Here is a 72,089-nt window from a genome sequence, read left to right on the forward strand (position 1 = left end):
ATAAGGCACCGAATTATGGGATTTGCTAGGGAATTTTGCAGCTGACTTTTGAATGAGAGAACAGCCACACAGGCACCCTTTTCAGCAGATTTTTGTCTTATTCATTTAATTCCTTTGAGGTGGCTGTTCTCTTGTGCAAAAGTCAGCCGTGAAATGCCTTACAAAATCCCCCACATTAGTAGTAAAAAAAAATTCATTACAAGAGTAATCTTGTTAGTGTTTATTATTATTATTTTGATAAAATGAGAAAGGCACCTGTCTTTAATCTGGTTGTTTAGGCCATTCCTAAGATAGTGTCTCACAAGCTTCTTCTTGCAAATCTTAAGGCCTAGTTTGTTTTGGATTTTAAGAAATGATAAAATGCGAAACGTACCTGTATTTAATATGGTTGGTTGCATGCATGCAAGAAAGTATATAGAGTGAGGGACTTGGCTTGACTGGTTAATTTTCATATTGGCACCATATCTAAATGCATTAAGCAAGATATACAATTTCTTGTAAGATTGGCCATTCAAGTGGGAAATTGCCACATCATTATCTTCAACCCCCCCTCCCCCATTAAAATAAAAGCCCACTATTCCATGACTGAACCCTACCATGTTCACTACTAATATTGCAAAAAGTCATATAAGCACCAGTTGTTTCCAATTTTAAAGAAATAAGAATTGCAGTAGGAAGTTGAGGCTCATTTATTAAGGACCCAAACAAAGTTTTTCATCTATATTGCCTATATAAACTCCGTTTGATACCTTACAATTCTATAAAGAGTTGCAAGTTTTCTCTACAAAGCAGAACTAGAAAGAGTGAAGTGAGAGGTGAGATGGGGAAGAAAGTGGCTTCTTCAATGTTGATTTTGTGCCTATTTGTGGCTCTGATTTCTAACCCTGTGATTGGATTTTCGTGCGGTGATACCGTGAATGCTTTGATCCCATGTGGATCTTTCTTACTTGGGGCCGGAGCTCCGAAGCCGAGCGCGGATTGTTGCCAGAGTGCACAGTCCCTTGACAAGCTTGCCTCAGATCCCGCATCTCGCAAGGCTGTGTGCCAGTGCCTGAAGGAGAGCGGGCCATCTTTCGGAGTTAAGCCCGAGAGGGCCAAGCTACTTCCCTCACTCTGTAAGCTCAAGGTCAACATACCCATTAGCCCCAATGTGAATTGCAACAAGTAAATCTCTCTCTCTCTCTCTCTCTCTCTCTCTCTCTCTCTCTCTCTCTCTCTCTTCTCATAATCTATACTTTGAATCCCTTTACATTTTCTAAGTAACCATAATTATTTCATCTTTCAACATACCCATACCCAGTAGCCCCAATGTGAATTGCAACAAATGAATCACTCTCTCTCTCTCTCTCTCTCTCTCTCTCTCTCTCTCTCTCTCTCTCTCTCTCTCTCTCTCTCTCTCTATAGTTTGAATTCCTTTACTTTTTCTTAGTTACCATCTAATTTTTTCATCTCTCAACATATCCATTAGCCCCAATGTGAATTGCAACAAGTGAATCTCTCTCTCTCTCTCTCTCTCTCTCTCTCTCTCTCTCTCTCGTAATCTATAGTTTGAATTCCTTTACTTTTTCTTAGTAACCATCTAATTCTTTCATATTTTCTTCTTTCTTGATTTTGCAGTGTTTGAGGGAGGATTGGAAGAGACCTTTTTGAAGACAATGTTTAGAAATAACAAGTGGGGTGGTTTTGTGGTGTGATATTGTTGTTGTTGTTACTATGTGAAGGAAACATGTCTTGGGTCTCCTTTGTGGTACACTTTTATGCAATAGTAATTAATGAAAAATAACGTGATCTTACTGATTTCTCTTCATGAGAATTTTGTATTAGCTTAACATGATGCAAGGGCAAACATGATTCACCCAAAATATACATGTACTATGACTAATAATTGGGGTAAATTTTGAGAGAAAGATTGGAGAGTTTGGTAGGTTGTAACACTGATTAGAAGATCATTGCTTAGATATAACCTTAATAATCAAACTTAGGTTTCATATAGGCATATAGCACATGGATTATGAAGACAATTGATTTGGTAGAATCCCGTGAGGCGTCTCTCATCGATCATACTCCTATTCAGACTATTTCAAGAGTGGGATTTAGTAATAAATGAACTTTTTTTTTTTTTTCTATTGCACACACATGCTCGATTCACTGGTTTTCGGACTGTTTTTGTCAAATCCCTCCTGTGGGTATGATTTTTTTCGTAGGTTAGCTGGGATTGAACCTCCGACCTCCAAGTTAAGAACAAAGCCTAGACCATTGAGCTAGAGAGGCTCAATCCCCAACTGTGGGCACACTTGATGGCCATATGTGTACTTGCGTAGCGTCTTCTTTCTCTTCTTATTCATTCTGTAAGGAGAATAGGAATGATACATAACAACATGATCTCCTTTCATGTGAAATATGCACTTTTTGAAAGGCAGTACCAAAACTATAAACTATTATTTCCAAAAAAAAAAAAAAATTAAGTTTTTATATTAAAAGACTAGCTTCTCTTGGTTTTAGAGTCAATTGAATTATGGTGAGACCAGCTGTAATTGGCCAGCATTGTGATTGCTCACCAATTCAATAGATTTTATTATGGACGTGTGACATGCATGGAGCTGAGGGACTCCTATTTTTAACATATAATATTGATAATATTACCTAACAGTTAAAAATAATTTTACACTTATGTTGTATCCATACTTTTAAATTTCGGATTTCGATGAAGACCGACACCGAAACCACACAAAACCGAAATGGTCATTTATTTCGGCCGAAATTCCGGTTTTTCCGAAATTTGACACAAAAAATCTGTTTTTTTTAATAATAATTTAATATTTCACAGAAACTACCGAAATTTAATAATGAATAAACTATTGTTTTTTTGTTTTGTACCAGATTTCGACCTTGAAATTTTGAAATTTCAAGGTCCGAAACCAAAATTTTAAAACCTTGGCTGTATCCATGGTTTTAAATTTCGACCGAAATCCGAAATTTCGGGTTTCGGTGGGGAATGAAACCATAGAAAAAGTATAGAAAAATTATTCATGACAGCAAAACATGGGCTTAATTTTATATTTTTCAGTGTCATTATAAATGCGGTTGGGGGACATGAATTCAATGGGCGCCCCATGCTGGTCAGGTTTTGCAAGGCCAACCTTCACTTTAGAATTCCTCTTTTTAAAATGATAAACATATCCCAACCATAATACGGGGTAACATTATGGTAATGCAGATGTTTGAGAACCATATTGCCACGTATCTTTGTTTTGTTTTCCAAGAGAAAACAAAACCTTCAGAGAGAGCATGATTCTCACGTATGAGAAGAGGATAACATCGATTCTCATGTATTCTCCCCTTGATCGGTACATCGTATCGACAAAGATTCCACTTAGGCCGTGTTTGGCCACCATGAAAAAAATATTCCATGGAATACTGATGGCCAGGAGATCAAGAGACTTGAAATGAAAAAGAAATCTAAAAAATAGTACCAAAGTAAAATGACCAAGCTAGAACACAATAGTGGACCTAGAGGTGGGAACACATTAGTGGGACAAAGTCAGACTAATAAGCACGTACAAAACAATAGTGGGCCTCGAGGTGGATCATGCCCAATGGGTCTCAAATAAAGGGCAGCCCAGTGCACGAGACTCCCGCCATTGCGGGAGCTGGATAGGGCTAAATGTACGCAGCCTATGTCACCCCTGCTTTGCAAAGAGGCTGTTTCCGTGCCTTGAGCCCGTGACCACCAGGTCACAATGGAGCAACCAATGGGTCTCAAAAATGAGGTATAGAACTGCAGAATCTTGATAGTGTGGTCTAGTATTGCCGAGTGTATGATTCCTTTTCACTTTCATATCTCTTACACAATGGGTATTAAATCGTTCTTTTGCTAAGCAAGGATTATTTTATTTTTAACCAGAGTGTCAAGTTCAAGTAAATGGATACAGTGGAACCCTCCACTCTGCCCTCCGCTGCTCGTATAAAAGTGCATAACCAACATAAACTTACAGCATGGCTTCTACCATGGCTTCCACTTGGATTCAGAAAATTACAAGATTTCACCCAAAATTTTAGCTCAAAATTTCGGGATTTCGTTAATGTTTCGATCAAAATATTCGAAACATGCAACTTTTCGTATAAAAAAAACAAATTTTCAATCAAAATATCAATATTTCGACAGAAACCCTGACAAAAAATCAACTTCACTCACAAAAAAGAGAATTAGAGTATTTAAAATATTTCTTAAACGACAAAAAATAAAAAGAATAACAAGTGGCGAAGAATCTTACCTGGATTTTGGCCGTGATTTCATAGCAAAATGATTTTGTAATTTACAAGATTTCTGCTGAAATTTTGTACTGAAACTGAAATGTCTTCGTTACATTGATGACAGAAACCGAAACCAAAATTTAAATCCTTGTTTTTCATTGTCTAAGATTTGCTAAAACTTATTAGGTCTGATGTCATATGGCATCACTATAATTCAGCCCATCTTATTACATGTGTAATCCATGCAGATTAAGGTAAAAATGTTTGCACCTAATTGACTAATTATGAGGGTAATATTGTCATTTCCCTCAGGAGGATGAGGAGTCATTAGATCAAAATTGATCAATGAGCCAAATTCAAGAAACAAGAGATCATTTGATGTGTGGAATACAGTCATGAAATTTCACCCCTTCTTGCAATTTAGGCAAAAAACTAGTTTTTATTAGACTAATTTGCTTTTTTTTTTCTTCTAAGAACCTCTTGGTATAAAAACCAAATATTCTTTGATAGTTTTAAACCAAAGCAAAGATAGATTGCATATATGGAGAAGGCTATCCCAATTGCAATAAAAAAAAATGCACTTATATATGCTCTCTGTATGGTTTTTTGCTTGTAAAATACTATAGGCTTCACCATCTTTTTTACCTTTTCTTTTATAGCAATGGGGAAGAGAATCTACAGAGGAAAAGAATGAAGAAAATACAGATGACATATTCTCAATCTATCTCAATCAAATCCCCACTGTCTTCCCCAACAGCCATAAAACCAGTGAAAACTCAATCATAAAAATGGTATGAAGAGACGACCTGTCCAGCATGAACCCATATACTGTGATCCCAGCTCTGTTGTTCTCAAAATAAGTAACTGCAGACAGATATATACAAAAGAGGTCAGAGAGAGAGAGAGAGAGAGAGAGAGAGAGAGCACATCATAAACACATTATAAAGTTTAATAATAGGCTATTTATTTCAAGACAGTTGGAGAGGAGAATTTGGTTTCCCTTTGTTGCAATCCCCTGTTGTTTTGGACTTTGAGAATCATTTTCTTGGCAAAGTTATGTGTTTGGTTTGCCGTGTAAAATCGATTTTGGACTCCAGTTGATTCTAGAACCCATAAATGTGTATTTTTGATCTGATGCAGAATCAATTTTAGTCCAAAATCGATTCTACAACTGAGGCAACTGCCCAATTTTGCCAAGATTGAGAATTTATTGAGTCCAAAACTGATTATTGGACTCAAAATTATACTCTGGACATTCAGTGTATAGAGATTCTATATATGCAATTAACCCCCAGAATGATATGTGTGTGTGTGTGTGTGTGTGTGTGTGTGTGTGTGTGTGTGTGTGTGTGAGAGAGAGAGAGAGAGAGAGAGAGAGAGAGAGAGAGAGAGAGAGAGAGAGATGGTTTCTCACCCAATGCTTGTCTCTTTTGGAAGGAGATAGTTTGAGCACTGGACGTTAAGTATCTGGTGTCTTCCATGTCTTCATCTGCCTCTTCTTCTTCCGAGTCGGCGTCCAATGGAAACGCACATTGGTTTACGTACCTTGGTGTCTCACCATCCATAGTGTCAAAAGAGTCAATTGTGGCACATGCATGCCACTTGGCAGCGTGACATGCTATCGCCTGAGCCTTGTGCGTGATTTTTGCTGCACTCCGCAGGCATATGAAGATTCCCGTCACCAAGCCGATGGAGCATAGCTGCCAAACATAGAATAAAAATTCAATTCAATAGTTCAATACAATTAAGAGGAGTGCTGTGAAAGCTACTGTCCATGTTACATGAATTCTTCTAAATGGCCAATGTGCCATGATAGACAGGATTCTCTGCGACACTTTTAGATCTTTTTTTATCTTTTTATCTATGAATACTACTACCACAACTTTACAATAACCACATGTTTTGAGTTTTATTCATCCTAATAGTAAGTTATTTATATGAAAATAAAACATTATATTTACTTAACTGATTAAAATTTTCAATTTATTACTCGACGACATAGAACACGAGATATGTGTGGTTCGTCACATTGTAAGCGATGGCCGTCCAAGAACATTTGCAATTGGCAAAGTTTACAAAAGTACAAGATGCATAGTAGATCTAGGACCGAGAACTTGTATAGAATCCCAATCCCAGTCCTAATCCCAGTAGAACAGTTTCACCTAAACACGAAAATTATACATTTTTCTCATCATGAACCAAGAGCTTCGACTATAAGCAAAGATTTTTACGTACAAGATACCCAAAAGGTCTACAACCAAGATCACCCTAATCCCAATACAGTAGTTTCACCCAAGCAAGGAAATTGTGTGACTTTCTCAAGGCAAGAAAACACATATTTTGTGCTTCGGGTCCCATTAGAATCATAGAGGGAGGCATAGGATATAGATGGGATAGAATTCGAGATATACATAACAAAGGAATGATCCAGCGTAACTTGACTACGCCATGTTTGGGTGTGAATTAATGATCACAATCATATAATCAATATGCGATGGTGATGAGCACAAGATCTCCTAACACAGATCAATTTAATTTGATCAAGAGAAACGATGAGTCGATATCACCACCTCTGATTACGATTGGATGGTGATGTGTCCACCCATTTGCAAGGCAATGCCCACCACAGCCGATCAAAAAAGCTTAGGTCCTGTTGGTTTCAAATTGTTGCAACTGATTGGGGGTTCCAAACTCATTATTGGACTTCAAATTACGTTTAATTTGGAGTCCAATAATCGGCTTGGGGTCCTCAATTGTCTACAACAATCTGAAACGAACAGGGTCTTAGAGTTGGTGTTATCTAATCATTTATACTTCAACACTTTCAACACTCCCCCCCTCTCATTGGTGGCCCCTCTTTTTTGGGTTGGCCGTACACGTGGCACATGTTGCCACTCATTTGGCTGGGTTGGCTGTACACATGGATTTTTAATATCAAGAAGTTGTTAACTTTTCAAAAAAAATATATCAAGAATTGTTGGGTTTTGAACCCAGGACCTGCCGTGAGGCAATAGCTCTAATACCATGCGAAACAACCTCCAAAGGCTTAAGCTGTTAAGAGTTGGTGTTATTTAATCATTTATACTTCAACAAAGATCAACTGAGGAGATGAGAAGATGGAGAAGACTTACAGCGAGTTCTCCAGCCCTGAAGAAATTAACATCTGAATGAGACTTTGTTGTGATGAGAAGTGAAGCAAACTGGCTCGTGGTCACCAAGATGAGGGCTAACAGTATAAAGCCTCGATACCGATGGCTTATGATCTGCAGCTGCTTTCGAATCCTCAGATGTTCCTTCAATACCGATGTAACGTCTGATTCTTCATGGAAGACCTGACCAAAGTCCTGCAAACGCAGTATCTGCAGGTGGCAGATGACATGGAAGAGGACGCACACAAGGAAGAATATGGAAGTCCTGTAGAGCCATGAACAGAGCTCCATAGTACAGGCAATGGCATCACTCACATACTCATTGCCTAAGAAAGGTATCCTAGAGGCTCCTGAGCAATACCACCAAATCTTATAGGCGCACTCGGCTGTGAAACAAGGGAGAACAAAGAAAGATAGGAGCTTGAAAGATCTCTGCATATACAAGGAAATAGAACAATAAAATCATTAATATTTTCAGTTATTTCTATATCAATGGGGGTAGAATCAAGAAAACATGTTTTTTCTTTTCCTTTTTTACAGTTGATAGGACTTTGAAAGATATCTAAATATAAAGCAAGAAGAAGAAAAAGTACACTAGAACTTTTAGATTTTCATGTACTCAATTGGGTAATCGATCAAGGATTAATGGTTTTTTTTTTTCCAATTGATAGTTGTTAAAAAGTATCTTCATACAATAGAATAAGAAGAAAATATACTCTTCTTTTCATTGTGTAGCCAAGTGGGTTGAATTGATCAAAAGAGTAATAGTGCTTTTGCATATGAGGAAAGAAAAACTACAGCAATGGTTTCTGTTTCTCTATACACAAGTGGACCTAATTGATCTAAGTGTAATGGGTTTTATCTTTTCTGTTTTCTGTACCCAATTGGGTCTAATTGATCAAAGTGTACTCTATTTTCCTTCTTTTTCACTTGAAAGAGAGAATCTGAAAGATCTTCACAATTCATGTTTAGAAAATGAAAAGAAAAAATACAGTTTTACTTTTGTTTCTTTTGTGCATCCAAATGGGCTAATTTGATCTAAGAACAGTGGATCAGTTTATCCTCTTCCATTCAAATATATTCAAAGTCAAGAAAGAGAAGAACAAATAAGAAGTATTTTTTATTAAATACAAGGCGAATTGGGTCAAATTGATCAAATAGTAATGTTTTTTTTCACTGTTTTATTTTTTATTTTCCTTTCAATCTGAATGGAGTTTAAAAAGTCTCTGCATATAAGGGCACACAAAGAGAAAGTACAGGAGTGACATTTTTGTTTTCTTATGTACCTAAGTGGATCTAATTGGTTAAAAAAATGTTCTATTTCCTTTGCCTTCCTTGTCATTAGAAAAAGGTTGGATTGGTTTCTGTCTTGCTAAAAAGGAGGAATTTGGAGCAATTGGGTCATTTTATTTCCTTTTTCTGATTAACACATTTTCCAAGTTCATCAGATTAATGGGTTTTGGAGCTTCTCTCTGTTTCTCTAATCTTTTTAATGGAAAATGATTTACAGCAAAGAAAATACAAGAGAATTGATATGAAAACATAAAGATAGGAAACTCCATTCTGTTATGTAAAGGGAAGTGATTGATTTCGATCAAACAATTAATCTTCAATTTCCAGAACAACTAGAAAGCTACATCCACAAGCTATGAAATTGTAAAGGTCAAAAAACTACTAGAAACAAATTATAAATTGAAACACCCAGAACTTCAAAAAAAAAAAAAAATGGGAAGAAAGGGGATGAGACCGGGAATAAATAAATAAATAAAACATTTACTATATGGACCATTCCGGCCTTGGCTGTGATTTCTTTTCAAGTTCTAAAATTGAAAAAGACTCAAAAAAAAAATAAAAATTACCCTCTACATTGGAAGACCCAATTTGGCTGTACACAAATAATCTTAAAATCGGGGATACATTTCGGTACAAAATCACGGTCAAAATCAAAGTAAGATTTCTCACCACTGGTTTTTCTTTTTATTTTTTTGTCTTTTTAAAAAATATTCTTAAAAGAATCTTGTTCTTCTTCTCTTATATGTGAGTTGAGTTGATTTTTGTTAGGGCGTAAGTAGAAATGACTTGGACAAAAAGAGAAGTGACTTAGCAATTCATACAAGCTATATCTTCTAATCGATAATTGGGCCAAAGAAATAATTTGAATTGAATGAATTTATTTGTATATATATGCATCAAGACACTTGTTTCTCAGTTTCAACCATGGGGAAAATGAAATATTTGAGCCAAACCAAATGTTTCGGCCGAAATTTAAAATCTGTCCTAAATCACCATAAATAACCTCTACATAGAAAGACCCAACATCACAAAAAAGACAAAAAACCAAATAAACATACATTGAGCTGCGATGTATATCCATCTCGAACCTTCTCGCTCTCAAAACAAAGCTTATCAAGAAAAAGAAATCTCCTTAGCCCATATTTCCTTACAAAACGAGAAAGGCAGAGAAAAGAAAGAGAGGCAATTCCGGAGAGAGAGAGTTGAACAACACTATCAAAAGGCCTTCCATGTTTTGAATCACAATTTGGGCAAGAGAGAACAAAATGAGAGATAATAGGGACTCCAATTGCGAGAATAATGAATAGGGTCCATGAAAGAATAGCCCGAAAAGGGTCAGATTGATCAACACACATCCATCTAAGCCATGATCTGAAGCTCTTTAATTCGTCTCCTGAATGGGAAGAGCAACGCATAAAGGGGTTTTTTCTTAATAATGCATCACCTTCCTCCGCCATGGAAACTGCCTACAATCTCTCTCTCTCTCTCTCTCTCTGTTGATAACTACTACGTTTAAATATGGGATGGGCATGATATATATAGAGATTTGGTGTATGATCTTTCTAATGATGGGGTGTTTGAGCTGTTTTGAATCAAATTAGAATCGTTTTCTAACCAATGAGAACAATTTCTTTACGCGAAATGTTTGTAGTACATGTGGTCAGGTTTATAATGATCCAGGCCGTCCATATAGTAGGACCTAACATAGAATCCTATTAATCTATCCTATTACGATGATTCACGTCTCTCTATTGGGTTTCAATATTGATTCCTCTACTTCTAATTCCTATAATAATGGTTCAAATGAGATTTTATATGGTTTCAACACGTATAGCCCAATATTTTTCAGAAAGGGCTATACTGCTCAGACCATAGGATGATCCAAGCAGTCCATTTGATAGGTCACAATCCCAAAAGATCATTTCGATAGGATGATCCTAGCCCTGCGATCTATAGTGGAAGGTTTGGTATTATCCAATGAAAATGATTTTTGGAGCACAATGATTTTCTACTTATCTCATTCTCCGCACCTAAAAGAAGTGGAAAATCCCTTTTAATAATGACTGACTAATGGAACCTTAAATAGTTTGAAAAATAAGTGTTGAGTCTTGATAGGATTTTCTTTTAGTAAAATGGGTTGAGAAGGCATGAGTGTGGGAAAAAGACACAATCTAGAAAGGAAAACAAAGTAGTTCTCTTGATTTTCTTCAGTAGCTTACATGTTTTTATTGTGAAAATGACTTGTGGTTGTATTTTGGACGTTTGTTAATGAAAGCTCTCTTTCAAATAAGGAGGAGGTTTAGCCAATATTAAAAATGTATGCCTGGGACACGTTTATGGTTTCACATGGGTAATGGGACCTATAACATGTGTAGAATCAAAAGGTTTTAGCCAAGTGTCCCCTGATGCATATGCCATCCCTACATGGTTCTTATAGAAAAGTTAAAAAAAACAGTTGGGTCAGAGAAAACCCGAAGATGTTGTGTCTTCTTATGCTTGATGGCTTCGATTGGAGGTGGTTTAGTAATCCTAATGACCTCCAATTCAAGTGGTCTTCCAGAGCTCTCGTCCACTGAAAAATAGGTTCCTCCCATTTTTCATAAATGGGCCGGATCCACACAAGGGTTTGAAAGTCCCGGTATCTGATCACAGTACATCAGTTTTATATTAGGAATGTTCTTGATATAGGGTGCCAACATCAACATATGGATGTCAATGGACCCATACCGTCTGAACGATCGAAAGGAGCTGAACGATAATAACAAATGGATCCGAACCATGTCCATTGGATCCGTATCTTAAGGTCTGAAATTATTTCAGATTGTGGCTTAGAAGTAGCCGCAAAATCTTACGGAGCATCCCAGATCCAAATGGAGGGATCCAATGTATGAGAGTGCCCTTCATATTTTCATTGATTTATATTTATGCATGATGGGTAATTTTTGTAGCACTTAAAAACTCTACTCAGACCCACAAAACATTTCATGTTCCCCCGTCTTTTGTTTTGATCTGTAACCCTAAACCTAACTATCTACAACATAAGTAGGACATAGGATGTTCCAATGGACGGTTTGATTCGAAATGGATCATGACCGAGACTAAAAAAAGTACAATTTGACCTGATCGATAAGGGATCTTGACCAAGACATAAGTGGGTCCGATCCGAAGTGGATCCATTGACACCCTTAATGGGCTTGACCAAGACATAAGTGGGTCTGATCCGCAGTGGATCCATTGACACCCTTAAGGCCTTAATGGGCACCATTCCGATGACTCGCGAGGCTAATCGAATCCAAAATTTACATTCTTGCTATTCAATTTCTGGCCAGATGTCGTCTCATCAATGGCCCTAGCTTATTAAATCGAGGTGGGGCCCATCATTTTAAACCAATGGGGACCACTTGAATTGGTGGTGAGGAGGACTACTCCGATGTTGTAGGCAGGGCAAAGTACAAAGGGTTATGCTAGCTGTAAGGTCTTGATTGGTTCAGGTGTCTCCAAATCTGACTTTGTTTTGTTTGTTGATTTGAAAAATGAGAGTCGTTGAGAGTGATAGAAGTAGCAATCAATACATTGAATCCAACATTATATTTACACGTAACATAACCTACTATGTTTGTTTTATCAGCTTTCTAATAGATATTGTTGGAAGGCAATGCTGATGGGGACACGTGTGCAGAGATCCACACCACTGTCTTGTGGGACCCACCGTCGATAGGGCACCTTACCAACCTCAAAGATTGAAAGAGTGGCTTTCTTTTATACCCAAATAGTTTTGACGGGCAACCACAAGTCTAGCACATAGGTTCCACCATAATTGGATCAGTCTGAAACTTAGAACAGTTAAGGTGCCTCTATGATACTTCCAATAAGCTAAACATCTGATTTTTATAGAGCTGATCTTACATCATACAGGGGATTCACAAAATCAATGGTCTTAATCAGACACAAGGTTGAATCATATAAATCATATCTTAACAATGTGTGTTTGGGTAGTGAACTCACAGATTTAAGCTCTCGATTCTTACCAGCTATCTTTACCTCAGAAAAAACTTGGCCACTTAAGCACATTTTCTTGGCATTGGTGGCGGGATGGTCGGTCCTGATCTTAAAAAAAAGGTTGGCAAAAGTGTTGCAACATTGCTTAGCTCATACTTCATAGTTCAATTAGAACACGCGCAAAGAAACAATGAACTATAGGAAAAAAATACTTCAGACTTAAGTTTGCTTCTGTATAAGATGAAATCGATAAATCAGTAAAAAAAACTGTGTTAAGTGTTCACTGTGAGAAAAATCTCAATTGTGAGAGAAAAATGTTGAATTTGCATAAAAATGGTAAGCTAGAAATCAAGAGGTTCAAAGACATGACTCACAATGTATGATGAGTTGATGACAGATAAATGTTATTGCTCGTCTTGCTCGCCCCAAGTTTTCCCTTTCCTCTGTGTTTTCCTATGCCAGTTAGTACTCGTCCTTGCTTGTATCTTCTCCCATGAGCTCTTCGAGGGACAACTCATCCTCTTCGATGATTTCTCCATCTTTGCCGTCCCAAGGTTCTGTCTTGACAATGACGGGGCATTTTCTAGAGGCAGATTACCCTTACCACCGCGCCCTGCTTCCTTCACAAACTCCCCGAAAATAAAGTCCTTTGTCTTCTTTTTTTTATATTACAATTAAGCACTAACAAATCTCACTAATGAATCAGCAGGGATTACAGACTTACACAACATCCGCGAGCTCAAAAGCACTGCGAAGAGGAGCATGGGCGGCTTTCTTCACATTCAAGGCTACCAAAGCTGGGTAACCATAAGGCCATAACCACCAACACCGACTTGCTTCTCAAGATTTGGGTTGCTTACCCAAAGCCACCCAAACAAAGCTGCGACAAACATTCAATTTTAATTTCAGAAAACATACAACACACACTCTAGTTGTCAATGTGTAGGAGTGTCTGAATCCGATACTGCTATCGAGTGTAGGATACATCAAACCTCAAAAAGACCATTCATGGATTCGCTAAATCATCTCAAATTTTAATTTTGTTTACATAATAATATGGTTATAATACGAGATATATTGCCGATTTTAATTGATTAAGTAGATATAATGTTTTATTTTCATTTAAGAAACTTACAATTATAAGGGGTAAAACTCAAAACATGTGATACTTGCAAAGTTGGGGTAGCAGTATTCAGAAAACAAAAAATAGATCTAGAAGTGTCTCAGCTAATCCTAAAGTATCGGAATTCGAGATGTGTCCAACCCGGGTACTTCGTCCATTTAGAAGAATCCATGTAACATGGTTCTCCATCCACAAACGAAAGAATCCCATTTTGTTTAAATTCATGTATCTATAATGTAAGTTGTGAAGTCCTCAAATCCAGTGCATGCATAATATTGCTTGAATATGAATACTAGAATTCATCCTGCATTAAGTAACCGATGATATGTGCTTCTAAGGTTCAGATGAATCATATCATCGAGTGTAACTTTTTGGTCCTTGTATTCCTAGCATGTGTGAGTTGGAGGCACTTCTGGTTTAGCTTCCATGGACAATCTGTCCAACATTGAGACTTGTCCAATATTGACACTGGAGTCAAAGTTAATTCGAATGCAATACAAAGAGAAATGAATAGTGCACTTAAGCAGATTATATTGCCCATTCAGTAAGAACAAAGGTTATTCTATTTCCCCTTAATAGAAGAACAATTAGATAATTTGCATCAACCCATGCCTGCACGCGTATCTTGCTCCTCGTTCAAGTATAAGTGATATTTACGCACATAAAAGAATCCATAGTATCTATACAGCATGAGAACTTACCTGTATGGACTTCTTTTAAACTTCTCAGCAACTGACAACAACAGCTCAAGACACGTGTTCCTTCCCTTTGCCTTCGAATCCAAAATGTCGGGAAGGAAAGCTACAAAAAAGATTGCAGCAGTGCCTCACTTCTCTTCCATCACATCCTAGAGAAAACCAACAAAAAATTTGACTTTTATCACTAATCAAACCTACACATGAAAAACTTAGCACAAAAAGACAGCAATGCTTACTGTGCTTGTCAGCTCCAGTTACTTCAGAATGAGGAACAATAGTCTCCAGCTGCTCTAGAGCAAATGCTTCGATTGCCCAGGAAGCTCTTGCACCCTCATAGGGGTATGGGCTATCTTTGTCAGCACCAAACACCAGAATGGTAGAAAAGCCTTGCACATTGAATCGGCTCATCAGAGACTGTATGACATTACCAGTTGGAAACTATAAGATCAAGAAAGCATGTTCGCAAAATACAGCAGCTTTATGACTAGGGAAGTGATATATTAACTCCCTTTTTTTTTAGTTGGGAAAGCCCCCTCTCGCGTAAAAGAGTAGTCATAAATAGAGAGGCCTGTTTAAAGTAAGAGAAAAGGGGCGAATATCACTTCCCTTATGACTATTCTCAAAACATAGCTTTGAAAAACACAACTTGAAAAGGCAAAAATAATATTATATGCAGATGTGCTCCCACAAATACACTCTTTTGCATGCAATTGAGGGCATGCATAGATGCTACAAAAAATCTTTACCGCTGGACCCCTAAACTTTTTTTTTTTTTAATCTTCAAACGACATTGAAGTTATGAACTAAAATACTTAGCCCATCAGATACCAGTTAACCAAATTAGATTAAATCTTATTGTCTTAGAAGGTAGGATGCAGAGCTACTGAACTAGCTAACAAAGCTTGGGTGTAGGCAAATTCAGCAAGGTCAGATTCAAGCATAACTTCAAGCTTTGAGGAGTTCTTGGCACATAACAAAGCAATGGTTTCAAATCCAAGAAGCTACAATTTTACATATAAAAAAACTATAATTTTAAGATATCCAAACTTCCATCTACATGCAGTTCAGAATAGATCCACTGTGGTAACTACTTGCCGAATGACAAACTATTTAGGCAGAATAACATAAAATTACCTTTCCAGCATCACAATCAACATGGCCAAGCTTCACCTTTCCCTTCAAGTTATTCGCAGCATTCTTCCATTCTGGTGCCAGATTTTTAGAGTGCCCACACCTGAAACGAAATGAGAGAGCATTATCTCTAAGTGAAAATAATAATACTTCAAAATTTATAGTCTCAAATTGGAAACCATAAACTACTTTTACATAGGCAAAATGCAAACCAGAAAAAAGAACAAAGAAGAAAGAAACACTTTATGAAAATGCCTGTGGCAATTCAATAAATGGCCAAAATCCCACCATTTAAGGGCGTTTGAACCCAGAGGCCAACTAGTAAACAACTAATCCAGTTTAGAGATGCAGATTAAAGTGCGCGCGCGCACACACACACCACTTCCAATGGCAAGACCAAGCCCAGCTATAAACAGATATATCTTGGAAGAGAACTGTAAAAATGAAGAGTATATGACCTTTGAGTGCCCAGTTTTATATGCTACTTTAATGTATGGCTGCAAAGAATCAAAGAGAATACATGGAAACAAGGAGGCATTTAAAGAACATCTATGTTGCAGTGATAAATATTACATCTTTCATTAATTTATCGGTTAAACCGTTCCTCTTTCCCAAGCATCATGAATCGCAGGAATTGACGTAAATGTGTCTACTGGACTTCTGATATTCAATGTACATTAGTATAAAGTTACATTGTCAACTCATTCCTCAAGCTTGAAGTGAATAAAGAAATTTGAAATGGTTATGGGGATAGTTCCAAAAGGTCATTAAATTATCACTGAATCCTATCTTGCTTACCATGCTCAACGAACTAAAAGAATAATCAATTAGAAGTGCAGCCCTACTCACCAGGGTGCAAAAAAGTCAACAATCCAGAGTTCTTTACTTTTAAGGACCAGTTCATCGAAATTACGAGAATTCAATTCTACTCAGGTGCCTTTTTTGAGTTTATTCAGTTGATCCCACTGCTGCCTGTCCATTTAAATGTTCCTTCAGAAGTGCCTTAATCTGTAAATGACTCAACAATCTCAGCTTTTTTACATAAGATGATCTACTGATGGAGAAAGCCAACAATAATTAGAAAAAAATAACAGTCAGCACGTAAAGAAGTTACATGCTTGAGCACGAGTACACAGATCAATGGATCTTAATTCACAGGCTGCATACTTACATTTGTAAAACAAGTACTTACATGCTTCTCATCAATTAACAAATGGGTCAGAACTCTATATATGCAAAATATAAAGAAGTTTTACTGACCAAATTATTTTACTAGTTCATCAAGTAACACAATGCAAATAGAAAACTAAGCTTGCACTTTCTCTGGATCAACTGGGAAGATTATCTGGATAGATGGTGGCTCCTACACAAAAGAAGAATGCAGTTGAATGCAGGGTAGGAAGATTCTTCACGAGTGAAGCTGCATCTGCATGGATTCCCTTTAGAGCGTTGAGTCAGAAGTCATTTACAGAGATTGGTAGAAGGGCAGATTAGGGAGGACAAGGTTTCAGAACCACATAACAAGTTAATTTATACTTGAACCTGGGTGCAATTATATGGAAAATGTTTTATGTCCGCTACCCGCAGAGATGTATACAATGAATGTACAGTTTCTGTGGAGGTGGTGCTTGAAGCTCCAAAATAAGAAGAGAGAGATATGATAGAAGGAGCTCTACAGGGGAAGCTGGCAAAGACCTTATTGATTTGGAAAGACCTATATGAATGAAGATGAGAAATAAGATTTACCTGGTTGGAAAGAAGAGTGGAAGCTAAGGTAGGAGGTTGGATTATAAAGTGATCAATCCCAAAGAAGTAGGGATCCATAAAACATTCATGGTGAAGGGGTGTTTTTTTTAAATAAAGAACGTTAAAATATGATGTTTTAAGGCTCACAATAAGGTTTGAAAAGAATGGGTCTCAGGTTTGGAGCAATTTTACTTGGAATGCATTTCATTCCGGCAAGCAGTACAGAAACGAGTATGTATGGGGTACGATCAGTACACAATACGATCAGCGTAGGCTTAGTTGGTTCACTATTTGGGATTCTCAGTACATAGTACAATGAGGGTAGGCTTAGTTGGCTCACTATGTGGGATGCGGGTTGATTTGGAGTGCTAATTCAATTAGCTTTGGTACTCTATATATGCATAAGTGTGTGTGATTTCTCAAAATCCAAAATGAACAGCAAATAAGGGGATTGAAAACTAGTGAAAAATGTCAAATGAAGTGAATGTCACAAGGAAAGAATTAAAAATCATAATCAACCGACAAGTTTAGTGAGCTTGAAAAACAAGGGAAATGCCAAAATTTCAAGAGGATGACAATGGAAGAATCATGATATTCGTGCGCAAATTGTAAACCAAGCAGTTGGAGGGAAAAACCTATGTTGATGTATGTCTCTCAAACGGGGAAAACAGTTCTTCCATTTCAGAAATGCCCTCTCTCTCAGTATATGTTGACATGCATCTCTCTTTCTCTTTTGCGGGTCGTCATTTTTAGCGTTACGGATTCAATTCGTATTACAAACGAACCATGTTTGGGGTCGTACGACCCAGAACACCAATTTTAGCGATTTGGGCTGCAAACAAGCTATGTTCGGGTCATGTGATCCAGATCACAGGTCGATAGGGGGGTAGCAACCCTGTTAACACTGGTCAAGACATCACAAGTTGATTATTTATGTGCAAGCAGGTTTTGCCTAGAATTGGGTACTAGTGCACAACGGGTCAGGGTATGGTCTAGCATTGTTGGAGGTGTTTGGTTACAAGGTGGCAGGATTCAGTGGAACCAATAGGATAATTGTGGGATAAATTCACATTATTTTAGATACTCGGGCTAGCCAAATGTAGAAAGTGATTGAGGAGTATTGCCACAGCATAATGGAAGCTTACAAAACAAGAATTGGGTGCAATGTTTCCTAGATTGAATGAATAAAAGGTAAATTTAAACGGAGTGAATAAAATAAAAAAAAGGTAACTATAACCGCTATCATTTCCTGACTTGGGTGTAGGAATGCTAACTGATTAAATGTAGTTCACCTCGTAAGCATGAGGGTGCAAATGGCTTGCTATTAATTTGAATTTCAGCTATCAAAACAATAACACATAGACTTGAAGGAATGAAGGATGATGTAAGAAATTGAAGAAAACACTGAAAGTAAATTCTGAAAACTAATGCTTCTGGCCATTACCAGAAAAATGGAATGATAAAACTATTAAGACATCGATCAATCGGTAAAACTTAAAATAAACAGTAATAAAATCAAATGACAAAACAAAGTATTTAACCTACTTCCCACAGCCCTAACCATATGATTCTCAAATTTCTCATAACCAAATTATTAACTTGTATCCACCCATGATATGTGAAACTAAGTAAACTATTGCAACAAACCTGCTTAAGTGCAAATTCTGTGACTGGTTTGACATCCTTTGCTCTTTGATAATCCAGTGGCGGCTTACCATGGGCAAACAACTTTATTGTTGGAAATCTTTTAATTCCATAATCCTTCATAAGCAAGCAGACCAAATCAATATAAAGTAACAATTTTCTCGATCATGGTTTTCTTGAAAACACAAATTAATCATTAATGTAGCATGGAAATGAATAAAATGCTATTCACTGGCCTAGCTAATTGTGCTGAATTGAAGCTAAGGATACCAAAATCGAATAACCTTGAACAAATTACTAATAATATAAAAAACAAATTAAAGCTTTAAAAAGTACATGCAGCATGTTGCATGCACAAGATGAGCATAATAAATAAAAAAATTACTAGCAACAAAATCCAGCACAAATATTCTTGAATAAAAAACAAGTACATAAATGAGCCCGACAAAAATATAGGTACTAACTCACACGGGTACAAGATCCAAGATGATGACAAGACAATATGCAACTTTGTTACTAGATATTACTAAAAAAAATGATCTCCACAAAAATTAAGGGATTAACTCAATATGTACAGCATTCAAGACGATGATGAGCCAATAAGCAATTTTGTTACTAGATCATATTCCTCCTTGAGTGTGTTCCGACGGTGTGAGAATTCTTTTTTGTGCTGTTTTCTATGATTTAGCCGACACTTTGACTTTAATGTTGAGACACATGTCGTGTCATTGTTAGTGATTTTGCATTTTCAAAATCATGTATATTACATGTTTTAGTGTTTTGGAAAATGTTTTATCAAAAGCGTTTGGGAAAAAAGAAAATGTTTTCTTGGAAATATTTGCTTTTACAAAAGGATGTAGAAGTGTAGTTGAAAAGATAGTTCCACATCGGATGAGAGAAAAGAAAGAGAAGTGCTTATAAAGCACTACCTTTTCTAACTCTTGTTGATTGCACATTGGGTTGAACCCATGGTTGGACCCGCGGGACGGTGCAACGCACCGTTCGCACACGCGCGCGCGGCGTGGGCAATGGGCTATAGGGCGCATAGTGGCGCTTTATTGGCGCTTTTTTAGGCGCACTTTGCACTTCGCACGTACGCAACGTCGCGAGGAGCGATTGGAGCCTTTAATTTTTCCAGATTTGATCTGCACCGTTGGATCAAGATGAAGGTGGACCGGTCGGATGGGTGGGTCAAATGGTTCGCAAGCCCATCAAGCCGAATGGTTCAGTTGGGTTGGGCTTCGGTTCGGGCCTAACGGTGGGCCCGTTTCGGTTCGGGCCTAACGGTCGGCCCAACGGACCCATGACTCCAACGGTCAAAGGGTGTGATCAAATGGGTTGTGTCCCTTTCCCCAACGGTCATGTGCCAAGGGGGTGCGATCCACACCATAGATGGTTGATCTAACGATGACTGGGTTGGAGAGAGGTTTTACTCAAGCCAACAGTCACATCTAGGATCGATCAGGACCGTTCAATATCAATGGGTGCGATCTAACGGTCAGATTTCAAACATTCTGGAAAGGTGCCCTGTAGAGGTGTTTTTCACACTGAAAAGACACCAGATGGTCTATAAAAATGTGCAAACTTCAATCATTTCAAATAGAAATCGAATTGGCAATTCTGACTGATTTTACACTCTCTTCTACACTCCTACAAAAATCCCCAAGTATTTCTACATACTGTTTTTCTTTTGTTTACTGTTCTAGATACTGTTTTTCTGCAGAAACAGAATCTAGAGATTTCTCTAAGGCTTGAAATTTCGGAAGGGCATTTCGGGTTTGATTCCGCTAGTGCTACGCGTCATCAAACATTAGTAGGGCTTCCCTACTAGGCTTCATTGTATCTTGGAGGCAATTCGCGGATCCCCTTTGCACACTACTAGTGGGGGCGAATCTTGTCTTAAGGAAAGTGATATCACGCCTTGAAGCAACAAGTTTCTGTTTTCTATCATCAACAGTACCCTCAACAAATTTTCCAACAATGTTCAACACGACACATGTGTTAGACTTCAATTAGATCTCTGGATCCGGCCCTATCTGGCATTCTGCTCAAGCCCTCTGCCAGGACAGAAGAGGAACGAGAATTATGCTCTCCTGACAAAGACCCCTTGAAGTCTTGAAAAAGCCTCTAGGAGTCCCATTGATCAAGATCGAACACCATATTGACGACATAAACTTCATCATCCAGTCCATCAATTTACTTTCAAATCCCATTCGGCTCATAATTAAGTCGATGCACTTCTACTCCACTCTGTCGTAGGCATTTTCCATGTCTTACAAAAGATACCAGATTTGTCGAATCTATAATAGTATTCTATACATTCATTTGCGAGAAGGGATCCTTCTAGTATTTTCCTTCCTTTAATGAAAGCACTTCGCACTATAGAAATAATCCCACCTAATACTCCCCGAAGTTTGTCATCCAAGACGTAGGCTAGGATCTAATAAATACTACCTACTAGGCTGATAGGCCGAAAGCTAGCTGAACCATCTGCTACATCTATTTTGGGGATTACGATAATGAAAAGCGACACTATGCACCTAATCAAGCATCCTCCTTCAGAGAACTCAATCAAAGAAGTCCATTATGTCGTTTTTAATACAATCCCAGGGTACATGGAAGAACGATAGGCAGAAACCGCCAGGGCCTGGCACTGTATCCCTTTTCAGGGAAAAAACGGCTTCTTTGACTTCCTTCTTAGAGAAGGCGATCTGAGCCTTGGATTCTTCATCAAGCTTCTTGAAATGAACGTTTTCCGTGAAGGAGAAGCATCGGTCTTCCAACGAATACAGTTTTTTACAGAAGGAGAATTTTCTATGAGATTGATACCTTATCCTGTATCCTTGTGCTTAGATTGCTTTAAGTTTTTTTCGTTAGTATAAAAGAGGTTAAGTTCTGTAATGGGGATTATGATGGAAGGCTGTAAGCTATTGAAATTCATGAAGGTGAATTTTCACCCCAAACTGGCCATACTGTCCAAATGTACAACTTTTGGGTGTTTATTTATTTTATCTCTTGCTCTCTTCTTGGTTGTTTTCTCCTCTAATCTCTTAGATCAGATAAGCCACACTACATTCTATATTGGGCAACAAGCAATGCCATTATTAACTTTTCTGCATTTGTATTGTAATGCCTTACTCTCTAATATTAATAAATTTTTCATTCGGAGAATAGATTTCATTCATGATGAGATGACATGGCACATCAACGGTGAGAAGTTTACAAATAACATACTACAGGCATCTACATCCAAACTAGAAATGAAGTTATAGATATCGAACCTGAGCTAGTGACTTGTGAGCATCAGCATCAAGAGCTGCCACAGTAGCAATTCCCTTCAAAACAGTCACTACTTTCTCCCATCTAGGTGTCAGAGCTTGGCAATGACCACACCAAGGTGCAAAGAATTCGACAATTCCGTTCGAGTTCATAACCTGCCACATTGCCCAAATTTTCTCAAACACGCACACACACAAAAAAAAAGAGCATCTTTGTACTAGAACAGCAAATTATTTGTCAATGAGTGACATTAGTCATTGTTAGAACCAACCCAATGGATAGGCTACATCCCACAAAAATGCTGATTGGATGATCCTAGCCATGCGATCAGCATCCTCCAAGCTGGCTTTTAGGATACCAATCAAAAAAAAAAAAAAAAAAAACCGGCTTTTAGGATCGTCATATCAATGTGATATATGGGCAGTGCCCTATCCACATTGGGACCCATAAAAATGACCAGTTCTGATAATCACAATATAACATATGTCAGAGATTGTGGCAGATAACAGATTACCAAGGCAACTATGATAGTCCAAGGAGGTTTCTACGTTTCAGATCGGATGGTTAGGATCATCCCACAGATATGATTTTTTCTTTATCATTATAATTGGGTGATTGAAATAGCTCACGGATCAATTGATTCACCCTTTGCTGCATTCAAATGGGTGCTTTGCCTTGGTAAGTTTTGAAGATTTGCAACTATTTACGGTGAAGCTTGGCCCTTATGCTTATAAGCTATAACATTAACCTTCTTCCCTCTCAAAATCTCGATACAATCTAAACAAATCTAATACAGAAAATCCTTGATGTAGAGTTGGCCATTAAAGTTTGGAAGAATTACTCTCATTTTGCAACTTCAAGAGTCTCAATCTTGATTAACATCTCCTTTGAGAATGATCTCTTCAATCTCTTTGTCGTTAGACTCTTTTATGTACGTTTGGGGCATAATTGGGTCCCAGGGGTGCAACTCGGGTAGGGTCGGGTTGAGCTTTTGCTAAACAATGAATGGGATTCAGCCCGAACCCGACCCGATGTTAAGGTAAAAGCTCAACCCGAATTCAGAAGAACAACCCGAGTTGCACCATCTAGGTCCAATGACACGAGCATAAAGATTGCGAGCCTCTTCGATGATCTATGGTCTTGTAGTGTTACTAACTCGGGTGCGCCCCCTAGATTCTGAGTAATGCGATCATTGCTCGTATCTCTTCTTGAAATACCTCGAATACTGATGTTGCTACAGTGTAGTTTTTGAAAGCATCATTTGTAAAGTTGTGAAAAATTACAAGAAATGTGAAGTTAAGAAATCAAATCGTCTACACCAAAGAAAGCTTCAAGACCACAAGGAAATATTGCAAAAATAAATTGTATTTAAGTGGTAATAACAGAGTTCGTTTGGGTTTAAGATACAATATATGGAGTTTTTCTATGGTTATAGTCCAGTATTTTTCAAAAAGTACTGTACAGCTTACACCATACGATGATCCAAACCGTCCATTTGATGGGTCACAACGTAAATAAGTTGCGCCCAAAAAAGCATGTCCCTAAGATGATCCTAGCTCTCTGATCTATAGAGATTTCCATAATATGTGTTGGGTATATAATATAACCCATATATGTTCTAATATAAGCCCAATAAGATAATGGACCGGTGTAGTGGGCCTACATGGGCTAGAGTCAATTAACCAATCATTAACCCTAGTATATCTCTATATATAGGGCCTGGAGGCAACAAACTTGGTATTCCAAACTAGATACCTTGGGTGTGATGCTTCAAGCAACCTCTTGCTTGACTTAATTACCTCTAACAATCTTGAAGCATTACACCCAAGGTATCTAGTTTGGAATACCAAGTTTGTTGCCTCCAGCCCCTATATATAGAGATATACTAGGGTTAGACCTCACAGAGGAAATCTACATGAACCAGCCTGAAGAGTTTGTCATGAAAGGTTTGGAGAACAAAGTTTGTAAGTTAAACAAATCTTTATATGGTCTTAAACAAGCACCTAAAATGCGGCATTAAAAATTCGACAAGGCAGTAAAGAGCTTTGGTTTTCAGACTAGTTACTCGGATAAATGCCTTTACTTTCGTTCTGTGTCGAATAAGGCTGCAATTATTTGCTTGTATGTAGACGACATGTTGATTCTTGGTTCCGATCATTCTGTAGTGTGACGTGAAATCAATGTTGGCTAAAGAATTCCGACATGAAAGATCTTACACCATTCTTGGTATGAAAATAAGTTTTGAAAGGCAAGTGATCACTCTTAGCCAAGCCCATTTTATTGAGAAACTACTTTCTACATGGGGATACAGTGAGTGTAAACCGATTGAGACACCATTTGATTATACCAAAAAATTGAGACCTAATGAAGGAGCCAGCGTGAATCAGTTGGATTATTCTAAACTAATTGGTAGTCTCATGTATGCGATGAGTTGCACTAGACCAGACATAGCCTTTACAGTTGGCATGCTGAGTCGTTTCACTAATAATCCTGGCCATAAGCACTGGGATGCCCTTATGAGGCTGATGAGATACCTTTAGGGTACTCAAGGTTATGCTCTATGTTATAATGGTCATCCTCCTATCCTAGAAGGATATATAGATGCATCATGGGGCTCAGTACTAGGAGACAGATTTCCAGTGGTTATGTATTTACACTGGGTGGAGCCGCTGTTGCATGGAAGTCAAAGAGACAAACTTGTATTGCTTTGTCATCTATGGAATCAGAACTTTATGCTCTAGCTTCTGCAGGAGATGAAGCAAAGTGGATAAGAGATCTGATCTTGGACATTCCATTGACCTATTTAAATATTAACTCTTTAAGTATGTTCTGTGATAATCAAGCTACAATTACGGTTGTGAAAAACTAACTCTTTAATGGTAAGAGGAGACATGTCACGTTGAAACATGCCACGCTGAATTATCTTATAGAACAAGGTATTATCACTTTGGTTGATGTGAGATCGAAGGATAACATAGCCGATGCTCTTACGAAGGGACTGAATAAAGATCGAATATTCAAAACTATGGGGTTAAAGACTGTGTAGACATGTCTTAACCTACATCCATGTTATTTTGAATTTTTCGAATCTCCCTTTCTTGGCCAAGATAAGCACTTGATATGTTTCAATGATGTTTATAGTTGTCTTTATGTCATTCCACATTTGATGACATGTCCTTCTTGAGAAGGTTGTTTTATTCCAAACTTGATGATACAACTTAACTCAATTTGGATATGATGGCTGTAACATTCCAAAGGAAAACATGGAATGGTTCTTTGCAAAAGAAACTATTAAGGTCTTGTTCTTGAATGAAACTTGACATTGTTGCTTACTGATATTTACTTTTTCAGCCATTATGAAATTGTACTAAGTTCTTCTCATTGAACTAGATACTTTTAGTAATTTACACAAATGATTGGATTCATTTTTAATGAAATTCAAATTTGGTAATTTACAGGAATTGGCGAAAATGGAGGAGATTACCTTGATTTGGATCTTGATGGGATGACTTACTTGATGAGTGAATCATTATAGAGCCATGAGAGAACTATTATTTTCTTTTCAGTTAATTAAATAGTTCACTTACATGTGAAACTGCTTTGTTTGAGTTTAGATTATTTCTAAAACTCTTGGTTATTCTTAGAAGTATTCGTGTTTTCAGTTGAATGACAGATCTTCTTTGATATGGTGATATGGATGAGTCAATATTTTGTTTGGACATCACATTATCTATCTATTGGATTGTGCTATATGTAGAACATAGGAGGAGATTGTTGGGTATATAATATAACCCATATATGTTCTAATATAAGCCCAATAAGAAAATGGACCGGTGTAGTGGGCCTACATGGGCTAGAGTCAATTAACTAGTCATTAACCCTAGTATATCTCTATATATAGGGGCCGGACTTCAAGCAACCTCTTGCTTGACCTAATTACCTCTAACAATATGCAGTTCCTCTATAGATCGGAGGGTTAGGATCATCCAATGTAAATGATTTTTTGGGCACAACCTATAGATGGGACAATCCTTAAACATGTTGTTCTTAGTATCATTTTATAATAGAAATTATATATTGTTTGTGGGTATTGATTTTATGAGAAGCTCTTCATACAATAAATATTTAAGAAGATTGATCTGGACCTCAAATCATATTAGCATGATCCTAGATCTTTCATCTTAGAGCTGTAGCTTACAAAATAAACAAATATTAGATAAATGATTATGTTACCTTTAGGGTGGGAGATAAGAAAACAAGCCTTTGGGGTCTCTCCTTTGAATTTGTTACCATATAAATCCATGCTTGCAAGGTTCTTTAAATTACCCAACTTCTTAGGGATTTTCCCTTTGAAATTATTCATGAAAAGCTCCTTGCAGCACATAAAACATAGGGCATCATCATCCAAACCAAAGTTTTGCTCCTATAATAATACCCTCAAGAAAATCACCTCCTTTCATGTATACATTTCTATCAAATGAAATCTCCGCATATTTTTACAATTAAAACACCAGAAAAGAGAAAAAAATTGAAGAACTTGTACAATTTGGGGCCTATCTAATGTTCTACAATGTGGGGCCTATCTACTATTCTACGGTGAAAAAAGTTCTACAATTTGGAGCCTATCTACTTTTTTTGTCTTCTTTTTTGAATCTATAACAGAACTCATTAAAAGACAATTACTCAATGGCACAGCTTGCCCAACACACATACATCTCTAGCTGCCCCTTCATTCCTATTAGGTAAGCACCTCAAAGAACATGGATAAATTGAAAATCCTTGTGAAAGAGGCATAAATTTTTATTTTATTTTTACTTTTAGCATCTTAATAGTATTACCTTCGAGTGGTTTGATTATCTCCCACCTTGATTTTGTATTTTGGTTTTTTTTCTCTTTCTGTAATTTGCTAGAACCATCTTGGTTCGTCTTTTAATATATTCTCTTTTTTACCGTCTCAAAAAAAAAAAAAAAAAGCATCTTAATAGTATGATTTTTTCCTTCCAAATTTATTTTATGTCTGTGATTATGAAGGTTGCATACATTCCAAATGGTTGATCGACCCACTAAACCCTTGAGTTTAAGAAAGTTAATACAATTGGGCCCTGTTTGGTTTGGATTTTGAGAATCAGTTTTGAGTCCAAAATTGATTATTCACTCCAAATTAGGGCTTCTGTAAACTCACTTCCATAGAACAAAAACCCCATCAGTTGAACCCTATAACCTTTTGAGAGATTCAATCCCACCCAAACCTTTGATTAAAACACTAAAATTCCAAAAAAACCCAAACAATTCGTTGAAATATTGAAGCTCTCGAATCAAAGACTCCCCCTGTTTTAAACCATGGAAAAATAAAACATGCAATATGGCTTTGCACACAATAGAGGAATAATAACAAAAGAATTTCAGTAACGAAAAGCAATAATCTCCAAAAGGAAAATGGAAGTGAAGTTAAAGAGAAAAATAAATGGTCGGACTCTCTGTTTCAAACATTTACCTTGAACCTATGTCAATATAGCAAAGAGATAGAGAGGCAAAGTGGAACTGCATATTATGAAAACCTCTGGATCAGAGGGTTGGGATCAGTCTATAGAAATGATTTTTTGAGCACAACCTGTTTACGCTATGGCCCATCATGGACGGTTTGGATCATCTTATCTCGGGTCGGGTCAAGTCTAATTTTTTACTGGAAAACCCGAGCTTCGTAAATCCAACCCTACCCAAGATAGTTTCTCGGGTTGGGTCGGGTTTTCATTTTTTGGTGCAGGATAGTGATTAATTTTAAAGAATGCTGGGAAAAAAACAAATTTTCACCCAAAAAATCTCTAAAGTTATATCAAGTGTATAAATTTAAGCACTCTTATATTTTTAAATTTTCATAGAAACAATTGTTTCAATAAATTGGAAAATAATTTGCTATGTTATTTAAGAGATATTTAAGAAAGTCATAGTACACCCATACGAGTCGGCCGGGAGTTGAAAGGGCTCTCCCATTAGATGCAAGGGATGGTTACGCTTTGAATACACTTTAACTTGCACCATCATCAATGCACAACCGTCCCTTGCAGCCAATCGGGGAGGGAGCCCTTTCACCCCATTTCTGCAAGGGCTCACTTTAGTTTAGAATACCTCTTCATTATATTTCCACTACACCATTTAGTAACATTATGTTGCAAGTCATCACTGATTTGTGGAATAATACTTAATGACGATGTTCAAACATTACATTATAAGCATTAGTGGCGAAAATTTGATTTTGTCACTAACAGCAGGTTATTTAGTGGCAACATGTATTTCGCCACTAAAAATGATATTTTTTTACACCATATAGCGGCAACATAATGAAAGTTGTCACTAATATTATTTAGTCAAAATTATGGGCCATTGCATATGATTAGTGACACTGTATAAAGTCGCTACTAAATTATATCTTTAGTGGCGACTACATAGTCTTGTCCCTAAAACCTAATTATTAGTGGCAGCCTATGTTTTGCCACTGAAAAAAGATTTTCCATTGGACTACTTTAGTGGCTACTTGGGAAAATTCGTCACGAATATTACACCCGCCAACATTTCCTGCAAAAAAATTTTCCCCGCATGTGGAGAAAGTGGCAAGATGTTTACTGACAAGATGAATGGTGTCGCTATATGTAGAAATCACGTAGGATTAGCGACGAGATAGAAAGTCGTCACTAAACTATAATCTTTAGTGGCAATAATTTATTAATTAGCGACAAGATATGAATTCGCCACTAAAGGATACAATTTAGTGGCGACTTATTTGACTCGCCACTAAAAACTTGTTATTAGTGGTGAAATGTAGCTTGCCACTAATGGCCCAATTTCTTGTAATGAGCTTATAGATGACAGTGTGAAATCTCCTTTTGTTGAACATTTGTAATCTTTCAAAAGCATAGACCTTAAAACTGATCCATTACACATTTTTTCTTAATCAAGCATTTGGAAGCCATTGATTTGCTAGTGAGATTTGTCTAACAAGTGCTACCAAATGAAGAGTTTGAATCCTGCTAATGCAGCATTACTGGGCGTAAATTAGGCATCCCATGCATTTCTTGCAGTATCATTCATCATTTCTTATGTAACTGATAATATTCATCCTCTTTGCGTGTGCGGGGTGTGTGTGTGAGAGAGATGTAGTTTTTTGAAATAGAGCTTTTATGTGCTGTCATGTAGTTTTTTGAAATAGAGCTCTTACGTTGTGTCTGTGTGCGCGTGAAGTCCATTATTTTTCAAAAGTATTGTGAGGCACTGAGGCCACTTCAAAGGATGATCCATACTTTTCATTTGTTTGGCCACAATGTAAATAGGATGTACCCCTTAAATCATCTAGTTATGGAGATCCTAACCCTCTAATCTATAGAGGGATTTGTATATTAGAGAAACCCCTATAGATCGGAGGGCTAGGGGAGATGATTTATAGGGTAGTGTACAACCTGTTTACGTTGTGTCCCAACAAATGAGCGGTTTGGCTCATCCTATGAAGTGGGACCTATTGTACTTTTTTCGGTAGGTAATCTGGGATCGAACTTGATACCTCAAGGTTGAGATCAAGATTTTAAATTTTGGTTTCGGGCTTAATTTCGGTCAAAACGTTCGAAATGTCGGTTTTTTTGGCCGACATTTCGACCGAAATTGGGTAACTTTTGGCAATTTGGGTTTCCAGACCGAAATTTCGGATTTCGGCCTAAATTTAAAACCATGGTTGAGATACAAAGCCTCACCTATTAAGCTACAAGACCAGCCCCCTTACTTTAAATAAAGTACTGAACTTCCCATACACCATGTAAAATCTTTTTAAAACATTTCAAAATGAACTAAACCCTCAGTGATTGAACGGCCAGGATTGATATATTAGTTTATTTGGCATATGGCCCACTTCTAAACCTGTTTTGATCTCCTTAAGTACGCATTAACGGCAAGTCGGCATAGATCGGTTGGACCAAAATTTGAACAGGTCTAGCGATCGAAACGTCCCTTTCCCGGTGTAGAAAATAAAAGTCTAAAAAAGAAAAAGAACAAAATCGAGGGATATCCGGTTATGGTATCTTTGGGGTCACAAAAATTATACACGGCAAAAGACGAAGAACAAAAATACAGAAGATGACAAAGACCCCACTCTCCCGAGGCTTCAAATAGTAAACGAAGACTATCCAAAGAAGAGAAAAAAGAATAAAGTTAACTCCTCTTCATGCTGTTTTACAAACCCTAAACTTGGAAAAATCTGTACAGAGAAAGCCATGGCAACGGTTTGCTCCTCCATTTTCGGAATTTCAATCTCTTCTACTACTAGTAGAACAAAACCCAGAAGTTTTTATCCCTTGAATCCAATTCCTTTTCTCTATAACCCCCTTTCTTTTCCCCCTTCTCCTTCTTTTCCACCACTTTCTTCTAGGTAAGTTCCTTTTGATCTTTCCTTTCTTATTTATTTATTTATCTGGGTTTTATTTAAATATTAATATTCTTTTTTTTCCCCCTCTGAATTTGTGAAATTTCATGCTCATTTCTATGCTGGAGATGTAGAATGAATCATGCACGAGGCCATTTTCATTAATTATATTCTTTGAAACTCTTAGTTGTTGTATTCACACTGTTTGTTGTAAACCAATAATAGAATTGGAATGTATAGAAGAATTGTTAGTGAAATATAAGTATGATTAATAAAGCTGAAACTTGTTCCACAACCCGGAACAAAAGAGTAAGAGTACTGTGTATATAAACAAAGTAACAAACTTGAAAGAAATCAAATAAGGAAGTGAGATACGGTTTACCGAATCTGCTTAAAGCGATTTGTTCCTGCCTATGGTGCTTCGCAGATAATGACCAATGCTTCTCAAGATACAACACTTCCAACCAGGCTTGATTAGCACTATCAAACTTGGACGTGATCGAAATTTACTTGGATCAACACGCTCAGAGAAAACACTTGGAAAAATTTGATTTGATATCAAAAGGATGATCAAAAGATAATTTTCTTTCAGAGAATAACTCTTTCTGCAGAAGAAAAACTGTATCTTGGATGAGAAATTCGTTTGCTATTTATAGAAAACGAATGGACATGTCTTTTCACCAAAAACCTGTTGGAATCTGTAATTGTTAGGAAATGAATGGAGAATTTGTAACTGTCAGGAAATAAATGGAGAATTTGTAACTGTCAGGAAATAATGGACATGAGCTATTAAACCACTTTAAGTTACAATAATTAAAATTTGAGAATTTGTAACTGTCAGGAAATAATGGACATGAGCCATTGAACCACTTTAAACTACAATAATTAAAATTTGAGAATTTGTAGCTGTCAAGCAATAATGGACATGAGCTATTAAACCACTCTAAGTTACAACAATCCCCCACATTTAATGGATCAACAAGATAAAACATTTTGACTCGAGGAATTCTGAGTGTGTCTTTGGAAGGACACTGCAACAAGATAGGTAGCTTTCGCTTTGTACCTTCTTTAGTGATAGCCTATCGGACTTACTTAACTAGTCGATGGACTATGCCTTGAATCGCTAGTTGTTTGTGTAAGCCCAGACAATAGACCTCACACAGAGCCCCTCCAATCAAAGATTGGTTCTCGGTTTTGTTCATAATTTCGGCCCTGAACCTCTCGGGATTCATGCGTGCTTTAGAAATTCTTGCCTTTAAAAAATTCATAGAGTAAGCCAGCTCCACTCATATAGGTGCATTCCTATCAAATGTATCCTACTATACCTCACTTGGTGTGCCAAAATATTGGTTTTCCAAGATATAGGAATCATTAAACGCTTAGTGTATCCTTAAAACGCTGTAGGTAGCACTGGTGCATCATAGGAATAGGAAACAGTGCTCACATTAGAGTTTCCAAAATTTACGTTTTCCTATTGAACCTAGTCCACGGGATCTCTGATCGCTAGGTTAGGTTTCCACCCTGTAATCTCTTTATTAGGCTAAGGCTTTTAACCCCATTCCCCTCGATGCGTAGTTCACTTGCTCTCTCGACAAACCTTTTGTCAGCGGATCCGCGATATTTTCCTTAGACTTCACAAAGTCTATGGAAATTATACCATTCGAGACCAACTGCCTCACGGTATTGTGTCTACGACGAATATGTCTAGACTTACCGTTGTATATTACATTCTGTGCCCTTGCAATTGTTGCTTGATTGTCGCAGTGTATGCAAATTGCAGGCATAGGTTTTGGCCATAATGGAATATCCTCTAGGAAGTGTCGAAGCCACTCTGCTTCTCCACCAGCTTTGTCTAAGGCGATGATTTCAGATTCCATCGTTGAGCGCGCTATCAAAGTTTGTTTAGAGGATTTCCACGAAATCGCAGCTCCACCTAGCGTGAATACATATCCGCTAGTCGATTTCGATTCATCAGAATCCAAAATCCAATTGGCATCACTATAGCCTTCCAGAACAACCAGATATCTGTTATATTGCAGAGCATAGTCTTTAGTTCTTTTAAGATAACCCAACACTCTCAGCAAAGCATTCCAATGCTCATGCTCAGGATTACTTGTGTATCTACTCAGTTTACCAACTGAATACGCAATATCCGGTCTAGTGCAATTCATGATGTACATGATGCTACCAATTACTTGAGAGTACTCCAGCTGCCTAATACTGTTTCGAGTATTCTTTCTCAGAGTTAGGTATGGAAGAAAATGATTATTCGCATCTTTAATGCCAAACCTTTTAAACCTCTCAATTACTTTTCAATGTAATGAGATTGTGTTAAACTTAGGCCATCAGAATTCTTTATAATTTTTCTGCCAAGTATAACATCAGCAACACCTAAATCTTCCTTCTCGAAGTTCTTTTCGAGGATCTTCTTGGGTTGTTCAATAACCTTTAAGTTATTACCAAGAATCAACATGTCATCGACATATAGACAAATGAGTACACAACCATCCGAATTGGATTTAATATTTACACATTTGTCACAATCATTAATTATATAGTCATTTTGTATCATGACTCTGTCAAATTTCTCATGCCATTATTTAGGAGCTTGTTTAAGTACATACAATGATTTGACAAGTCTACACACTTTGTGTTTTTGTCCTTTGACCTTGAAACCTTCAGGTTGTTTCATATAGATCTCTTCGTCAAGATCACCATTCAAGAATGCAGTTTTTACATCCATTTGATGTATCTGCAAATTGTATAGCGAAGCTATAGCAATTAACATCCTCACTGATGTTATTCTTGTTACTGGTGAATAAGTATCAAAGTAGTCTAGACCTTCTTTTTGTCTAAACCCTTTGGCTACTAACCTTGCTTTGTACTTATCAATGGAGCCATCAGCTTTACGCTTTCTCCTGAAGATCCATTTACAACCAATTGGTTTATTTCCCGGGAGAAGATCAACCAATTCCTAAGTATGATTACTTATGATAGAATCTATTTCGCTGTCTACAGCTTCTTTCCAGAAAGGAGCATCTGGAGTTGACATAGCCTCTTTAAATGTTTCAGGTTCACTTTCCAACATGTATGTTAGAAATTCAGGACCAAAGGACTTTTCAATTCTTGATCTCTTGCTCCTTTGAAGTTCGGGCTCATTTGCCTCGACTTCCTCATTCTCATAATTAGATTCTCTTGATCTTTTCTGAGAAGGTTCACCTTGATCTTTCTTTGCAAGATATATATCCTCAAAGAATTCAGCATCTCTTGTTTCCATGATTGAATTAACATGGATATTACTTATTTCAGATTTCTGTTTGTAAGCACTGCTATTTTGAGCATAGCCGATGAAAATACAATCAACAGTCTTAGGACCCAGAAGAATCTGTTTTAGAGGAGGGACTGTTACTTTTACAAGACACCTCACACTTTTAAAAAGTTAAGGGATGGAGCCCTATCTTTCTGTTGAATAACATGTTGTAGGGTAGTTTAGTCATTACCTCTAGTATAGAGGGTATTGTAGTCTTTGTACTCACTTGCCCTATTTGGGCCTATATATACATCATATTCATGAGGAGCTCCCTAGTGGAGACTTTCCATCCTTCACTCATCTTCTTCTTCCTCTCTTCTAACCCTAATCTCATTTCTAACATGGTATCAAAGCCAATGGGCTGATCCTTCAAGAAGGAAAGCAGAAGAGTATCTCCCTCAATGCTATCATCCCTTTCTCTAGTATCTCTCTCGTATCTCGTTTTTCTCTCTTTATCTCTCTATAGTTTCTCCCTCAAATCTCAAATCCCTTAAATATCTCTCTTGTAGTGTCTCTCTTTCCTTGTCTTTAAAACCCACTTTTTTTGAAGAAAATCTCTCTTGCTCGTGTCCTTCTTGCCAATACCACAAAATCTCAAAAAAAAAAGAAGTCACTTCTTCTCCTCGCTCGTGTCCTTCCCTTCTCCTCCTCCTCCCATTGCCCCTCTTCCCTTTCCCCTAACCCCTACATTCCCTGCTACAGTAACCCACTACAGTACCGCTACAGTAACCCGCTACAGTAAATCGCTACAGTAGCCCGCTACAATACCCAAATAAAAAAAAAATCATTTCTATACCCTAGAAATCTCAATCTTTTTCTTTCATTTCGTCAAACCCATTTCGTTTTTAACCCATTTTCCCTCTATCGTATATCTCAAAACAAAACAAAAATCATGTTTGTATTACTTGTGTAAACCCATTTTGGGTTCTCCTCCACTCCAAAGTTCTCTTTATTTTCTCTTCTCTATAGCTTTTTTGGCCTATGGCCTTTGTCTTTCTCATCTCATCGTCAAGGTGCACCCCAAGTGTTTGATGAAATGTCTCAAAGGGGTTTTGTGCCTTGAAAGTGTTATTTTTGTTTCAAGTTGAAGGCCTTTGGCCTCAACTTGAGGGGGAGAGTTGTCTTGTATTGTTTCTTGTTGTTCTCTTGTGCTTGTCTTGTTGTCGTCTTCTTATCATCTCTTTCTTTCTATTACCTTCTAAGTCTTTTATGTAGTTCTTCAAGGCGCGCACCAAGTATTTGATAAAATATCTAAGAGAGGTGTGGTGCCTTGTTTGTCATCTTTCCTTTTTCTTCTTCTCTACGGCACACACCAAGTGTTTGATCAAATGTCCGAAAGCGGTGTAGTGTCTTGTTTGTCTTCTTTTCGTTGCAAGCAGAAGGTATTTGACCTTCAACTTGAGGGGGAGTGTTTTCATGTAGTTCTTTGTGTCTTTTCTTAGGAGTGTTGTCCACTTTGTTGTCTTTGCTTGAGGGGGAGTGTTGTTAGTGTTGTCTTTGTCTTCTTGAAGGAGTGTTGTCTTGTTTTCATGTCTTGTTTTTCATGTCTCTTCGTGTTGTCCGGCTTTATGCCTTATCTTCATCGGCGATGGTTTCCCCGTCATTGGTCGGTTATCTTCTTCCCTGTCTTCTTCTTATCTCGAGGAAACTGTTTCTCCGTCGACCTCTCATTAGGCGACGATGTTCATGCCGTCGACTTTCTTTCCCGACGATGGTTTCCCTATCGTTGTTCGGTTATCTTCTTCCTTCTTTCTTGTTATCTTGAGGCGGCGGTTTCCCCGTCGACCTCTCATTAGGCGACGATGTTCATGCCGTCGACCTTCTTTCTAGACGATGGTTTCCCCATCGTTGGTTGGTTATCTTCTCCCTCCTTTTCCGGGCGATGGCTTCCATATCCATCGTTGGTCGGCTCTCTTACAGGCGACGATATTTTCCCGTCGACCTATCTTTTCTGGACAATGGTTTCCCCATCGTCGGTCGGCTCTTTTCAGGCGACGATGTTCATGCTGTTGACCTTGTCTCCAGGCGATGGTGTCCCCATCGTTGGTTGGTTATCTTCCTCTTCTTATCTTCAGGCGACGATTTTTATGCCGTCGACTTTGTCACCAGACGATGGTTTCCCCATCGTTGTTTGGTTGTCTTCTCTATCTCTTCTTCTCTCCAAGCGACGGTTTCTCCGTCGACCTTGTCTTTGATGGTTTCCCCATCGGTAGTTATCTTCTTCTCTTGGCATTGACTACTTAGCTGATGTTCTCGCTCGTGGTGCTTCGTTATTGTTTTTGTGCGCACCTTTGGTGTGACCCCTTTTTGCTCAATGGATCATTGTTATTCCCTTACCGAGGTGCCTCAGTTCGATCCTTCGTGGTTCCAGACATATTGTCGAGTTCTCATTCAGGGGGAGACCCGGTTGCGACCGCTCTCGCCGTAGTGCTACTTCAGGAGGAGTTGTTACTTTTTGGTGGCCGCTGATCTCAATGACCGTACTCTAATGGTGGTCGTTATCTCTTGTTATGCTTTCCTTATGTATTCACCATACCAGCTTGAGGAGTGTTTTACCAAGCTGGATGTGTGTATGAGCTTATTGTATTTTTTGTTATTTTTAGTTGTTTTTTGTAATATCTTTTGTACCAAGCTGGAGTTCCCTAGTATATACACTCCAGCTTGAGGGGGAGTGTTGAATAACATGTTGTAGGGTAGTTTAGTCATTACCTCTAGTATAGAGGGTATTGTAGTCTTTGTACTCACTTGCCCTATTTGGGCCTATATATACATCATATTCATGAAGAGCTCCCTAGTGGAGACTCTCCATCCTTTACTCCTCTTCTTCTTCCTCTCTTCTAACCCTAATCTCATTTTCTAACACTTTCCATAACTCGTCTGGAATTTTACCTATCTTCCTGTGGTGCACTCTATTAAGAATACAATTTGCAGTTAGTACTGCTTCCCCCCATAAGTTCTGAGGTAAACCTGAACTTATAAGCATGGCATTGACCATCTCTTTTAATGTTCGGTTCTGCCGTTCAGCAACACCATTTTGTTGCGGAGTGTATGGTGCAATAGTTTGGTGAATTATTCCTAAATTTGCACATACTTTCTCAAATTCGGAAGACTCATATTCTCCTCCTTTATCAGACCTAAGCACCTTGATCTTTTTATCAAGTTGAGTCTCAACCTCATTTTTATACTTGATAAACGTGCCTAAAGCCTCATTTTTGCTAGTTAACAAATAAACGTAGCAAAATTGAGTACAATCATCTACAAACGTGATGAAGTACTTCTTTCCACATCTACTTTGTGCAAACTTTAAATCACATAGATCACTATGGATTAGTTGTAGAGGTTCAGATTTCCTTTCAATTGAGTTGGAATTAGCTTCAACACAAGTCTCACACTTGTATCCGGCATTCAAATCAAATCTTGGAATTAGCCCTAAGTTGGCTATCTTTTTCATAGTTTCATAATTTACATGTCCTAATCTACCATGCCATAGAAAAGGAGATACAACCATGTAAACTGAATTTTATCTTTATTGATAATAGAATTTGGGTACATAAACTTGTTCTCTACATCAATAACAGCCACATTGGCTTTGAACAAATCACCACATAAGTACCCCTTCCCCACGTACATCTCCCCCTTAGAGAGTACAAATTTGTCAGATTCAAATACAATTTTGAACCCCTTCTTGACAAGTATGGGGCCAGAAATTAGATTCTTCCTTATTTCTGGAACATGCAATACATTCTTCAAGGTAAGCTCCTTTCCAAAAGTAAACTTCAGGACCACGCTTCCCTTTCCAACAATGTTTGCTAAAGCAGAGTTCGCCATATAAAGCTTCTCTCCTTCTTCAGCCTCTTCATAGGATGAGAACAAGTGTTTATCGACACAAATGTGATTTGTGGCACCGGTATCGACAAACCAGTCCTTGGTGTTAGACACAAAGCATACTTCTGACATCACCACAACAACAAACTTTTCATCATTTTCTTGCTCAGTTATATTTGCTTGTTTGGCTTCTTTGTCCTTGCCTTGTTTTAGGCGCTTTCTGCAATCTTTAGCTCGGTGGCCAGGCTTGTTACAGACGTAACAATTGCCTTGGAACTTCTTCTTCTGTTCCTTTTGTTTGCCTTTCTCTTGGTCAGGCCTCTTCCTCTCTCATCATTTTTGGATTTGGAAGATTCAACAATGTTTGCTTTTGGTTCTTTATAAGGGTTTGTTACCCTCTTGTTGTCTTCTTCGATTCTCAACCGAAGAATGAGATCTTCTAGATTCATCTCCTTGCGCGCTTCAAGTAATTCTTGAAGTCTAACCAGGCAGGTGGCAGCTTCTCAATCACAACCGCCACTTGAAATGACTCACTCAAAGTCATTTTCTCAGCATGGATGTCATGCAAAATGATTTGCAAATCTTGAACTTGACTAATGACTGATTTTGAATCAACCATCTTGAAGTCTAGAAATTTGGCAACGATATGCTTCTTTGTGGTAGCATCCTCGGTTTTGTATTTCTTCTCCAAGGACTCTCACAATTGCTTGGCTGTTTCAAAACTGCTATAAACAACATATAAATTGTTAGCCAAACAATTGAGAATGTAGTTACGGCAAAGGAAATCACCATGTTTCCAAGCCTCCAACGTCACAAGCGTTGTGACATCATGCTCATCAGGAGACAATATCGGGCACACCTCCGACAAAAACTTCACAAGGTTCAGAGTGGTCAGATAGAAGTACATTTTTTTTTGCCACTGTTTGAACCCAACCCAAGTAAATTTTCTAGCTTCTCATTTGGTGGATTTGGCATCACCACACGAGGAATGGTTTGTGGAACCATACCTCTAACACCAGAACCAAAAGGCATAAAACCTGTATTGGTAAAATCAATTCCGGGTCTAAAAGCCGTGCGGCTTGAACCTGCGCCACCATTTGTGGTCTCGGTACGAAGACCCACAACATTAGTTGCATTGTTACGAGGCGCTCCATTGTTGTTGGTCGGATTGACCACTGGAACACTTCCATCATTTGTCATGTCCTCTCCGACATTCAAGTTCTGGATATCGGGCAAGTCATCAAAGATTCCCGCTATCAAACTTGGACGTGATCGAAATTTACTTGGATCAACACGCTCAGAGAAAACACTTGGAAAAAATTGATTTGATATCAAAAAGATGATCAAAAGATAATTTTCTTTCAGAGAATAACTCTTTCTGCAGAAGAAAAACTGTATCTTGGATGAGAAATTCGTTTGCTATTTATAGAAAACGAATGGACATGTCTTTTCACCAAAAACCTGTTGGAATCTGTAATTGTTAGGAAATGAATGGAGAATTTGTAACTGTCAGGAAATAAATGGAGAATTTGTAACTGTCAGGAAATAATGGACATGAGCCATTAAACCACTTTAAGTTACAATAATTAAAATTTGAGAATTTGTAACTGTCAGGAAATAATGGACATGAGCCATTAAACCACTTTAAGTTACGACATTAGTTAATTCTGAATTTTGTTCTGCATAATATTTTCTAAGGTTTAGAAAGCACCGATTCTTCACACCACCTTCAAGTCATTTGGTATTGTTTATGTTCTAAAGTTTAATTGATGGATGAAACTCATGCAATTCTTAGCGTATTCTCATTCACCATACCAACTTTTGTTTAAATTAGTTCACTTCACATTAAAATTGGAGAGACCTATTGATTAAATTGGGATTCTTGGAAATGGGATATTTGGATACACGGATTTTAGAATCCGGCGTTTCTCCAAAATTGTGGATGAGAGACAAGAGAAGAAGCGGCCCAGCCGTCGTTTTCTGATTTCTTGTCCTTCTTTCCATCAGCAAGAGAGCAGTAGATCATCCCATTTTTCCAGCTTTTAGAAATCGCAGGATGCGGGAGAGATTTTTAAAACCTGGATTTCTCACTTAAAATCCAAGAAACGCTGTCAGGACAGCAGACAGCAGCTTGATCATGAACCCTCCTTTACACTCTTTTGAAACTAAAACCCTGGATTCTAAAGTCCGCGTATCCAAACGGCTAAGTAAGAAATTCAGGTTTTGGAAATCTCTCCTGCATCCTGAGATTTCTAAAACCTGGAAATATGGGAGGATCTGCTGCTCTCTTGCTGACGGAAAGAAGGGCGAGAAGTCAAAAACGACGGCTGGTCAGCTTCTTCTCTTGTCTCTTAGCTACAATTTTGAAGAAATGCCGGATTCTAAAATCTGTTGATCCAAACGGCTCCTTAAAGTTTGCTAACTGAGAAGGAAATCCAAGGCTGATTGGCTTGCCATATTGCTGTATTTGCAACAAAATACTTTATTTGGATTTATAACTATTTGCCTGTTGTATCACTTTTGGTCGCCCCTTACTTGGAGGAGCTCTGTTCATTTTTTAATATCTCTAAATTACAGGAAAAAAATGTTCTTTTGAAGCTCCTATACTGATTTTTTAATATTTTCTAAATTACAGAAAAAAATTTCTTTTGAAGCTCCTATAGGACCTATACTGATTCTCAGTTTTCTTTTTTAATTTTGGTGTTTCTTTTTTTGAATTCTTAGAGCATTCTCATTCACCAATCCGACTTCTGGTTAAATCAGTTCAGTTCAAATTAAAATTGGAGAGAACTATTGATGAAATTGGGATTATTGGAACAAAGATTACTTGCCGAGAAGGAAACCTTAGGCTGAATGGCTTGCTAATATTGCTGTATTTGTAACAAAATAGTTTATTTGGATATACAATTATCTGCCGTTGTATCTCTTTTGGTCACCCATCATGTGGAGGAACGCTGTTTACCTCTTAATATTCTCTAAATTACAGAAAGAAAATGTTCTTTTGAACCTCCTATACTGATTCTCACTTTTCTTTTTGAATTTTTGTGTCCTTGTTTTTTTGAAGAAAGTTGTGCCGGGTCCGAGCAACAAGTTTACAGGATAAGGAAGAAAAAGTGGTCGTGGAGGACTCATTCCAGGCAAAGAGCTTAGGAGATACTGAGGAAAAAAGGAGTGATAGGGAACCTTTGGAAAATACATCTGGGCTGCTCGAGAGATGGGCCATTAAGTTTGAACAGTCTCTGAATATTCTTCTCACGGTATATTCATTGCTGTATACTCTATTCTTTGTCAGCAATGTTAAATATTGCCATCTTTTCAAAAGGAAATAAAGTGCTTGGTTGAAAAACGAACCAGTCCTTGGGTTGAAAGTGAACAACAAGCCAAAGCCAAAGCCACAGCCAGTACAAATCCTGGGACATTTTTATATCATATTATGATGTAACTGTCGATAAGTTTCTTACTTAATTCACATGGTAGCTAAATTGACTTTGTATTTCCATCCAAATATAAAACGTGCCTTGAAGTTTCCTTAGTTTCTAGTGCCTGCATAAAACTCTTTATTAATCTCTTATTCCAATATTGCAACTTGTAGCTCTAAAGAAGCACACTCCATCCATGATGAGATCATTTTGAAGTTCTATGCTGATTGTTCACTTTTATTACACCGAAAATTCCACTACGATCTTGTGAAGTTAAATACGATCTGCTCTGGTCCCACTATTCACTTGATCATTTTTTTCTTATCTGATTGGATCTTAATACCATGGAAGCAGGATTCTTCCCTGGGAGCCTTCGATTCCCGTTTCGATTCCCGCTTTCAATTCCTGCTCTGGCAACCTTGAGCAGGATTCTTCCCTGGGAGCCTTCGATTCCTGCTTTCGATTCCCGCTCTGGCAACCTTGCTTAATACAACTATTTTCATTTTTTAGAGCAAATGTATCTTCTGACAGTTTGGAGCAAATCCTTGAGCTTTATATTCTGTTTTTAAATTTTAGATTCTTCCATTTGCTGTATTTGGAGATTATTTCTTAAAATTGCAATTTATTGCAATAGAAGCCAGCTTAATAATATATATTATACTTGCAGGACTCGGTTATAAAGATTCTCGATATTTTCTATCAAGACCGTGATTATGCAAGGTTCTTTGTATTGGAAACCATTGCCCGAGTACCTTATTTTGGTGGGTGTAGAAATTTCTCCAGTCTGTAAGTTTAGTTGGAAATGTTTTTCTGTGAAATTTGACTGGTGCATGGTTATTAGAATTTGGAAACCTTTTTAAATCTATTTCTGGCAATCATTGGGAGGACTCGGTCACTTGGTTGAAGCAGAAGGAACTTGAGTTCATCCTCATACATGCATTTTTACTTAATCATGGCTTTGTTGTTTTGGAAGCCTTTATTTCTGTGCTGCATCTGTACGAGAGTTTTGGTTGGTGGAGAAGAGCTGATTATTTGAAAGTGCATTTTGCTGAAAGCTGGAATGAGATGCACCATCTGCTCATCATGGAGGTGCGAATGATTTCCTCAAACTCCATTTTTCCGTTCTGTTCCTCAATCATAAAACAGTTTAGACTGCTAACTGTTAGCAAAAATTGTGGAATAGGCAGATAAATTACTAGGTCAAGTAGGAATAATCAATTGATGGGTAGATAATAGAGTTTTTACATGGTTTATGACAATTACGTTGATATCTATCTCCCGTATTCCACTTTTTCCGGTGTAAATAATGGTTTTGTTCTTCTAACACAATTTTTTCTTTCTTTCCTTAATGAAGACCTTTTTCAAATAGAAAAGAGAAAAAGAAAATAAAAAAGTTCAGAACTGCTTGACAAAAAACTTCTCTTGATCTGAGGTCAAGAGAGGGATTTGCGATAAATATATGTTTTAATCAATAACTTCTCTTGATCTGACAGTCAAGAGAGGGATTTGCGACGAATATATTTTTTCGTGATCTGAGATCAATCAAAGTTAGCTTTTCCGAAAAATTTGATAAATTTTTTTATCTGAAGTTGGTTCCCTGGAAGTAGATTTGAGCTAGTTGAGTAGAGTCATTAGGAGTTTGGAGCAGGTTCAGGAGTGGGGGTATGGGACTGGTAGCATTCAAAATTTGTAGTACATAAAGAATTTCCTTTACTACATATAATCTAGCTATATTTGAAGAACACAGACACTGCAAGTGTATAGTTGAACTTATAGTATGTACTGGTTTGTCTAATCGTTGTAAATGATCTTGTTAGTATGTTTTCAGATTGGTATTGAAGTATGCATTCATAAAAATATGTACACGGGTGGAAGGTTTAGGGATGGCTGTTTTTTTCATTGCTCCTTTTGTCTTTTCTTATTAGTGTTGCATGTGACTAACATGCTTTTTTTAAACTATTCAGACTTAGTCGGGCAGGCTCCTGTATGTACTCGTGGCAAAGGATTGGCCAAACTTCTCAGTGTTTTTTTTTTTTTTTTTTTTTGAAATTTGTTCAGAATCATAGATCCAGCTAGCCCTTGGTCGGATATATCTCCCAAGGGGTTACGTTCTTTAACCTTTCTCGGTAGCGCCTTCGCGACTTTTTCATTTCGGAGGATGAAAAACCCAAGAGTGGTGTTCTTCAATGCTGACCCGTTCCACACGTTTCTTTTATTTCAAACTCTCGAGCAGAATTTGGCAGTGATTTGCAACAAATTCCCAGGGCGAAGTGGACTTGTTCCATGCGATTCTCTTCCATCATTTCGTTTGGTCTAAAAAACTAAGAATGAGAAGCGATGAAAAGTTCACGCCCATAGGTGGGAGTTGTCACTGTCAAATCTTTCTTTCCTTAGATTGTCTTGGGAAGGTGGAGTTAGCTATAGTAGATCAAACATAAACAGCATATTCCTCGGTGCCCATCTCTTAATTGGATGGTAGAGAACCATTGTTGAGTCACTTTTTAATAAGTTTCTCTCACATGTCAAATGGTCATCTTCATGGATTCATATAGTAAAAGGACATGTTCTATGGACAGAATTATTTTATGATGTTCTTAAGAATTGTCTTCACCTACAATGATTTGTGTTTCTGAAATTGAAACAACAAAATCCAGTAATTTCTTTTTTCCAAGACTTGTGCTTTTAACTTTCTTACTTGGACATGAGTCCTAATTTTCTTCTGCATGTAATGCAAGTTATTTCATGATTTTGTTAAAGATTACTTTCTATTCTAACACATGCTGAATTTTTAAAAAGTACTTTTTTCATCAGTTGCTTATGGTGTGTATTACGCTTTTCTTGCAGGAACTTGGGGGTAATTCTATGTGGTTTGATCGTTTTCTCGCTCAGCACATTGCAGTTTTTTATTACTTTATGACAGTCTTCATGTATGCACTAAGCCCAAGAATGGCATGTAAGTATACATTTATGGATATATTACATTACATTACGTGCAGTCCTTTGACATTTCCAATTTAAGGTTATGGCGACAATTGTCAATATTGGAAATTGTTTAGCTTCTATTTGAGATATTAACTAAAACCTTAATTCTTTTTTATTTAATGGAGTTCAGTTTTTTTATATGATTCTTGTGCTTGCAAGTAGGTGTTGATCCGGATAATTATTTCGATTGTGGTTCACATTTACTTTTGTTCAAACTGAAATTGTCAAAAACCTGATACGAGTTTCTATGAATGCTTGGTTAGTGGCTGTTATAAGCAATACAGGGATTGGGGACACCCTACGTCACCAAAAAAAAAAAAAAGCAATACAGGGACATCAATTGAGTCTCTTTACCATTCTTATCAGTGCTTTCGTCGTAAGTAAACAATAAATTTATTAATTCAATACAAAACATTTGAAAATCTTTCTCATGCAGCCTATAGAGAAGCTGAAACGCTCATCAGAAACATAGTTTCCCATGTCCTAGACCATGGAGATAACACATTATCTCATAGTGAAAACTATAGGGGATGACTGGGATAATTTTTTTTTTTTTTTTTTGGAATGTTAGACTGTGGAATAATTTGCGAGTTATGAAATAGGTTATATCACAGCATCTGTTGTTAGTGATATTAGAATATATGAAAAGAAAATGAGATATTTCACTGCTAGATGCCACACAATATGAATGGGACTTTATGTACTGATTCAATATGGCAATTGATGATGCAGGAAGTCTCAAAGCGCATCTACCTGTCGTACGGCCAACCCAAAAAGGGGGGCCACACGTGAGGGGGAGTGTTGAAGTATAAATGATTAAATAACACCATCTCTAACATCTTAAGCTTTGGGATTGAGCCTCTAGCTCAATGGTCAAGGCTTTCGTCTTGAACCTTGAGGTCAGAGCTTCGATCCCAGCTTACCTACCAAAAAACAGGACATATACGTGTCAGCTGGACCTTGGTGTATGCTAGTCTATGACACTCATGGCTCATAATGTCGTGACATAAGTATCACAATAGCAGGATATTCAAACATTGACCGGGAAGCAGATATTGTCACTTAAGTGTTTGTTACCCGTCTTTTTTACTATGGTGTCTAGATGTTTAGGTTCTTGGTGTAGCAAGAAACAAATGATTGTGGCTAGGTCAAGCACAAAAGTGGAGTTAGGGCCATGGTCTTCTTTAATGCAAAGTGTACATGGATCCATAGTTTTAAATTTCTAATGAAACTGACACAAAACAACCGAAATGTTTCTGTTTCCATCATCGCCGAAATGCATACTGAAACGAAAATGCTTGAACCCAAAATCTTAAGTGTATTAGTGGTATCCTATATCAATATGAATTACATAATTATATTTGTATTAATTGCATGTGAAATGTGGCGTATGTATTATGTGTAAATATTTAAATGAGTTACATGGGCAATGTAGCTTGAACTAAATTATTAAACATTCGCGGTAGAGAATGTCACTAGGTATTCGATAAAATTAAACTATTATGGATGACTGACACACTAATGTGATGGTTTTTTTGTTTGCAATAAATTTCACATATATGAAATGAGAATCACATATAAAATGCATTGAGATCAAATTTCTCTCTTGCAAGAATAGGTTTTATTAAATTGGTGGGGGCGTACACTTATGGCCCTATCGGCCTTTCATTACGTTTCTCAAATAAAGGAAATACCTCTGATTACCATTCGAAAAAAAGAAAAAGAAAAAGGAAATACCTCTGATTATTGATCAAGAGGTTCCCTATATCTAAACATGAATTTGGATTATCAAATACCTCAGATCTTGTTACGTGTTTTTGTATTATGGTGCATGGATTTCTATTTTCACAAAAGTGGAGTATAGGCCATGCCTCCGTTACTACAGTCATCTACTTCAGGAATTCCTTCTTAGGACATGTATACTCTTTACTATGCCCATTATATTCCAATCAAGATATAATAGGATCTAATGCTCCGTGCTAGGACTAAGCATGTTGAGATGGACTCTTGCTTTATCTGTGAGAAAGTGGAAAGATAGTCCAGCATATGTTTCAATTGAAGGCCAAATGGGTTTTTTTTTTTCACCAAAGGTTTTATTGTCAAGCATCATGACTACTTTCCTGACAAGTGAAAAACTTTCAAAGGAACACTTTTGCTTAATCAGAATTGAATCATAAATCGTAATAGGAGTTGAATTGTATCAGATCGTAAGATTCATTCAAACATATCTACACACACATATGTCTCTCTCTCTCTCTCTCTATATATATATATATATATATATATATATATATATATATATATATATATATATGAGAAAAGTGTTTCTAGTCCGGCCGACTAGAGATCATTCTCTAGTCCGCCACCCAAAAACACATGGGTCCCACATATTTGGGTGATCTAAAGCATTCATTTGATAGGCCTCATCATAGATAGGATGTCCACAAAAATTCAGCTTCATAGGATCTTCTTAACCCTTCGATTTGTGGAGTTAAAAAATGGACAGATTTGTGGCGGTTTATAGCCGTCCATTTTAAGCTCCACAAATCATAGGGTTGGGATGATCCTATGAAGCTAATTTCTTGTGGACACCGTCTCTATGTCAGGGCCCATCAAATGAATGCTTTGCATCACCCAAATATGTGGGACCCATGTGTTTTTGGGTGGCGGACTAGAGAATGATCTCTAGTCGGCCGGACTAGAAACATTTTTCTCATATGAGTATCTGTCCATTTGTGGGGCCAAAAATGGTCAGATTTGCGGACAAACAGTATCTGTCCATTTTTGGCCCCACAAATGGACACCCATTGGTGATCCAATGGAGCTGATTTTTCGTAGGCCCCCCATTCATGATGGGGCCTTCCAAATGAATGCTTAGGATCACCCCCCCCCCCCCCCCCAAATGACCCCACCCCCTTGTTTCTGTGCTCGAGCGCAGCTAAGCCTAACTGACCCTTTTCTCATATATATATATATATATATATATATATATATATATATATATATATATATATAAGGGAGCTGATATATTCACCCTTTTCATTACTACTAGGGACATCCTCTCCACCGCCTATAAGTGGTTTTTGACTGAAGCCACTTATAATTTTTTGAACTGACAAAAATGCCCTCCCTGGACACAGGTGCTGACCCTCTCTCTAGGATTTTTTGAAGGCAGGAGCTTTGGGGTTTGTGGGTGGATTGGGGGAGGGAGTTGAGAATCGGTCGTGGGAAAGAGAGGCAGTCGGTTTCTGAACTTCGTTTCAGAAATTGGTCTTATTGATGTTGTAAATTGGAGGCTGTTGTTGATTCTTAGGGTTTTGCTGAGATGATGTTTCTCTTTGATTGCTAGGGTTTTGTTGAGTTTGTTCAAATGGTTTTTTTTTCCTGATGGGTTTGAAGATCTTGTGGGAGGTTTTATTGATTTGTTTGATGCTGTTGTTGATTTCTGCAGAGGAATGACAACTTTTTCTCCATTACTATATTCCTCTGCTTTTAGAAGAATTTCTAAATATGTGACAAAATGAGATTTGGGTTTGTTACTGTGATGAGAAGGGGTTCTGTTTTTCTTTATTTTTTTGGGTCAGAGAGAGAGAGAGAGAGAGAGAGTTGGAGAGATAGATGGGAATTAAAGGAGAAAATAGGATTTGGGAAAGCAAGCTTACTTGACGAGAGAGAGAGAGAGAGAGAGAGAGAGAGTCCAGAGGGCATTTCCGTCATTTAAAAAAAATTTATAAGCAGCTGGCGTGAAAAACCGCTTAAAGGTGCTTATGCAGCTGTCTCTAGTAATGAAAAGGGGCGCATATATCTGCTCCCTATAAAAATTGTTAAAGTTTAAAAGAATAAATAACGCCTTCTCCAACAGCTTAAGCTTTTAGAGTAACTAGTAGTTCAACATGGTATCAGAGCAAAGGTTCTGAGTTCAAACCTCCTTGATGTCAAAAATCCACATGCAATGGTCAACCCAAAAAGTGGGGCCACGTGCCACATGTAGGCCAACCCAAAGAAAGAGGGACCACACTTGAGGGGGAGTGTTAAATATTAAAAAAATAAAATAACGCCTTCTCCAACAGCTTAAGCTTTTAGAGTAACTTGTAGTTTTACAAATATAAACAAATCAGAGACAATAATTTAATTCAGAGACAATAATAAAATGATTAATTATTGATTTTCTGTCCAATTTCATTAATTTAAATGGAAACTTCGATGATTGGTTATTTATTATTATTATTATACTAATTATTTGCTAACAAATATGTCGTATACTAATAATCTTTAATTTCACATGCAAAACCATGCGCATCGCATAATGATAGTAACAATACTAAAAGACACCTTCATATCAATTCTCAAAGTTTCAAACTTCAAATGACAAATATCAATTACAAAAGTTGTTAAATCGCCGTTGTTGTCCTCATTATCTTCGTTTCCCTCCTCGATCTAAAGTATTTTCCTCAATCACATTTACTGTAACATCAAAGTGTTTATAACAAGTAATATATTGAATATTTTAATAGGTTAAGTGGATATAGTATTTTATTACCATTTAAGAAATTAAATATTAGAATGGGTAAAACTGGTAGTAGTATTCAGAAACAACAGATAAGAGACATCTTGAAGTGTCTCGAAGAATCTTGAAGTATCAGAATCCAAGACGTGTCAGACACGGATTCTTCTCCCATTTAGAAGAATCCATGTAGCAGTGCTAAATCTAATCCATCATAAACAATAACTTGAGACAATTTGGTATTTTACATCAAACAAAAAGATACCTAAATCCCATGAATCCGGCTTCGATATGTCAATTTGCGCTTCACATCGTGATTAATGCTTGATCCTAGTAGTTCTAGATTAGATTAGGTCATATAAACATAATTCTCCGAGAAAAAATAATTAAAATAAGACGAAAATAGCCCCTCCCCCCCCCCCCCCCCCTCCTCTCTCTCTCTCCATGTGCCACTGAGCCAACACAAGGTCAGAATTGGCTGATACAGTTGATGTGGTCCCACCTGTTTCGCGGAATCTACCATTTTTTGAATTGCCGTGCTTATATTAAAGCTTTTAGTCATGTTTTTGTCAATTGAAAATTTCCGGTGTGCTGCAATCCACAAAAACCATGAAGTTAGTGTTTCTTTGCTAAATCTATTTCAGTGCCTGTAAGTCTGTAACACCTGAGCTACGGATTGAATTTCATGTCTTCGCAAATTTCTGATTTGCATGCGGTCAGCTAATTTTTGTAGTTTAATTTGGAAATGTTACTTCTGTTCCTCCACCAAAATAGTTATGCTCTGACTACTAGTCCATATTTTTTAAATGATTGCTAGGCCATTAAACATCAAAATAGTTTTGCTCTTAGTACTGGAACATAAAACAAGATGGGATCATAATTTTCTATTATTTTTTGCATTGTGCAGATCATTTTTCTGAATGTGTTGAGGAGCATGCATACTCAACTTATGACAAGTTTATCAAACGCAAGGGAGGTTAGAATTCTAAAGGACTTATATTTTAGTTGACTTATGGATGGTGCTTAATTTATTTGTCAGTTATTGAACAATCGGTAGAGCATCTCCCTACATTTCTAAGATAAGACATGTTTTGGATTTTGCAAAGTACAGAGCACCCTCTACCATGGGGGACCAATGCAGGATATACCACTATGATTTGGACTCTAATCTCGACTTGCTCCCACTTAAACTAAACTTCGAAATCCAATATAGAATTGATGCTCTCAAGAGATTACTAAATTTCTTAAAATCTGAAATAAACAACTTAGAAGTATGTACTTTAGAAACCTGATCCAAACAGCTCCTAAAATCCAGGAAAATTCTCAGTGAATCTTCAAAATAATGAAATGGCTGGTGTTCGACAGCGTTTTATTTTTTCTACTGTCAACTTTCAAGGTTGTTGGAGAGGGAATCCAAGGGACTTATGGGCCAACCTAAGTTGCGTCAAAGTGACAGTGTATTTTCTTCTGTTGTTACAGAAGAGTTGAAAAGATTGCCTGCCCCAGAGGTTGCAGTAAAGTACTACACAGAAGGTGATTTGTACTTGTTTGGTAAGTCCATTGGATTGACCTAAACACCACTTCCACTTGCAACTTGCCATTATATTGTGATGATTTCTTTTGCTTTTCTTTCCAGATGAATTTCAAACAGCTAGAACACCGTATACTCGAAGACCAACCATAGGTAAGGGGCAATCTGAACTTGATGATGTAGTTGGTCTGCTTAAGCCATAGTTGACTGGTCCTGCAATTTTTTATATGCTCTGTGGAATTTGAGGGATCTATAAATAGTCTAAATTTCGAATTTGGTTTTTTCAAAAAAGTCAGAAAGTTTTAATTTGGTAACCATATTTGTACTTACGTTGCTTAGTTGGACGTGAGCTTTCTAGAGGAAATACTTAGGTTTGGTTATGTTAAATTTGGAGGAATACTCAATATCCAATCTGTTGGGATTTACATTTTTTTTCTCCTATTTGGCACAACCGGGTATAATTGTAGCAGAAACATTTCTTTTAACTGTCAATCCTTAATTCTATATTGCCATTCAATAAAAAAAATTAAATCTGTATTAACTGTCACAATACATTAAAAAAAACGGTATCATCAGAGTCCTGGGAGAGCATCTGAGTTCAGTAACCCTAAGGCCCTGTTCATTTGAGTCCAATAATTGGTTTTGGACTCACAATCGGTTGGCAAAATCTCTAACGAACAGGGTGTAAGCTATCTAACAGATAAAGGGAAAAATTAGTAAATATTAAATAACATGATTTCTTAAACATAATGGTTTACCAGATTAAACAATTCGACTACAGTTGCATCTAGCCCAAGAAAATGAGTCATTCACTGTTTATGTTGGTTTGTTATTTATACCTGTACCTACCAAAGAAGAAAATGTTAGTTATGTAGCTCACTTCAGTTTTCATTTTTATCAAATACTAACAAACTTTCTAATGGTCCTGGGTGCTTCCGTGTTTTTCAGAGAACTTGTATGACGTGTTTGTGAATATCCGAGAGGATGAAGGAGAGCACTGTAAGACGATGAAGGCCTGTCAAATTCACGGTAACCTGCGCTCTCCTCACTCGGTGGTCGTGAATGATCTTGAAGATGATTCTGGCGGTGTTGTGCCTCGAGCAGATTGTGTAAAGAAATCTGTGACTCCTCTTGAAAAGATAGCGAAATAGAAAGAACAAAATATACAAGAAAACAATATATTCAAAATGTGCTTATAAATACTGAATACTCAATGCAATCAAGTGTTGTTCATGTTGGTTTATTACAATATGTGTTTGTTCAGTTAGTTTGTTCTTAACCCATGTCACTCTGTTACTCTTACCACCCTTTGATTACACCATAGAAAGAAGCCATCCATATGCATGCCTTATTTTCTTTTTCTTTTTTCTTTTTTCTTTATTCTTTTTGGAAAATGTTATGCTCATTTGAGTGCAAACTTACAGATCTCTGACTAATTATGCTGTTTATTACCAAATTAAACTCTACAAATTATTTTGTGAGCACAATTGTAGTGTGTATATTTGAATATTTGAATTTGCTAGCCACCTTCGCAAAAGCTACTTCGCGCCCCGTCTTTTGCATGTGATGACAGCCATGTCAAATGAATTAAATGAATAAAGAAAAAGTCAACATATGCGGCTGTCGTCACATGCAAAAGACGGGACGCGAAGTGCGAAGGTGGCTAACAAATCTCATATTGGGATTTGCACCACATTCTCAAAATTGCCATTGCTCCAACCATTGGATTTTTGCAAGCTTTAACTTCATTCATATTATTTGTTCTTAAAAAAAGCATTCCACCCCTTAGATTGCTAATAATTAGGAATGGAAGTTTTTTGGGTTCATTAGATCGAGCTTTCACCTTGAAATTGGTTGATTACGAGTTAAGTGTAATTAATTTTCTAGCAGAAGCTCTTGATATTTTGATTATTGAGATTCTCAGCAGTGTTACTGATCAACCTGCTGCCACCTTTTTTTTCTCACCATTCAAAAAAAAAAAAAAAAACTGATCAACTTGCTCTTTCCGGTGTCAATTGATTTACGGTCTTTCTCTGAGTCATTCCTACCTAGGGGTGCAACTCGGGTCAGGTTGGATCGGGTTGAGGCCAACCCTAACACAACCCAAGATAGCATTCCCTCAACCCTAACCCAACCAAACCCAACCCGAGCCTCAGGTCGGGTTAGGTTCGGGTTCACCTTGTGCTAAACTGAAAAATGCAATAACTCAAAGAAAATAGAGATAAAATTAGAGGACGGAGGTCGGGTCAGGTTGCTAGGGCCTCAACCCTAACCCAACCCGAAATTAAATCGGGTTGGCTTTTCCCAACCCTAAACCAACCCCACCTACGGAAATGCCAACCCAATCCGAGCCAAAATCGGGTTGAAACCCAAGTTGCACCCCTAATCCCACCGCAGCTCAGTTTCTTTTTTCTTTTTTTGTAGCCTTCTTGTTTTTCGTTCGTTTCTTTGCTTCAAGATCTCTTTGTTCATTCTGTTTCTTCCATTTATTGAATTACCATTCAAAAATAATTCTAGGGAAGAGAAGAGATGAATAAAGAGACGTCTTTTTTTGGTGTGGGCTCCCTTTGGGCTGCGTTCTACATTGGGTGTGTGAGCTAATAACAAACTGAAAAAAAAGAAAAAGATTGTCTTCATCGGCCTAACTGATATTTCCACACCTCTTTTGTGTGAGTCTTATTCTTGGAATTGTCTATTTCCTACTTTTCTGTTAGGTATCTAACCAATATGCCAAAAGCTCTAGGGCTGATAGAACACAAACCTCGGCAGGCCTACACTTGGGATCTAAAAATAAGGACTATTTAAAGAAGGGAAATGATAAAGTCGCCCCTTTTCTTTACATGGGACAGCCAGCTCTGTGTCAATCAGGCCCGTTGAATCCTTCCTCTGTGAAGTACATCAGTCCCTCTGCAGTCATTGATACACTGGAGCTAGCTGTCCCAAGTAAAAAAAGAGGTGGATATATCACTTTGCTTTCAAGAATAGACAAATAAAAAGGGGTGTTAATATCAGTTACCTGATGAAGACAACCCTATTTTTAGTTTGTTATCGGCTCACACACTCAATGTTACCCAACCCAAAAGGAACCAACACCAAAAAAACAAAAAAGCTTTGATTCATCTCCTCTTGCCCATATCTTCCCTACAAAGTCAAGTTCCCTACAAAGTAAAACCCAACTTTGCTATAAGAAAGAGGCCGGGCCAAAGGCTTTTCACATATTCCATGTGATGCTAACACGCTCACGTAACCTCCCATTATATCACCACCTTCTACCAATACCATTGCCACAACCACAGGCCACGAACAACACAAAAGAGAAGGCAATGAAGATGGAGAAGCTGATCAAATATAGTAGAAAGCTGAAGAAGATTGTCACTTCTGCTCTGCTTAGTAGAGGCAGAACTTCTATGGTTTCTCCCCCACATGTCGTCCATTGTGACGAACTTTTCCGGGCATCAAAGAAGAGAGATGATGACAGTACCGAAGATCCGGTCGCATCGGCTTTTCTTGTAGCCCAAAATCAGTTTAGTCTCCGGCCAAACATATACATTTGAAGAGAAATTACGTTGTTTAATTATTTGCATTCTCTTGCTAGGAATATACAATGGAGAGAATAAAACAAAGTGAGTTCGTCCCATTATCAAGGTCCTGTTTGTTTTGTTTTTTGTTTTTTTAATAAATAAGATCTCTCATTTTCTCTCCAACTCTTTTCCGAGCTTTACATGAAGAAAGCATTGATGTTACAAACTGGGTCCTAACATGGATTGTTCATGGCCCAAAAATATGGCAAATGAGACAATCCTGAACGTCTGATCAATCGACTTGATCCATAGAATGTGGATCGTTGTCGCTCATAATGTTTAGAAAACTTGTATACGGGTTTACTTGCTAAGAAACACTACTGATATTGGCACTACCATAGTTTCATAATTGCACAAACTTAGCTTGTTTTTTTATTTTTTAATTGGCTTCTAAGAGCTTTTTTGGGAAAATAACCTTTGACGGGTGTTTAAATAATAAAAGAGAAGATGAGTTAGTGCAATTATTAAAACATGGTAGAGCCAATATCGTAGCCATATTACATTTGGTAATATAAGATCAAAGCATATGCAATGAAGAATGGTCAGGCTTGAAATCGATTCTTTCTAAGGGATTGGGAGCAAAATTACGTGTGACCTAACATATTTTTATTATGGGCCCCTAAACGTAGAATGGTTGCCTGTTTATGGTTTGAGGGAAGAGGGAGGAAATCCAAGAGGATAATTGTCAAAAAAATAAAATAAATTGCCCATAGTTAAAGTGTTCTTGATTAAATTGTGAAGTGAGCCTAAACCCAGTTGAAGTGACACAATAGTATAACATGCAAGCTTAAAAAATAAGAAGAAAATCGAGAAGATTTGAAGAAAAATGTAGGAACCATTCAAAAATAAATTGTAATGTAGGAGATAAATAATGATCAAAGATTGTAGGTCATTCTCAGATGGTACCTTATCAACTTCGAAAGAAATGATTTGGCTGGGAGGGAATAGGTCCCCCTAGCCCTGAGATGAGCACGCGAGGAAGCCTGTTGAGAGATGGGCATTAAGAAGGAAGCCTGTTGAGAGATTGGCAGGTGGATTCTGTGGTCACGATTTCAAGAGATGGATTTCATTAACACGGATAGACCAGAAATGGTCTTCGCAAGCATACAGCTTTCTGTTCAAGAATCGGTAGCGTAAGTATCCTGGTTTTAAGGGAGCTTAAAATAGAAGAGAAATAGTGATTTGAAGAAGGAAATTATAACTTCTAAAAAAGAAAGGATAGGAATTAGGACATGAGTTGGACTGTGAAAGAGTTGACAGAGTTGACGCTGCAATTCTTACACAGAATTTATGAATTTGAGAACCTGCAGCAAAACCCTTTTCACCACCTTTCACAATGGGGAGTTCATCTGGCCCAAAGAAGCAATTGGGTTCAGCAGGGCAGCTGACTTCAAGTTGTTCATCAACTTCATATTGGAGAAATAGGTAATCAAAGTTCCCTGAGAAAGAAAATTCTCATGTTGTAATTTCAGTACATACCAAAACTACATTTCCACAACCAAGATGAGTTTCAGAATAGGAGGTGCTTGTGGATTCACTAAGGAATGCCCAACATAATTCAGTTATATTGGAAACTTGAGGAAAGTTTGAATGAAACCAGTTCATCCCATGGCCAATCCCAATAAGCCTGCAAATTCAGTCAAAAAATAAATTAATTCACTGAGAAGAAAAACAGAACATCTGTAACTAAAGGATGACACCATGCAGCTGACATTTGCCTTAGTCCAAGTGTTTGTATATCACTTTGAACATCTTGCATCTGGATCTTTTGATAATTCCAAGAGTGATACTTTAGAGGGTCTTTGCATAACAAATCAAAGGTACTAACATTCCATGGCTCATATTCCCACGTTTTAACAAACTAAGATCATTCTATTGGGAAGAAGCACAAGGAAGAACAGTACAAAACTGGGAAGCAAATGTTAGAATCAGTTTTCCTTTTCCCTATTCTACTAATTTAGGTTGTTTTCTTTATTTAAGTACAATCTAACTTAGTAGAATAGGAAAAGGGAAAATTGATCTTGTGCAAGACTTTCCAAATTTCTTCTCTATTCTCCTTTTCTTTTTTCTTCTCCCTTCTTCTTGCCTTTTCTTTGTCTTGTAACTAGTTACCATCATTAAGGGTTGAGGCCACTCCAATTGCAAACCGACCCCATCATGCCGTTCATCAAAGCTTCTATTAAGTTGGAAAGATTTAGAGGCATGGCAAATTTTTCGACGTCGACGTTGTTGGACTCGAGAACATTGATAATTATTAACCCCTTTCTTTTGTGGCTTTTTTGCTTGTTCTTCGATTTGATTGCTTTCTCCCTTTTTTCCATCTTCTTCTTCCCTATTTTCTTTTCTGATCGAACGGTCAGTAAATGAAAAACACATTCAATAATGTATATTAATGCACAAAAACAGGTAGCCTTGCCACAAACAAACTGCCCTGTTAATAGCTTTCATTTACTGAACGAAAGAAGAGGGCTGAACTCAATGTCAATAAATGTCATAAATCCATACATAAAACCCATCAGATTACTAATTTTGAAAACTTGTTTATACCATCCATTCTCAAAATGTCCCAACCTATTAGATAACAAATTTGTATATATTTACAACACTTGTTCCTAAAGACATCCTCACCCATTTATATTGCAAGTTTGCAAGCTTATTTCCAGTGGCTTGCAAATTTGCTGCACTGTTTATGTATTAAAGTCATTTATTCTCAAAATACCCTCAGATACTAGATTACAAATTTGACAATTTATTGGTGACATATCCCGACCCATTATATATAAAGTCTATTAACCAATTCAATGTATGCACCACTTATTCCCAAACTGTCACCTGTTAAAGAGAAAAAATACTACCCTATTTACATCATTTCTCCCTCAAAATGCCCCACATGTTAGATTTATGAGTTTGCAGTCCAAAAAACCCCAACTTGTTAGATTGCAAATATGTTATCCTATTGATACAATTTTTTTCTTTTTTTCTTTTTTTCGAATGGTCCTATACTCCTATGATACAATATTTATTACCAATATGTTCCCATTCAGTAGATTGCAAAATTTTGATAGGGTGTAAAGAATATAAAGTTGTTTTCAATTGGAAAATTCAAGTAACCAAACCAATTACAGTAAATCAAAAACTGGGATGCTGCTTCAACAATCAGCTAGACTGTTGGGCCCGCTGGGAAGAAAGGGTGTCATTGTTTCGCGAGATTTCCGAAGTTTTATGGGTGGTTTCGGAAACTTTGGATCGGGTAAACGGTCTTCTTAGGAACTGCCACCTCAAGGGCTTTATTTGTCCCAGCAATTTCATCTGTTCTCTCCGGAATTTCCTATTTGCAGACCAATTTCCACCTCTCCAACCCAGTACGTATCTGAAATTGAACAAAGACTATGTTAAGCAGAAGTTTACTATGTTTCGCTCATGGCTAAGACATATAAAGGCTAGCAGTAAAACACAAGGAAAAAGGAAATTAAGAGCACATTTGAGAGAAAAAAGCCTAGGACTAAATAAATAGGCAGAAAGAGGACTAGATCAAAACTTGAGCTATAAAGTAGCTATGGCCCAAAAGACTAATGCTTAAGAACAAACCCAATAATTAATGAGGTTCCAGTACTGGCAATACAAGCTGCACTGCCGAAATTTCCAGAATTAGCGATCTTTGTTATCTCTGAATGCTCAGCATTGTTTTTCATCTGCTTGCAAAACAAGAATCCAGCCAATTAATCCCATGAAAAGTTCAATTATGCATCAAGAGATGAGTCTAATGAAACTATCACAGAGAATTCAACAAATATTGCAGTGCTAGATTCAACAAAGAACAGCATAAACAAATCACAAGCATCAAGAGATGAGGGTAATGATACCATCAAAGAGAATTCAACAAAGACTGTAAAACTAGATTCATATAAAATATCAGGGAAATATCAGTATGCCAGGGTTCTAGGTTAAAATTGAATCCGTATAGACCATCTGATGTCCTCTTTCCGTTTATACTAGAATTTACTTCACTCAGTCAAAATATATGCATATAAATCTGATGGTATCGAAACTCAGCGGCAGGTGAGTGTTGAGCAAACCCCGGTGATATTCACGGCAGCCATTAGTCTTCCTCAAGTTCAAGGTACACCAGTTTTGCATAATTCCTGTTTTGTTGTATGTTCTTCGGTCTCGTGAGGTGTAGGTCAAACCAGGGGAACAGCAAGGGGAGGTAAGAGGATTGGAAGCGAGAGCAGAGGAGGTGGTAATCGGTAATGGCCAGAACTCTGTTTTAATGAATCAAGGGGCCCACATCGATTTTGCGAGATTTCCGAAGTTATACTCTGTATTCAAGAAACTCTATACCATTTGCCCACATCGGTTTTGAGGGAGATGGGATGCAGGAGTAGTTTAGGCTGTCGTAGACACGGGAGCCTCTTGGGGCATTTTGGTGGCATGGGATGCGCCAATGCTCAATTTAAAAGAGGAGGTTATTGGGTGGTTCTTGATTTCTATCCGTATAAAGAGGATTATAGACAACTCATAATCTGTTTTCTCGTCTATGGTATGAATATTCCTGGGCTTCACAGTATATATGGGCGAAACTAGATGTATTGGAGTGAGATGGCTGATACCTTGGTGCATTGGAGAATATTTTAATGTTAGTCGGTTTATTGATGTGAGGGTCCCAACTCCCAAGCAGTAGGATATCAGCCGGTATGCATGCCTTTTCGAAAATTGTGGGCTGAAATGTTGATGGATCTCCCTTTAATTGAGGTCCAATTCACCTGGGCTAGAAAGCACTACATGCGTAGGTTGGATAGATTCCTTGTGTGCCAATAGTGGAGTTCTTGGTTTCCTGAGTTGTTGCAGGTTGCCCTTCCTAATAGATTTCAAATCAATGTCCCGAAGGTTGATTTTGGGGTCCACCCCATTTCGTTTTGAGCTGGCTTGGTTCGAGGAACCGAATATGGGTGATATGCTTGCGTCTTGGGGTGGAGGGTCCAACCAGTGGCCCAACGAATGTTCATTTGGTCCAAAAACTCAGATTTGTCAAAGCCAGGTTGTGACGATGGGCTAGATAGGAGAAAGGATTGAAAAACTCAGATTTGTCAAAGCCAAGTTGTGACGATGGGCTAGATTGGAGAAAGGATTGATGGATGCCAGGAAAGATTTTCTTAGAAAAATTGGAGAACTTGACAGTAAGGAAGATATTGACCATCTTACGTAAAGCAAACAATTGGAAATGGGGTATATGAAGAGTGATTTTACTAGATTTTCTGCCCCATAAGTCTGGTGCAAAGGTTTTAGCGGATTGCGACAGGTGTTGGGACGTCTAATTGCAAATTGTGCTCATTGCTGGAAAACAGGTTTTAGCCGGTGCTTTGATTGCCAACGAATGTGTGCATTACTATCACAGAAGTGAGAGAAGAGTGTTGTGAAAGGTCGGTATGGAAAAAGCATATGACAGAGCGGAATGTGATAATTTTATGAGCAAAATGGGATTCGAAGATCGGTGGAAGGGTTGAGTGAGCAATTGTGTCTTTTACTTGGTGCTTAACACTGGTAACTGGCTCACCTTGGGATTTCTTCGAGACTTTCAGGCGAATTCGATTGGGAGGGATCCACTTTCACCCTTCCTCTTCACTATCATGGCAGAAGAATGAAGTTGTTGGAGAAAGTTAGTTGGAGAAAGCTAGAAGTATTAATTTGATAGAGGGTTTCAAAGATTGCCTCGAGGGTGCAGAAATTTCTCTATCTTCAATACACGGACGACACACTTTTGATTTGTGAGACTTACATCTAGAAAGTAAGAAATCTGAAGGCAATACTTAGATGTACGAGGAAGTCATGATGGGGATTCATTTGAATGAAGAAGACATTTGTCAGAGCTTTGGGTTGTAGAAAAGGTACCATCTCAAATTATTATATGGAGCTTCCACAATGCATTGGTGGGCCTCCAGAAACAATTGGGATTCGGTTATTGAAAGGGTTGAAAGGAGGTTCCCTCATTGGAAGAAGTGTTTACCTCGGGCGAGCAGATTACTCTTATCAAGGCAGCTTTAGCTAATATTCCTATTACCTATATGCATTTGTTTTGCTGCCCCATTTCTGTTACCAAGCAATTAGATCAATTTCAGAGAATTTTTTTTTTTTTGGAATGATACTAAGAATAGTAGGAAATTTTACTTAGTCAGTTGGGATAAGATGTACCACGCTAAGCTTCAAGGGGTTGGCATTAGAAAGCTCAGGTCGGTTAATAACACATTAGTTGGCAAATGGCTTTGAAGATTTGGAGAGGACACCCATCTATTCCGGAGAGTTGTGATCGTTGAGAAGAACGTGGCAAAACTTTTGGGGTTGGGCTTCTCTGGATAGTTTTAGATGGGAGGGAGCAGAGATATATCGAAGATCTCTGTTCAGTTTTAGAAAGATTCTAGATTCAAAGTTGGGTCTGAATGAGAATTAGATTTTGGATAGACCTTTGGTATGGGTTGAACGCTTTTCAGGTAAATTTTTCCGACCTGGTCAAAATGGCTTCTGATTGGAATGGGTTTTTGAGTGATTGCTTCAACTGGAGGAATGGTAAGATATAATGGTAAATCTAGTTCTGCAGAAATTTCTTTGACAGATATATTGATAGAGTTGCAGCTCTTCTTAATAGGTTTCACTTGGTTTAAATTCGATGAAGTGGTACAGATAGGAGAACCTGGATTTGACAGTCACATAGGGTTTGGGGGCTTGTGTTGGCCGTGTCTATTTCCTTTCTATAGAAGGAAAGGAATGGCAGAATTTCAGAGAGTTTTTCAAAAAAAGGTGTGGTTGATCCACTAAAGGATTCTACTCATAATCATCCAGTGAGCAGCGGCCCTTCCTGAATTTTGAGGCTACTCTGAATCTCCGCTTCAGAGATATTAGGAAGAGATTTGGCTAAGCAGATACCCGGTGGATGGGCCGACTCCTAGGTGGGCCTCCCTCTTCCTAGTTTCTTTAAATTGAATTTTCTGTCTCTAGTTTAGGAAACCTGAGTCTGGCATATATTAGGAGCTTATTGCGCAATTCTCACAGGGAGCTCAGTATGGCTTTTTATAGTTCCATAGGAGTTCAAGATTCCAATACGACAAAAGTGCAAGAGCTCCTTACGGATATTCTTCTCATGATCACGACCTTTTGGATGCCCCCATAATCGAGGATGACTCTCCTAATGTTATTAGGTGAGTGAGTGAAGGAATTTAGAATCCGTAGTATTTCGCAGATGCGATTGAGGAAGTGAAGGACAAGGTGGAGGGTCAGTCGGTAGGTTTTCAACATGTATGACATTCGGCTAATCCTGGGCCCAGTTATCTTGCCCATTTTGGAGTTTCCAGGATGGCGTTAGAGATTTTTAACTTACTTCCTCCTTAATTCGTCTTGGTCTACTTATTCTCGTTAATACAATTTTTTATTAAACAAACAAAATAGAATTGTTTTTGAGCGGTAGCAACATAAAATATAGAGATGAGGGACGAGCTGTCCTATTCCGCGGTAACAACATAAAATATAGAGATGAGGAATGAGCTATCCTATTCCACCAAAACCATTGTAATGATAAAAAGGAACAAAATACAAGTAATGAGGGAACACATCTTCGATTAGTAGGGCCTATGTTTCCACTCCTTTGCCAATGCAATGTATATGCCATCTCATTTGCAGATCTTGGTGTATGCCTAAATGATGGAGATAACCTATCCCACGAATTGAGAATCTCCATAATTATACCCTCTAAGCTCCACGGTCCTAATGAGTTCCTTTGTGCTAGAATTTCCTTCAATCAGGAGAATCCCCCACTTGATGATGCAAATATCCTCAAACCCCATGGCAGGATCACACTTCTCCGTTTGAGTCACATTCCTGATGAGGCCAGAGTATTCCCCCCACCCCCACAACCCACACACAAGAGATTGGCAGGCATTTGGGGCTTTAATGTGCAATTCTGACAGGGAGGTCAGTATGGCATTTTACGGTCCCATAGGGGTTCAAGATTCCAATACAACAAAAGTGCAAGCGCTCCTTACAAGTATTCTTCTTATTGATCACGTTCTTTTGGATGCCCCCATAATCGAATATGACTCTAAATGTTATTAGGTGGGCGAAGGAAGGAGATTGGTATCCATGGTGTTTCGCAGATGCGATTGGGGAAGCGAACTAGTGAAGGATAAGGTGAATCCAGAGCTCAATTATCTACCCATTCAGGATTTGCTAGGATGGAGTAGAGATTTTCGACCTCCTCCCTGCTTGATGGTGGGGAGGTGTGTTTTTGTGCTTTTATTTTTTTTCAGTGATAGTTAATACATTTTTCCATTAAAAAAAAGAATAGAATTGTTTTTGAGCAGTAACAGTAAACTTATTCCAGCAACAACATAAAATACAAAGAGTCAGAGATGAGGGACAAGCTGTCCCATTACACCAAAACCATTGTAATGATAGAAAGGAACAAAATACACACTAAAGAGGGAATACATCTTCGACTAGTAGGGCCTATCTTTCCACTCCTTTGCCGATGTATATGCCATCTCATTTGCAGATCTTGGTGTGTGCCTAAATGATGGAGATAACCTATCGCACAAATCGAGAATCTCCATGATTATACCCACTAAGCTCCAAGGTCCTAATGAGTACCCTTGTACTCATGAGAAATCGTATGCAGATTTTCCTTCGACCAGGAGACTTCCCCACATTGATGATGCAAATATCCTCAAACTGCATGGCAGGTCACACTTCTCTGTTGTTTGGATCACATTTGGAGGTCAAAGTATGCCTTTAGAACAATGGCAGGGAGATCACGAAATCACCATCTCTCTCTCTCTCTCTCTCTCTCTCTCTCTCTCTCTCTCTCTCTCTCTCTCTCTCTCTCTCACACACACACACACACACACACACTATGGCTATACATGGTTTTTCTAGTGAGCATCCATCAACATTTAATTTTATCCACTCATGAGGTGTGGCCCCCACCGTGGTTGGGGTGTTTCTTGAGGGCTTGCCAAATAATGTTTCTCCAACTTCTTAGTATTTATTGGGTTGGAAGTGGTGACATCTACTTGGAATTTCTCGCCCATTGAATCAATTTGAATTTTATTTCCATTATCAATATTAAGATTGGTTGATGATAATCATTGAATATTCTATATTGTTTTTCGGGCGATGATATTATCACCCCGCCCCCCTGCAGTACGCATGCGCCCCCCTTATAAGGTGATTTGACGTCAAAAAGCGTTAAAGTTGCCCATTGTTGACGTCAAATCATGTTATAAGGGGGGCACATGCATACTGCCGGGGGGGGGGGGAATATAATCTCCCTCTGTTTTTACCTTCCTAATCACATGGAATACGACGCCAAAGGGTTTTAATGCTTAATTTAGTCCAGGAATAAAAATACCCAATGCCAAAGCTTCCAATGAGATGACCAACGGGCAAGTGTTGATCATCGGTATTGTACCATGAGATGATCAACGGTTTCCTCCACCTTTAGACACAACGCACATCTATATCCTAGTTATTTGTCCGTTCATAGTTTTTCGCAAGTGTTGATTCTCCTAGTAGCTATTGTCCAAGCGAAAGCAGACACCCTAGGTGGTCCAGTTGAGTGCCGTGGGCACAACTTTGTGATAGGCTATGATTTGTGGGCACGGCCACTAATGTCGCGTGTCGACATGGACACGGACTGTCAAAGATGGCAAACTCCCAAACTTTAGAAATGGGGACACGGCTAAAATAGAAAGTATATGTAATCATGATTGGTGGATATGGATTCGTCTGTCCACTTTCGACATGGATACGAGTTGTCTAAATGAGGTAAACACAATATTCAATATAAGAACAGAATGTCACTCTTGACACAGTACAAAAACAAGTCCACACACCCACATTAAGTCTAACACTTCCAGCAATACAAGTACAAGTGTCCAAAGGAGTGTCGACACGCTGTCGTGGCGGACACGGCAGGACACGTGAGTCTGCAATAAATTCGAAGTGTTGGCCAAATCATAGGTGATAGGTGATTTGCCACCATCCTCATCTAAGATGCTAAGGAAAAACTAACTTACAGATTCCACACCTTGGCTATCCGGGATTCAAATCCCCCATCGGGTTCTTGAGTTGATACATAAATCATATCAAGCACCCTTAACGGGCGAGTCAAGCTATCAATTTCACTTCCTTTAAGTTCATCCTAAGACAACCCAAACAATAATCCCCTCCCCCTCCCCCCACGATCATAGTGCTCACAAACTCTGACCAATCTACGGCTTCCTAGGAGGTATGGGTCTGAAAATTCATGGATGCTCACTAGAAAAACATAAACATAAAAATTAAGATTTAGCATGGTTGAATTACTGGGAGATTTCCTTTATTTTTTTCAATTCTTTATTTCCTTTAATTTTCCAGTTATTTTTAATTTTTCTTACATCTTATTTTTTCACCATCTCTACAAAGCAGGGGTAAGGCTGCGTACATCTAGCCCTCCCCGGACCCCGCAATGGCGGGAGCCTCGTGCACTGGGCCTCCCTTTCCTTTCCTTTTTATTTTTCACCATCTAATTTAAAATAAAAGGATAACTGTTATGACAGCGCTACCCAATGATATTTTCACTTTCAATAACATTGACTGAATCTGCATTGGATTTTAAGAGGTAACTATGACCTAAGAAAATTAAAAGACTAATGCTCTTAATAGAAAACAGTATAGCAGCATGCAAAGATTTAAGATTTCTGGAAAGAGAAAATCACTAATATGAGTCTAGGGATATAAGATTCCCAACTACTTCTTTGCAATATAACTTAAATGTTATCGCCACTTGCAAGAAAATCACAAAGGCAGCATTAAGGACATTAAGGACATCGTTAACAACATTATAAATGTATGCAACTAAATCATTGCCGCAATTTGGACTACTGTAAGTTCATAACTTAAGTACTTTCTTAGTATCAGTTAAAGTAAACACAAGGAAATCAAGGATACAATACTGCATATTTGAAATTCTATACCACAATAGTATCGATATCAACAATATAGGTGGGTTTGCCACGAGGATGGTACAAAAGAAAATCTAAAATTTTGTTATGAAAAATATATCCAAAAATAATACTCACAGCTTGCTCAATTAACTCAAGCTTCTTCTCAACTTTTGATTGATGAGCGTATCGCAAAGTGTAACCTGTGGCGTTATTTTTGTGGTTAGAAAGTGATTTGAAGCTGTCATCTTAACCAAATGATGTTAATAACATTAAAAGAGAAAGAGATGGTGAGAAAGAAATAAATGAATCATTCAAGATGGTTCTCTTTCCATATGGCCACTTGATCTCTCTATTTCTTTTCCTTTTTTTCGACAGATGCATACGGTAAGAGACTTATCAAGAGTGCAACTATCACAAAATAAATAAATCATGCAAGATGGTCCTCTTTCCATATGGCCACTAGATTTCTGTGTTTCTTTTCCTCTTTCTTGACAGATGCATACCGTAAGAGACTAATCGTGAATGCAACTATCAAGGACAAAGCAGTTTGACATCAAATATGAGATAAGCATTCTGAATTGAGTACATTGCACCTTATCTTAAATTGCAGAGCCATCATGGGCAAAACCAAAGCATCATCATCTCTTAGGTGAAATTCCCATAACTTTTACTAAGTTGAAGAATTAGCGATTCATCAGAAGTAACTATCACTCTTATCAGCATCATTTTACCCAAAAGCAAACAGAATCTCCATCTAGTGAAAGTATCTGTATATACCAGGCCTAAAATGGATTATATTCCGTTAAGACTAGCGGTAAAATAAATCTCCGAGTACGAATTTTTCTTTCTCTGTTTACTGGGCACAGATTAAAGAAACAGGCAAACATGTTCTCCAAATAAAATGTTCTAAGCTAGGTTGGGAGTTCTCCAACCATGTATTTGATCATAGCGTTAAAATCATACAATATTTTGTTTGATTATATTCCATTAAGACTAGCAGTAAAATGAATCTCTGAGTACGAATTTTTCCTTTTCTGTTTCCTGGACACATATTAAAGAATCCTGCAAACGTGTTCCAAGCTAGATTGTGAGTAGTCCAATGATGTATTTGATCATAGTTTTAAAATCATAAAATATTTTATTTTATTTTATTTTTTACTTCTCATTTGCCTCTTAACTTGGTGATGTACCCAATCAAATGGTCACTTTCTCAGTCTTAGCCAGCAAAAATCCTCTTCATTGAGACTTGCCCAAATTAACAAAGACAAATTGCCACTTGGGTTCTATTCACTTCTAATAATAATATTTCAGATTGCTTATAACAAGTAAATTCTTCCATTACATATACTGAAAATCAATACAGAATAAAGTCCAACAGAAATTAAACAAACATTGAAAGGCAACCCAAAAGAAACTCACCAGCCCATGCAGTAGCTAGAGATGCTATAGAAGTTGAGATTGTAAAAACCACCCTATGCCTCTCAAAAACATCCTAAACATCAACAAGAATTAAAATAAATAAGCAAACAGACAAAAACATTAGAAGTTCAAAGACACCCAAATAAAACCATCAAGTAGAAAAAGAAATTAAAATTCAACAACTAAAGCAACTGAATAAAAGAGCAAGGCAAGAAAAACCCATCAATTTTATAGAGTAAAGAAAGGTGAGGGATTGAAAAAAAGGAGTACCTTGGTTGAAAGATAAGTGTCATGAACAGCAGACCATGAGTTTAGAGCTTTCCTTTTCAAGTTGGGGACTGCTACTGAGCGAAAAATCGAAGACCCAGAACCCCTCAGCCTTTGCATTTTTTTTTTTTCAAGAACCGATTGATTAACCAGTTCTTGAATTTTTCTGATTTTGGACTCGGGTTTTCATAATAAAAAGAACTCGCCCAAAAAAGGAGAAAGAGAAGGAACTTAGGAATAAGCAATGTTTCTTTCTTACCCGTTCAAGCCAACATACACTGTTTGTCTATTGGCGTTTGGACGGCTCAGATTAAGCATATCAAATGGAGGAAACAAATCTCAACCGTACAAAAACTCAGAATTAAGAAAGGGCGGTGATAGATTCACCCCATTCTATTACAATATTCACCCCTATTTTTCAAAATGGACTGTACAGCCCACACCATAGGATGAGCCAAACCGTCCATTTGGTGGGCCACAATGTAAATAGGTTGTGTCCCATAAATCATTTCCATAGGATGATCCTAGCCCTCCGATCTGTAAAGAATAATGATGATATCTTAAAGATTGAGAGGCCTGGGAAGAATCAATGGTTTAAAGATATCTTAAAGGCTTTTTTTAGGGACTTGTTAGCCAATTTCACAGATAGCAATTTCGCATTTCGCAGCTGGCTTTTGCATGTGAGAACAGCAACACGGGTTGACTTCTTGGCACATTTTGCCTTATTCATTTAATTCATCTGAGGTGGTTGTTCTCACATGCAAAAGCTCGCTGCGAAATGGCTTTCCCCAAAATTGGCTAGCAAATCTTCTTTTTTTTTAAATCAAGGTTGATCAAAGATCTAAAATCTTCGCATGGTGGTGGGACCAAGGACAATAGGCCAGACTCGTGATCGCCTCGTGGACCTGATCATAGTACACGTGGCAGTGGTAATATCGTACGATGATTGTTTTCCTTAGGATGTGTTTCTTTCTACGTTAAATGGGCATAAATTATGTTTTACGTCACAGTTTTTATCTTTTGAGAATTTTCTATTCAAAATTGATAGATTGGATGGCTGATGTTTGCATGCAATGGTATGGCTAGGATCATTTGGTCGTTGTGAGACCACGATGGAGTCACTTGTTGAGCCGTAAGATTAATAGTCCTCATCTTATACTTTTGTGCTAAGTACAGAGCAAAGCAAGAGTGTTTATGTCAAGCCCCAACCCAAATGTGTAGATATTGTCCGGTTCTGGGTAATCTACCCTCCCGGGTTTTGTTTTCCAGTTGCACTCACCATGCCTGACCTGCCCCTTGGAGATGCTGAAAACACGTTTACATAGGGAGAGGAAAAATCCACATATATAGCCTAGTAACTTTTCCTCTCTTTCCGACGTGAGATCTTTCAGTTTATCCCATAGTTGTGAGAGTGAAAAATGAGTGCGGGAAGTGAGGGATTTACAAAAAGGGAAAATATGGGGAGCGAAAAACTCGAAATAAAGTAAAGAGAAAATGTGTAGGAAGTGTCACTGAAAGTCTACAGGAAGCATGTAAGAAGCCTTATTGTAAGTGAATTGGAAGTACATAGAAAGATTAGGATTGTAGTAGTAGGTTAGGGAGGACATGTTTATATAGATAAGGATTACAAGTAAAAAAGAAGGCTTCACAGCTAATTAGAATTATTAATTTTAGGAAATTATACTTTCACATATTTTATTTATGTATATTTGTTAAAAGTATAAAAGATTAAATTATGTCACCTCCAATTGCTCAATCTTTTGGAGTGATTGCTCGTTTCACATGGTATCATAGAAAAGGTCATGGGTTCAAAACTCGTTGATATTAAAAATTCACATGTAATGGCCAATCCAAAAGAGGGGCCACATGTCCACGTGTAGGCCAACCCTAAAAGAGGGGCCACACGTGAGGCGGAGTGTTAAAAGTATTAAAGATTAAATAATGCCATCTCCAACAACAGCTGGAGCTTTTGGAGTAATTGGTTGTTTCACAATATTTAATGTTAAGATTTCGAAATAAAGATCCACGCAACTTTCATTTGAAACTTAAAATGAGTTTTCAAGCTTTAGATGCACTCTTTTTTTAAATACGCTCCCTTAACATTATCAAAAGCAGGAAATATACTTTTAGGCCTAAATAGGAAGCATACTCTTAATTAAGAGGAAACAGGTAAGAAGCGTGCTTCGCCTAAATTTGGGAAACGAGAAGAACATCATTGGATCCACATCTCCCAACCATATTTATCATTCCTTTAATTTTACATTTTTCAGAGCCGCTATAAATGCAATTAAATGACATGACAAAAATTCACAATAAAGTTTTATTGAATGAACTTAGAATCAAGGTTTTAAATTTCGACCGAAATTCGAAATTTTGGGTTTCGGTCGAGAACGTTACCGAAGTCGGGTATACCAGAAATAGTTGAAAAATTTTCCCTGAAATTTCGGCCGAAATTTCAGGGATTTCACCCAAAAAGAAGATTTTTTCGTTAAATAATACTTTCCTGAAATTTCGGAATTTCGGGGATTTCATCCGAAATTTTCTATGGAATAAAATATTGTTTTATTTGATTTCATGGATTTTGCCCCAAATTTTGAAATTTCGGCCTATAAATTTGAAATCACTCCTTAAACCGGAATTTAAAACCTTGCTTAGAATACATTATCTCCTTCATTATACATGTATATTTATATACAAAGAGTGCAAAACGAATCCCTTGTTTGGGATCGTAGATGAAGGAGAAGAAAAGGTAAACTATACATTTTGGAGTTCCTGATTAAAGGAGGCGAGAGGCGAACCTTGGCGCAACGGTAAGGTTTCTCAATTGTGGCCTGGTGGTCACAAGTTCGAGTTACAGAAACAGCCTCTCTACAAAGCAGGGTAAGGTTGCGTACATCTAGCCCTCCCCAGACCCCGCGATGCGAGAGCCTTTTGCACTGGGCCGTCCCCTTCATTATTGTGTGGATTTATTTTCCATTATTCCTTGACAACTCTATTCATTTCTCAATATTCCTTGACAGAATATTTAGTACAGATATTTTCCAATACTATTCAAAAAAAAAGTACTGATACTTTCAAAAATATTCCTTGATGGAATATTGTGTGCAAATTTTTTTTCCTAATACTCCGCCTCAACCTCAAGTTGGAGTGTGAATATTAAGCACACCCAACAATTTGCGAATAAGTTCATGTTAGAAAACTTTAATGGCATTTCGAAGCATATTGGGGGAGATTTGGGTACAGGCTACAAGTTATATTGTGACTATATTGTAGCATCCTCAGCACATCCAGGACTTTCCATGAGTCCGTACTGGAGTGGCTTTGGCCATCCCTGCAAGACAATGGTCTTGCAGATTGGTCCATAATGTAGGTTTGCACCATGGATGACACAGCTTTCAGTCTTGGCGGATTGGGATGCAGTAAAGTTGTGCCTTGTGCCTTTGTGGGTTCTAGGTATCTTAGCGAGACGTGTTGACTTATGCTACAGTCTTGCATATTTGGCTCTTAGTGTGGTCGTGTAACTTGTGCTCCCAAGTTATAAGACTTATGCTACAATCTTGAATATTTGGCTTCTACTATGATCGTGTACCTTGTGCTTCCAAGTCATAGGACTCATGCTACAGTGTTGCGTGGACTCGGTGGAGCGGAATGTGACTAGACCTTGCTTCATCTCTAGTTGGATTTAGCTATTGTGCAGGACCTTTAGTCCGACAGATTGACTCATGGCATAAATCTATGCCTTCAACAGATAGACTGTGAGGTTTTGTAAATTTAGGGCGTGTTCGGCAACCATTACAAAAGTAGTTTCCGCCTATTTTGTAGGCGCAAGAATGAGAAAAAATAGGAAAATCCCAAAAATCTTGTTCGGCTCTCCAACCCATCACAAGCCTGTTTCTAAATTTCTTACTTTTGATGCGTTTTACACCCTAAAAAGATGGGATTCTAATTAGCAACGTGGAGTCGCTCCAAGATCCCATCAATCCGTTTCTTTCATGGTTATTGGGCGAAAAATGAGAAGCTTTGCCGAACACACCCTTAGTGGCGTGAAAATGCCTCCTAACTTGGATGAACTTGCAGAAGGCTTAATGGCCTCACGTCGATTAACTCATGAGAAGCTTAAAGCAATGCATGACGAGTGCAAGCTTAAAGCAATGCACTCGAGCTAGCTGGCCTTAGCATATGTATGGTTGGACACTATATGTGTTAGGTGTCCACTTGGAAGAAATAAGTTTGTTTAGATTTTGTTAGTTTTGGAATTTGCTTTCTAGTTGTTTAGGATAAGTAGGAGTGTTATTGATAAAGTCTAGTCAAATTAGAGATTTTCTATAAATATCATGTAAGCAGACTTTTAGAGGAATGAAGAATTTAATTTGAGAAATTGTGTTTTCATGGCACAAAGGAGGATGACCCTTCCCTCGAAGTTGGTCAAGAGGCCAATCTTCCCTCCGAGAAGATCAAAAACCGTTGCGAACCGATTTAGGTTCGCAACAAGTGGCATCAAAGCCGTCAATCCTGCGCCATGGGTTGTGAGATTTGGAATTCCTTGCGTGATGATTTTTTACAAGATTTTCTCAGAATTTATGGAAGAACAGCGACGATTTTCAGAAGGCCTGGACAAAATCAGCATGTTGATCAAGGAAATGCGAGAAGAAAGAAAGTTAAATATGAAAAATGTGCAAATTGAAGTCGTCGAACATGATTTAGTTGAACGCCATGCAAAGATTCATCTTGATTTTTTCAACCCATTCGATCATTCCATCGCTTTGAAGAGCCGCTCTGGAAAATCGTATTTTCTTCCATCTAATTTTTAGAGGGAGATTCGAAAGATCGTGCTCATTGCTTATGAAGAACGTGAAGGCATGGCGGCAATTACGGCGTTCAATAAAATTAAACCCAATAAGATCTGGGATCCCAGTGGAATAAATTAATTTCACTAATAATCCAACCTTGGGGACAAAGTTGATTTCAAGGGGGAAGGAATGTGAAGAAATAAGTTTGTTTATATTTTGTTAGTTTTGGGATTTTGCTTTCTAGTTATTTAGGATAAGTAGGAGTGTTATTGATAAGGTCTAGTTAGATTAGAGATTTTCTATAAATATCATGTACGCAGACTTTTAGAGGAATGAAGAATTTAATTTGAGAAATTGTGTTTTTGTGGCACAAAGGAGGACGACCCTTCCCTCGAAGTGGGTCAACCCCCAATCTTCCCTCCGAGAAGGTAAAAAACCGTTGTGAACCGATTTAGGTTCGGAACAATATGGGCTTGTCATTTAAGAAAAAGTGACAATCGGTGACAGCGGGCTCATCAATCTAGAGGAGATAAGGGATTTTTTGGGGGAGAAATGTTGTGGTTGGATTTTTTTTTACGGGATAATGCGTCAAACATGTATGGAATTGTGGGAAAATCTCTCACTGGTTTGGAAAATGGTATGTTATTTTTCCTTGTTTACCAGGTCTAGCCGAGTAGGCAAGTGCTGTCCTTGATGTTTGATCCAACAACAACCTCTTATAAAGTCAAAGACGGCACTAAGATTACCCGCAGCTACACATGGACCTTAGTG

At 37.7% G+C, this 72,089-nt stretch overlaps 3 protein-coding genes, 2 long non-coding RNA genes and 1 pseudogene across 6 annotated transcripts; 2 read left to right on the forward strand and 4 right to left on the reverse strand.

Annotated features, from left to right (window-relative positions):
- The first annotated feature begins 1,452 nt into the window (after positions 1 to 1,452).
- Positions 1,453 to 1,807, forward strand: LOC143850698 (uncharacterized). The gene is made up of 2 exons (XR_013236021.1): positions 1,453 to 1,489; positions 1,618 to 1,807. It is a non-coding gene; the product is annotated as an uncharacterized LOC143850698 (long non-coding RNA).
- A 3,007-nt stretch (positions 1,808 to 4,814) lies between these two features.
- On the reverse strand, positions 4,815 to 10,199 carry LOC143851900 (uncharacterized). Its single transcript, XM_077361393.1, has 4 exons — positions 9,755 to 10,199; positions 7,386 to 7,835; positions 5,669 to 5,954; positions 4,815 to 5,118 (listed from the first exon to the last, which is right to left on the reverse strand). The coding sequence occupies exons 1-4, from the start codon at positions 10,151 to 10,153 to the stop codon at positions 4,985 to 4,987; spliced, it is 1,269 nt and encodes a 422-aa protein (XP_077217508.1). The 5' UTR covers positions 10,154 to 10,199; the 3' UTR covers positions 4,815 to 4,984.
- A 2,143-nt stretch (positions 10,200 to 12,342) lies between these two features.
- On the reverse strand, positions 12,343 to 27,798 carry LOC143851741 (protein disulfide isomerase-like 2-3; annotated as a pseudogene). The gene is made up of 9 exons (XR_013236488.1): positions 26,550 to 27,798; positions 22,319 to 22,471; positions 19,041 to 19,154; positions 16,497 to 16,655; positions 15,651 to 15,750; positions 14,753 to 14,930; positions 14,520 to 14,665; positions 13,070 to 13,575; positions 12,343 to 12,803 (listed from the first exon to the last, which is right to left on the reverse strand). The product of XR_013236488.1 is annotated as a protein disulfide isomerase-like 2-3 (transcript).
- Positions 27,799 to 30,387: 2,589 nt separating this feature from the next.
- Positions 30,388 to 51,540, forward strand: IM (Alternative oxidase family protein). Its single transcript, XM_077360062.1, has 9 exons — positions 30,388 to 30,726; positions 40,920 to 41,112; positions 41,942 to 42,035; positions 42,248 to 42,363; positions 44,119 to 44,227; positions 49,668 to 49,736; positions 50,240 to 50,311; positions 50,397 to 50,444; positions 51,240 to 51,540. Exons 1-9 carry the CDS (start codon positions 30,572 to 30,574, stop codon positions 51,440 to 51,442), a joined length of 1,059 nt encoding a protein of 352 aa, XP_077216177.1. The 5' UTR covers positions 30,388 to 30,571; the 3' UTR covers positions 51,443 to 51,540.
- A 3,767-nt stretch (positions 51,541 to 55,307) lies between these two features.
- On the reverse strand, positions 55,308 to 56,243 carry LOC143851974 (uncharacterized). The gene is made up of 2 exons (XR_013236573.1): positions 55,985 to 56,243; positions 55,308 to 55,499 (listed from the first exon to the last, which is right to left on the reverse strand). It is a non-coding gene; the product is annotated as an uncharacterized LOC143851974 (long non-coding RNA).
- Positions 56,244 to 56,916: 673 nt separating this feature from the next.
- Positions 56,917 to 66,790, reverse strand: LOC143851853 (triacylglycerol lipase-like protein). Its single transcript, XM_077361355.1, has 5 exons — positions 66,532 to 66,790; positions 66,262 to 66,334; positions 64,978 to 65,042; positions 57,461 to 57,564; positions 56,917 to 57,242 (listed from the first exon to the last, which is right to left on the reverse strand). Exons 1-5 carry the CDS (start codon positions 66,646 to 66,648, stop codon positions 57,029 to 57,031), a joined length of 573 nt encoding a protein of 190 aa, XP_077217470.1. The 5' UTR covers positions 66,649 to 66,790; the 3' UTR covers positions 56,917 to 57,028.
- Positions 66,791 to 72,089: the final 5,299 nt, after the last annotated feature.

This window comes from Tasmannia lanceolata, unplaced genomic scaffold, assembly GCF_043159265.1.
Source record: "Tasmannia lanceolata isolate RefF3 unplaced genomic scaffold, GAP_Taslan_0.1 ptg000018l, whole genome shotgun sequence".
NCBI lineage: Eukaryota > Viridiplantae > Streptophyta > Magnoliopsida > Canellales > Winteraceae > Tasmannia > Tasmannia lanceolata.

Coding starts and splice junctions, on each gene's coding strand:
- LOC143851900 (XM_077361393.1), bottom strand. CDS start 10,153: ATGGCGGAGGAAGGTGATGCATTATTAAGAAAAAACCCCTTTATGCGT. Junction 5,955..7,385: donor TCAGGGCTGGAGAACTCGCT/GTAAGTCTTCTC, acceptor TATGTTTGGCAG/CTATGCTCCATCGGCTTGGT. Junction 5,119..5,668: donor CCAAAAGAGACAAGCATTGG/GTGAGAAACCAT, acceptor ATCTGTCTGCAG/TTACTTATTTTGAGAACAAC.
- IM (XM_077360062.1), top strand. CDS start 30,572: ATGGCAACGGTTTGCTCCTCCATTTTCGGAATTTCAATCTCTTCTACT. Junction 30,727..40,919: donor TTTCCACCACTTTCTTCTAG/GTAAGTTCCTTT, acceptor GTTTTTTTGAAG/AAAGTTGTGCCGGGTCCGAG. Junction 50,445..51,239: donor TACTCGAAGACCAACCATAG/GTAAGGGGCAAT, acceptor CGTGTTTTTCAG/AGAACTTGTATGACGTGTTT.
- LOC143851853 (XM_077361355.1), bottom strand. CDS start 66,648: ATGCAAAGGCTGAGGGGTTCTGGGTCTTCGATTTTTCGCTCAGTAGCA. Junction 65,043..66,261: donor TCTAGCTACTGCATGGGCTG/GTGAGTTTCTTT, acceptor ATAACGCCACAG/GTTACACTTTGCGATACGCT. Junction 57,243..57,460: donor GGAACCTCATTAATTATTGG/GTTTGTTCTTAA, acceptor GTTCAATTTCAG/ATACGTACTGGGTTGGAGAG.